At 36.3% G+C, this 72,089-nt stretch overlaps 3 protein-coding genes, 1 long non-coding RNA gene and 1 pseudogene across 8 annotated transcripts; 3 read left to right on the forward strand and 2 right to left on the reverse strand.

Moving 5' to 3' along the window:
* Nucleotides 1-7,520: 7,520 nt before the first annotated feature.
* Nucleotides 7,521-19,786, forward strand: LOC132641554 (sphinganine C4-monooxygenase 1-like). The gene is made up of 2 exons (XM_060358595.1): nt 7,521-7,641; nt 18,992-19,786. Exons 1-2 carry the CDS (start codon nt 7,627-7,629, stop codon nt 19,544-19,546), a joined length of 570 nt encoding a protein of 189 aa, XP_060214578.1. The 5' UTR covers nt 7,521-7,626; the 3' UTR covers nt 19,547-19,786.
* Nucleotides 19,787-22,023: 2,237 nt separating this feature from the next.
* On the reverse strand, nt 22,024-26,804 carry LOC132641555 (uncharacterized). Of its 5 annotated transcripts, XM_060358597.1 has the most exons (6): nt 26,666-26,804; nt 25,058-26,222; nt 24,881-24,973; nt 24,709-24,810; nt 24,191-24,544; nt 22,024-22,260 (listed from the first exon to the last, which is right to left on the reverse strand). In XM_060358597.1, exons 3-6 carry the CDS (start codon nt 24,881-24,883, stop codon nt 22,177-22,179), a joined length of 543 nt encoding a protein of 180 aa, XP_060214580.1. In that variant the 5' UTR covers nt 24,884-24,973; nt 25,058-26,222; nt 26,666-26,804; the 3' UTR covers nt 22,024-22,176. The 5 variants fall into 5 exon arrangements, 3 of the variants coding, with proteins under 3 accessions (XP_060214580.1, XP_060214579.1, XP_060214581.1); XR_009582891.1 differs by having other exon boundaries at nt 24,191-25,270; nt 25,378-25,623; nt 25,720-26,222; XM_060358596.1 differs by having other exon boundaries at nt 24,881-26,222.
* Nucleotides 23,029-25,323, forward strand: LOC132641557 (uncharacterized). Its single transcript, XR_009582892.1, has 2 exons — nt 23,029-23,610; nt 23,966-25,323. It is a non-coding gene; the product is annotated as an uncharacterized LOC132641557 (long non-coding RNA).
* A 4,777-nt stretch (nt 26,805-31,581) lies between the features above and the next one.
* LOC132641558 (AAA-ATPase At3g28580-like) lies at nt 31,582-33,748 on the forward strand. Its single transcript, XM_060358599.1, has one exon. It carries the CDS (start codon nt 31,778-31,780, stop codon nt 33,368-33,370), a length of 1,593 nt encoding a protein of 530 aa, XP_060214582.1. The 5' UTR covers nt 31,582-31,777; the 3' UTR covers nt 33,371-33,748.
* Nucleotides 33,749-61,070: 27,322 nt separating this feature from the next.
* Nucleotides 61,071-72,089, reverse strand: part of LOC132639799 (putative late blight resistance protein homolog R1B-16) — a 16,721-nt pseudogene continuing 5,702 nt past the window's right edge.

Consider the following 72,089-nt stretch of genomic DNA (forward strand, 5'->3'; position numbering starts at 1 on the left):
TAATATTATGTATTACTCAAGGGGTATATATATATATATATATATATATATATATATAAAGAGGTTAAGAAGTTGGAACTTTATTTCAACTCAAATTTTATTTGAATTCAAATATTATATCAATTTGTTAGTGATAATTTTAAAAAATAATATAATGTGTATTTAAGAAGATAGATTCCTAAGATATCTTTATCTCATGAGATCAATTCAAAATTTTCATATGAAACAGAGGAAGATGTAGTTACTATTCCTTATCCTAGTTTTACCTTTTCCTTACATTGTGTTCCCTGTTTTTTTTTTTCATTTATCTTCTTTTGTTTCTTTATATATTTATAACTTTTATTTTCTAACATAAAAGGATAGGTTTTTGCCACATTTATTTTATGTTTCCTACGTGAGAAGTTCACAATATTTATTAACCTTTGTTTGAATTTTTTTTCATTTTTTGTTTTTTACTTCTGATTTTATCTTTTATTACTTCAACAACATAGTCTTATTCACATGATGCTTTATCTTTTATTTTTTAATTAAAAATCTATATATAAGAACATTTATTAAAAAGCTTTATTTTTGAAGTTTAATTTGATGTGCTTACATGACTTTTTTCTGATATACATAAGATTGGAGAAAAAATATACTTATCTAATGAATTAATTTCCTTTTTTCAGTTCTAATAATAACAAAAGAGAAAAAAAGAAGCAGTTAATGGGACGTTCTATTACGTTGCAATTTAATGTGGCATTTTTCCATGAAAGTATTAGCATGGTTTTTCCACCTCTCGTAAAACTAATACTTATAGTTGTTATTATGGCCATTGTTTTTTTTTTAAACAAAAAAAATAACAAAACTTATTTGTTATCCGTTAAAACCACAAACTTAGTTATACTTTATCAGAAAAAGCAAATCCTTATCTGCAAATTCAAATTCAAATTCGAAAACTAACCAAAAACAACTCAAACAAATTATTAAATTTAAAATTAACCATAATATAATAATCCGTTTAAAGTAAAAAACTAATAAATTCTTATTCAAAAGTCTCCATATTTATCTCAATAATTAGTTAGTACATTAGTAGGAGTAGTATCTGCCGATAATATCTCCATCTTTATCTTTAAGATTAACTTCCATTCATTATTTTTCTTTTCTTTCCATTAATTAACAAAGCAAAAGTTAAAAGGTGCATGTATGACAATGTTTCTGTGTTGATATTTGTTTTCAATTCTCCAGTTAAATAATATCACTATCTAACAACTTGCCACTTGCCGTAATCTCATGATAGACAACCCTAATTGTGATATTATATAGATAATATAATATAGATACAGTCATATCGGTATAAATATATGTTTATTTTGTCTTAACCTTTTTTCTTTTTGTGAAAATACTCTTTAATTTGCTTACTCAAATAATTTGAATTGCTTAAGTTTAAACTTCCAAATCACGTTAGCTTAAGCAAAAAAGATTATTGTAAATTGAGAGCTTTTAACTTTCAAAAGATACTTATCTTTAAATTCAAATTCAAATCGTTTTATCTCTCAAATTAAATTCAAATTTATCTCTCAATTTTTTTTTTTTTATTGGTGCAACAATTTAAACACTTTATTACATTGCTTTTTGATATTGTCTTAAAATTGCCAAGTGGCTTTTTATTAGCTTGCACTTGGGTTAACCACGTTGCTTATACTTCTTCTATTTGATATACTAGTATCCGTACCCGCGGGATGCGCGGTCGATATTAGAAAACTAATCGTAACAAATTGTATATATTAAGTACATAAAATTATAACATTTGAGACCATAAACTCAAACCCCACCCCACCCCACCCCCCCCCCCCCAAAAAAAAAAAAAAAAAAAAACATCCTCAATTTTATTTTATTTTTAGCGTTATCTTTTACTTCTGTGGTCTTGTCAATAAATAGACTTTTTCTCATCATAATTTCTTTATATAAATTCCTCATATCAAATTCAAATAGTCTATCCTCCTCTTCCTCCTTCTTCTTCTTTTTTAACTATTTTTGTAAATTTTGAGTTTTTTACTTTTTCCTCTTTCCTTTTGTGTTCTTACAATACCATATATTTTTTAAAGCACGTCCATGTGGCTTTTTATGAACTTTCCATCTAATTTAATGCGAAGTATTGCATAAAAACTCTATAAAATTGAAAAAAAATGAATTTTAGTCATCAAAGAAATATTGTGCTCCTTGTTTTTTTAATGCAACGAACTCAATAAAAAAAACTCTATGAAATTTAATTAAACTATTGTTCCTAATAGTTTAATTGCAAGCACTGAAATGACATTTGCTTCCTATTGTTTTCATAAAGCTTGATTTATTAGAAACATATAAAGTAAATTGAACTATATAAAAAAAATCTTGAATTGTGCGTAGGGTTCGTGCCAAAATGTACAATTAGGATGTGACTTCATGAGTAAAATAAAATCTACACAGACTCAAGATAAAATCCCTAAAGCAAATGTAATATCAGGACAATAATTCTTAGAAGAATTTCTAAGAATTTTGTCAACATGAAAGAAGTGAAACCTTGACTTTTCATAGCCAGAGACTTGACAAAATTGAGAAGACAAAAAAATACACCAAGTCCTGCAACCGTAAATGTGGTGGCAAAGTTATTCCTCTAATCAGTCCAAAGACTTTCCAAGTTTTCCTTCTACTAAATGTCTATACACTAGCTAGCTACATTGAGAATTTTTATGTAATTAGCATAGTTTATATATAATATATATATATATATTGATGTGCCGTGAAATTACGGGATATTCAATGCTAATTTCTTAAGCTTTTGTAACTCTTCAAGCACTTTTATTGTTATTTTTTGTGTATTTATGTCATTTTGTATGATAAGATGTCCGGAGAGCATAATGGAGCAAAAATAGAACAAGCAGCACTTCCTGGCAGCACATGCTAGCAGCACTTGCTGCAGCATGTTGTGCATTTCAAGAAGATATAAATAAAGGATCTTGGTGTTCTCTTTGTACTTTGAAGGTTAGTTTTAAGGAGAAACAGAGATGATGGGTAGTGAGTGTCATACCCCATTTTAACCGGGTTAAAGTAGAAGTATGACGTATTGGAGATTCCTGTTTTTGTTTATTTGTTTTTAAGGAGTCGCCACCTAATTATTTATGGTGAATTAGGACACCTAAAATTTATTAAAGTTATGTTTAAAGTTAACTCTGTTAAAGGTCGGCGAAACTTAAGATTCTAGGTAAGGGTTCAATTAGTCTAAAGGGAAGGTATTAGGCACCCTTTAAGACCCATTAACAATGGTTAACCGACCGGACTAAAATTTAATTAGGCTAAGTGTAAATATAGTATTATAGAAAAAGAAAGTAGTTTTGTAAATATAGCTAAAATTATAGATAAGAATGTTGTTTAAAATAGGATTTGTAGAAGATAATAATTTGTATAAAAGAATACTTCTAATGTTATTTTAAAATACGACTCATAAATGTTGTTAAGTTTTAAACGATAGTATAATAGTATTGTTTAAAAATAATACTTATAAAAAAACATAATAATTGCATAAAATAAGATTTTAAGAAAAATAATAGTTGCATAAAGAGTTTAGTTTAAAAAATGGACATGTAATGTTTATATTGGAAGGAAATGACTAAAATTTAAAAGTGTCATTTAATAAAATTTTAAAAGTTGTTCTAGATAAATATGTATTTCAATGTATATTTCTGAGTGTTACAAAAAAAAGAACTTAAGATGGAAAAGTTGTTTTGTTGAATTAGTTTGCCTTTTTATTCCGCAGAATAAACTACCGTTATTGTAAGATTCATGACGTCTTAAATTTCTAAAATGTTAGGCATAAATTATTATTCCTTTAACCAAAAATATGTAGTCATGCTATTTTGAAAATCAATTGTTCTAAAGAATATAAATATTATAGATATTATAAATAATTTTAACATAAAAGGGAAAGGAAATCTATGGAACTAATTGTTAGTCCCTTTTAAATCAACTATCTATTATTAAAACTAAAACCCCATTAATTTCGCTAAGGCCATTAACAAACACAGTGTTAGTCATACAATACAAGTTAAATGAAAATAAAATAAAATGGAGGAGTAAAATGATTTAAATGGGCTCAGCCCATTTTGAGACTGCTGCTGTCCGAATAATGCGAGATCAGGAAAAATAATGATGAGCAGACTCGATATGATGACGGCGTCGTTGAGTTTCAAAATTAGACTCTTCGGCTCCGGTGTTCATGCAAAAGAAAAGAAAATAAGAGGAATTAGTAGACATGTTGGTGCACAAATAAAAGGAAGAAAATACTTAACGAGAGTATTCATTTTAACATCAACCATTGCAGTTATATTGCTAACTATGGAGTTTGAATTTTTTATGATCAAAAGATACTGATATCAGGTGATCAATTTTCAATTTACCCTTTAAAAGAAGATAATCAAATAGGAGCCTAAAATATATAGGTGCATATATTTAAGCATCTTTTCAGTTCCAAGCAAAATTTATCATGTGATCAAGGAAAGATGGATTTCATACATTTTCTACAATCATATACTTGCAGTGAAACAGAAACCCATAAGACCAAACTAAGTACACGTCTACTGCATTTCATCGCACAAGCATCTTTACTGATTTGAGGTCTATCCTGGATCACAAATTTTCATGGAGGAACTAACTAAATCCTGCCTTCATAACCTGAGATGTGTTCCTAGTATGACCTTTTCTTTAAATATTTTTAAGTTAAAGGTTAACTATTGTAATGTCTCAACCTTCCTCATGAGAATAAGCATCCGATTATATCACTCAAATATTCCACAACGATAATGACAAGGGCAAGAACTAGAGATTGCAGTAACGGCCGACGGTACATAATGGAAATTAAACTTAAAGAAAAGAATAGCTAATGGCTAATTGACGAGCTTGATACTTAGCAGTATCATAGATGCTGGAATCAAACACATTACCATAAGCCTCGCAGACCTGCAGCCTCTAGAAAGTAACAGCCTACTAGCCGTAGCAAAAGCTTAAAAATTCCTCGTGCCACACGAGTGGGTTTTCATGAAGATTGATCATGTTGCTTCAGATTATTCTTTAAACTATCAATCTATGTTTATAATGTTGATCAATAAGAATGAGTTATACTAGATATTAAAAACCAGTCAAGAAACTCTATTACAATCATTTATCGCTATTGGTAAAGACAAGTGCTGCACCAAAAGGGGCACGACTAATGGAATTATGTCAGCCTCCTAAGGGCATCTAAACAACATTACTTAGCAATAAACAACATTTTCAAACAACAAATCTACACTAATCATAATAGGGCAATCACTGAATCACGGTTCAATTTATTTTACACTTCTCTTTATCTTCAAACCTCTCACCCTCTTAGTATGCATACTGCGAATATGGCATCGGGACCAGAACATTAGGAAAACAAATATTGATACGTTGGCAAGTAATAATTCCTATAACAGATCTCTTCTTTTGCCTTTTATCATATGGTGAGCTAGTTCAATGAATAGATTCTAACTCCTTAAAACCTCCCCTTCTACTTTTGAGGAATGGGAAGCATGACCAAACTAAAACATTCCAGAGTCCAGGTGAAGCTAAACATATTAGGTGGCAGATTGAGATTAACCATTCTGGCAGCTGAGCTCATAGTGAGATAATGCGGGATTAATTACAACTAATCTGATCTAAAAATATACTAATCGAATAAACTAGCATGCCAAACTAAACAATATCTATCCAATGATCTAAGCTAATCATACGAAACACAAAGCAGAAATTAAATACCAAACGAGATGAAATGGATGTCTGAGACTAACTCTCTTTTCACCTAGGCTCTTAGAGGAAATTCTCTTTACTGAACTGAAATCAGACAACATTCAGGTTTATTCATTTCCATGAAGTTTACACATCAGTTCCAGCTTAACAGACATGAACAGAAGCACACAAACATGCATGTAATGAAGTAAGCTACAGAATCACATCTAGATCACACGGCATATGACTAAAAGATTTTGTCAACAGGTGACTTCAAACAAAATTATAAGATTCATCAGAATACTAACACGATACCTAAGATATACACACCATGGTGTGTATACCAGACATATATCGAATGTATACCCACTGTAGATCCTATGTATATTCGGCTTTAAATAGGTTCTAAGTCCTGGAAATTCAGTCTAAGCATCCAAATTACAGTATACATCTTTCAAATTCATTTTAGCAGTTAATATTCTATCCTAACAGCACCCAAACATCAAACAAATAACGCGACTACAAAGAAACTACATAATCATTAAATGTATAGCAGCATAAACAAAATCTTAACCAAAACAGAAAACTAAAGATTATGAGCAATAAATGTATCGAGGTTTACCCCTTTTGTGTGCAGTGAAGTGGGTGTCGACGAGGCCTCGAATCTACTCTCGTTATGAACCGATTCGAACTCGTTTAAAGCAACTAAAATTCCAAAATAAAAATGGAGTAATTATTGGCTGTTCTTTTTGATGATAGTTTTGCAGTTTCTTCTCTTTCTTTTCGACTTGTTTCCGCTCTGTTTTTTGTTTTATCTTCCCTTTTTTTTGTTTCCGTCCCTAAAACAAACGAATCCTTCCTTCCCCCCCTTTCAATGATTCAACTTCGAGATATTTATGGGGTTTTGTTAGCGTTAAAGTGAAGAGAGGAGCGTGGGAGAGAGGCGAAAGGCGAAAGGCGTGGGGAACAAAAGGAAGTGGGGAGCAGAGGCGTGGGGGACAGAGGTATGGTGGAAGTGGCAGGAAGCGTGGGGTGGAACGTGAGGGGAGAGGAGTTGATGATGGTGGAGAGAACGTGAGGGGTGAAGGGAGAGGGAAAAAAGAGAGGACAGAGGAGGCGGGTAAGGGAGTGAAGAGAGAGGTGAGGGAAAAGAAAGAGGGATAAGGATTAGGTTTTGGGGAAATAAAATTGGGCTGGGTAATTTAGGATATGGGCTGGACCGGGTAGAAACGAATGGGCTGGTCGTTTGGGTAGTTTAAGGGTAATGGACTGGTTGAATTAATTAGAATATGGGCTAATAGTTTGGCTGAAAATTGTTGATTTTCCTCCTCTATTTCAATTATTCTTGGGCTTCTAATTTAAGTACTAGTACAATATATACTATGTCAAGATAATTAATAATTAATATGTAGAAAAAATAAGGATTTTAGAAAGTGTTGTCTAGTAATTAATTTAACGAATCCGAACCCGAAGACGAAACGATGACTAACTGTTTAAAATTTATGATAAAGTAATGCTCATAATGTTGAAAATAAAAGTAGTGATATTAATAGTAGTAGCAATAAAATATCGTGAAAAATAAAGTATTTAGCTCGTTAGTAAATTTAGAAACCCGAGTAAATTAAATAAAAGAGGGACAAAATTGGGTGTCAACAGTGAGAATAATTATGTATCAGATGAATTGTTGGGAACATTTTTACCAATAGTTGTATATTGGGCATATTCAGGATTGTATTCAATACTTGGGGGTATGGATAATTATAGGTTACATTAAAGAAAGATGAGGATGAAAAGAATTTAGTGTCAAAAAAAGAGGTTGTTAAAGGTGTTCTTCTTCAATAGGTTGTTCAGGCTGTTGTTGCCATGCTTTTATTCGCGGTTAGTTTACTTTGATCATCTTTAAATTGATGTAAAGTTTGGTTCTTTTTATTTGGTTTGAGAATTATTATGCATCATCATGGACTGGATTCATAGTTAGGTGTTGAGGCTTATATGATATTGATGACTTATTATGTATATGCTTGTTTCGTCTTTTTTATGGATCATAATGATATAGAGGATTCACCCGTAAGGGTGGCTGAGTTAGTTGAGCATGGGACTTTCATAATGGAGGTCTCAGGTTTGAACTCCCTGCCTACGACAACAGGGTATTTGCCTTTTGGATGGAGCTCGTCGCATGGGGCTTGCCTAGTGCGGGTTATGTCTCCTGTGTGGTTTGCTATTTGCTATTACACAGGATCGGGGTTTACCCTATGCGCACCTGAAGGGTAGCGGCTATGGGTACCTTTGTTATAAAAAAATAATGATATAGAGGATTCATATGGTTAACTATTGAAGCTTAGTTGATATTGTTAATTTGTTATGTACGTGCTTGTTAACAGCAGACGTGCAGCAGCAGTTCCTGAAAATTAGGATAATTCAAGTTCAGTTAATTTAGGCTTTAGTTAGAGTTGTTCACTCACATTTATCTGCTTCTATTTTCTAGGAGTTAGCTTAGCACAATCTGGAGTGTTTGCTTTGTATATAAACTTCATTGCTGGTTCATTAATAGATATTCTTTTTCCTTCTGATTCTCTGCATTTATTTGGTATCAAGGCCAAAGAAAATACTCTAACGAGTACCTGTCCAAGATCCAAATTTTTTTTCTTTCTCACCACACAAATGGCCGACTCTTCTACCCTAGTGATTAATGCCGATGCCACCCCGGTCCTCAAACACTTAATTCAGTTCAACCCTTCATCCCAGCTGCCTATTAAACTGTCCGGCAGCCATAGCTTCACTATATGGAAGACCCAAATTGCCATGCTACTTCATGGCCATGACCTCTACGGTCATCTTGATGGTACTAAGTTGTCCCCTCCTGAAAAAATTACAACCAACAGCCTTGAATCTGCCAACCTAGAGTACAAAGATTGGTTTCGTCAAGATAAACTAATCCAAAACGCTCTCATGGCCTCTGTTGATGCCACAATTGCATCCACTGTCGCTTCTGCAACTAACTCCAAAACTGCGTGGGATCAACTTCACACTTCCTTTGCGAACAAATCGCAAACCCACATCTTTAGCCTTCGTCACCATCTCAGTCGAGTAAGCAAAGACAACAAATTTGTTGCTGAATATATGCAAAAGATTCGCTCTCTTTCTGATGAACTTGCAACAGCAGGTTCACCCGTCAATAATGAAGAACTTGTTGTCACGACCCAACCCCGTAGGCCGTGACTGGCGCTCTAGTTGGGCACCCTGACGTACTTATTCAATCAAATCACAAACAGATAGAATCACATATAGGCGGCATGTACGGACACAAATTATCAGACGCTGCCTCAAATTTTATCAAACACATTTCAACGCAAACATGTACATATACATATATCGAAAAGCCGGCAAGGCTGCCATAACGAAAGAGATCATACAAACGCACCTGAACAGAAGTAGGCACACACACCCACAAATACGTCTACAGACCTCTAAAAAAGACAAACCGAATCATATGGCGGGACAGGGCCCTGCCGTACCCCTGAACAAATACATACACAAGGAACAAAAATGTATACCAAAACATATGCTCTGAAGTGAGAAGAGCACTCCAAACAGCAAGAGAGGATGTCCTAAACTGGTGGATCAGCAAACTACGCATCTGTACCTGCGGGCATGAAACGCAGCTCCCCGAAGAAAGGGGGGTCAGTACGAAATATGTACTGAGTATGCAAAGCAGAATATACAGAAAACAAACCTGAGACATAGACGAAACAGAAGTGTCGAACATAAGTACAAATCCAATCATATCAAAATGTTTAGTTTAAAAATATAAGTCATGCATAGGGTACAGAAGAATATGGTCGCCCGCCCGTCGATGGCGCCATAACACAGCATAACACCAGAAAGGTTTCAAATCTCCATATCCCCGTCACATATCACATCACAACATAACGCCATACACAGCATATCACCAAATATAAGTGGAACTCGACCCTCTTTTGCGAGTAGCTCGGTGAACCATAAACACAGCATAACTCCGGAGTATATCAAAATGCGCACGATAACAGAACCGGCCCGGGACTCGGCGAACGGAATAACAGAATGCAAGAATAGAGTCGTGAGTTGTCATATGCATAAAATCGTTACCATAAATCCAAACGGAAGTAAAATGATCATATTTGAAATCAGAATAATAGTCATAACAAATTCTTTCAAAGATTCTCCGAATTACATAAAAGGAAAGTCGTGGGACCCACGGACGGGTATTGACCCGAGCCGGGCCCGCCTATAGAAAATATATTCATCATATGCCATATAAACCCTTACAAAAATATTAAAGCAATCCGAACCTTTCGGAGGAAGATATGGCGTTTATAGTTCGGAATTCTTTAAATCAACTTATTGTGCAAAGTTTAGAAATCAATTTCTTCAAAGGCATAATAGTTCATATTTCATCATATCATACATAGGAATGCCAAAGAATATATGTAAAGATTATAGCGAACTCGGATTTCGAATTTAGGATTTCCTTAAGGCTAGTAGTCTAGCCTATTTATAACTAAAGCATGCTAAACGAAAGAAGGGTGCTTTACATACCTCGTACGCACTCCAAGCTAGCCAATCTAAAGTTAATCCAAATCTACGCCTCGGGCTCCCCAAGGTCTACAAATATGCCAATGAATATCCAATATTAACCATAGGTACTTAAGCAATTATTTATTCCAACTATTCATTAAATTCTACAGAAAATTCGGCAGCATTTCCCCTGTAAATAGGCCATTCCGAGAATTTAACTCGCTCAAAATCAACAACAACAACCACAATAACCAACCTAGCAACATCGATAATCAATTCGAAAGGCAAAATAATAATAGTAGCTCTCTTTTACGCCATTCGACAACTTTTCCAATCATTCAATTCAATGGCTTACTTTCAAGCCACAATATCGTTCGTACATTCGATTATTAACCCGAACCCATACTAACAACATTCAAGAACATTCTAGACAATTCACATAATTTTTCCAACAAGCCAATAATTTGCTCCAAAAGTGGCCGAAAACAGCCCCCTAAACCGTGAGCAGCCCCCTTTTTACATTCCTCATTTTCAAGTCATGTTTTGTATCACAATCCACAATATAACAATGTCATTTTCACAAATATACGAATTACATCAAACGTACAATAAGCCTCAAATCAGCCCACAAAATCTCAACATCAATCTTGAGTTATTAATTGCTCATTTCCAACTAGAATTCGTAACGACGACAATTAAAACGTTAAGCGATATTAATTCATCCTTTGCCAAACATTGGGGCCATACTCGGCCACCCTACACACATATATATACATATATATATTGATGGTTCTCATAAATAAAGATTACATTAAGTGCACCAAATTCTCCAAATCAGTCCGCACATTTACCATATCAACCAGTTCTTTGAAAAAGAGTTCCGCTCAGGAATCCCTTTGAGGGAGGTTTAGCCTAGCCTTCAGGTCCTATATGGGACATTAAACTCTCATTTCCAACATAAAAGTCATCACACTAACCATTACGACGCTAAGCGACATTAGTGCAATCTTCGGCATATAATAAGACTCATATTCGTCTATCACTACACATATACATATTTCGATGATTTCTATTCTCTTCCCCACTCTACAACAATCAAATATGCTACAAACAATTTATTCATCAACCCAATCACAATACCCATTTACACGGCTAGCACACCCATCACACAACCCACTTCCAACATACTATATTTCATGATTTTCATCCATATTAACATACTACAATGTGCACAAAACATTCACAACTCATAAAACAAGAGAAATTCTTACCTTTCTTCTTTACTCCACAATTTGCTTAGGGTTTGAAATCCACAAAATTGATGGCTTGATCGCTCCAACAACGCTTCCACGTTACTTAGGGACCTCAAAATAGTTGATTTATACCAAAGAAATATTTTTGGGGTGGCTTGAAATGATCTTGGTTTTTTTCCATTTCTTGGCCAAGAGGGGTGTTTGGTGGAAGCTCTCCAAGTCTTGTTTTTTCTAAGTGTTGAAATGGTGAGAGAAGATGACTTAAGTCATCTTTTTAAGTCCCACAAATATCACCAAGTGTCTTGGCCCACACAATGTGTTGGACCAATTAAAATTGGCCACACAATGTGTGGGGACCATTCAATGTACACGGCCACCATGGCATTTTTGCACAACATTTTTAATTCCAATTTTATGAATTGTGGTCCCAATTTTTCCAAAGTGTTCAATGCCCACAATTTCATATTCAACTTATGTCTCAAAATAAAATCAAATGGTCAAAAGTCCCGACTTCAAATCCCGGAATAGTCTTGGCCTTAAATTATCATAGTTAATCCGGGTTGTCCCAATGTATAAAAATACGGGACATAACACTTGTGGTTAAAATACTGAGTGGACTCGGTCCAGAATTCCGTGAGATCTCAGCAGCCATACGGGCACGGGACTCTCCAATTGGCTACGCGGAACTTTTTGATAAGCTTCTTGATCATGAACTGTTCCTCAAACATGAGGACCTCAAGAACTATACCACCCAGGTCACAACAGTTGTTGCTTAACGGGTCACAAATCCCCCACGCAATAATCGACGCCCACCCAACAACAACAACTGGCGTCCCTCAAACAAACAGTTCGCTGACTGCAGTGCTTCCCAGTATCCGAGGGACAATTCCCAGTGGCGCAACTTCCCACACCAACCCAACCGTGTCCGTTGTCAACTTTGCGACAAATTTGGCCATACAGCAAATGTTTGCCGCTCTAGGTCCCATAACCACGTAGAAGCAAGAGCAAATTTTGTTGCACAGACGACGACACATGACCCTTGGATTGTCGATTCCGGAGCGTCTCACCATGTTGTCCCGGATACAAGCTCCCTCCAAAATGTTCAAGACTTTAAAGGGATCGATGAGGTGACAATAGGTAATGGTAATGTGATTCCAATTACTCAAACTGGTACTACTCATTTAAATGCATCAAATACTACCTTTAACCTTCGTAATATTTTGTGTGCTCCGGCTATCAAACGCAAACTTATTTCTGTTCATCAGTTTTGCAAAGACAATCACGCCTCACTAGAGTTTTGTCCTTTTAAATTTCTTGTGAAGGATCTGACTACGGGAACACCTCTTCTGTGCGGCCCGAATAAAGCAGGACTCTATGAATGGCCATCACTGTCTCGACCAACCATCAACGTCGCCATTGCTGGACCATTCTTACATCTGTGGCATCGAAGATTGGGCCACCCCCATTCTCAAGTTTTATTTTCCATTTTACACAATTCTCATCTTTCATATTCTTCAAAAGACAAGTTTACTTATTGTAATTCATGTTCTTGCAATAAAGCTCACAGATTTCCATTTTATTTAAACATGTTGTCCAGCAAATTTCCATTAGAAGTAATTTACAGTGATCTGTGGGGCCCCTCCCTGGTTTTGTCCATTGACAAAAAGCGATACTATTGTTTATTTGTTGATCAGTACACCAAATACATTTGGCTGTACACAATGAAAAACAAACATGAAGTTCAAAAAGTATTTCAAAACTTACATCCTGTGCTTGAAAAACATTTTGGTCACAAAATACTCACACTATACACTGATGGAGGCGGAGAATATCAAGCTCTAGAACCTTACCTTAATTCCAATGGCATACAACACCTTGTTTCTCCCCCTTATATGCCTCAAAGGGTCGCCTTGGCTGAAAGACGTCATCGACACCTAATCGAAACAGCCAAAACACTGCTTCATCAAGCTAGTTTACCTTCCAATTTTTGGACATTTGCCTGCCATCATGCCGCTTTTCTCATAAACCGACTGCCTACCCAAACCCTTGATGACAAGTCCCCGTTTGAAGTTCTTTTCAATGAAACACCACCTTATGAATCTCTTCGTACATTTGGATGTCTATGCTACCCTTGGCTACGACCATATGCCCAAAATAAATTGGAACCGTATTCCACACCTTGTGTCTATCTTGGTTTTTCCGTCACTCATCATTGCCACCAGTGTTTTGAACCCACAAGCTCCAAAATTTTTCTCTCACGGGATGTTAATTTTTTAGAAAATATTTTCCCGTTTGATAATATTTTTTCTGATTCAAAACAAAGCTTTTCGTTTTTAAATTGGTAAAATACTTTAAGTCACACTTCTCCAGCTATGAACAATGCTTCCAATGATAATCCAGATCTCGCACTACTGCCCCCGACCATTCCGCTGATGCGGGATACACGCCAAGATCCCTGCTCACTTCGCGCCGCACAGAGGAATAACCCACAGTCGCATCACCAAGGTAATTTTCAACCTCCTTCCCTGTCCCCTGATCATAGGCATCGACAAACCCCTATTGCTAATGCCCCACCACCCTATTTCATATTTCAAAGCCAACCCCCTGCCCTCTCTACTCATCCTCCCAACTTAAATCGCCGACCACCAATTACTCATGTTTATCGGCGTCGCCCAAACTCATTGCCTAATATACCGAACCAATCCTCAAGCTCTAACAGAAAAGACAGCAGTAGCACTCTACGTTCACCTCCCCCCACTGACCCCATAGTTCAAGTTCCACAAACTGAGCAAAATCGTGTCGTGACAAGGTCGCAAAATAGCATCTTCAAGTGACGCAAAATTGTAGGCTACACTGCCCAAATAACCCAACCTGTAACCCTTATACCTGTAACTCATAAACAAGCACAAAAATTTTCATATTGGAGAGATGCTATGCAGGTTGAGTTTGATGCATTGATGAAGAACCAGACTTGGGAATTGGTTCCACCGGACCACACCAGAAATGTTGTTCCCTGTAAGTGGTTGTTTCGAATTAAAACAAAGCCTGATGGCTCTATTGATAGGTACAAAGCACGTTTGGTTGCAAAAGGATTCACTCAAAGACCTGGGGTAGATTTTCATAAAACATACAGTCCAGTGGTTAAACCCACAACAATTCGAACCGTCCTCACCCTTGTTGTCCAAAAAAATTGGCAATTGCATCAGATCGATGTAAATAATGCTTTTCTTCAAGGGAACCTTCAGGAAGACGTGTATATGAACCAACCACCTGGCTATGAAGATTCGGCGCATCCCGACTATGTCTGCCATCTCAGAAAAGCTATTTACGGACTGCGCCAAGCTCCTAAAGCCTGGTATGATGCACTTACTGATTCTTTGATCCAAATGGGTTTCAAGATGACCGAGGACGATAATTCTCTGTTTGTTTGCATAATTTGGGAGTAACTATTTATATTCTCATATATGTGGACGACATCATACTCACGGGGCAGCAATGACACACTCCTTCAGCAAGTTATATGTTCTCTTTCTAAAAAGTTTTCTCTTAAGTATCTTGGCTTATTGCACTACTTCTTGGGCATTGAGGTACACAAGAATGCCGATGGTCTGTTTATTTGTCAATCTAACTATATACAGGAGGTGCTACATGACACTCGGATGCAGGATTGCAAGGGCGTTCAGTCACCAATGAGTACCTCAACGACACTTCTGGTACATGACGGAGCCCCCAAAACTGATGGCAAAGAGTATAGGAGTGTACTTGGCAAGCTTCAGTATCTTTCGTTAACCCGACCGGACATCACGTTCTCGTTAAACAAGCTTACTCAGTTCAACAATTCTCCATCTGTGGTTCACTGGAAGGCAGTTAAACGTATCCTTCGGTATCTTAAAGAAACACCCCAGTATGGTATTCATATTTCCACACAGAAATCAACTAATCTCTATGCCTATGTTGATGCTGATTGGGCGGGAGATATTAATGATAGCCGCTCAATCTCTGGTTACATTGTTTATCTAGGCACGACGCCTATTTCCTGGTGTTCTCGTAAACAACCAACCGTCTCCCGCTCCTCCACTGAGGCTGAGTATCGGGCGGTTGCTTCTGCCTTGTCAGAAACAAACTGGGTCACCCACTTGCTCAAGGATCTTCATGTGCCGCTGCCTGCAGCTCCCGTAATACTTTGCGATAACCTTGGGGTCACGTACATTGCTGAAAACCCAGTACATCATACCAAAATGAAGCACCTTGAGGTTGATATTCACTTTGTTCGCAACCAAGTCCGCAATGGCCTAGTCTGGGTATCACATGTTCACTCCGCTGATCAAATTGCAGATCCGCTCACCAAACCATTGTCCAAGCCAGCCTTCCAGCGCATGCTTCCCAAGTTAGGTGTTGTCTCTTCACGCCTAACTTGAGGGGGGCGTAACAGCACACGTGCAGCAGCAGTTCCTGAAAATTAGGATAATTCAAGTTCAGTTAATTTAGGCTTTAGTTAGAGTTGTTCACTCACGTTTATCTGCTCCTATTTTCTAGGAGTTAGCTTAGCACAATCTGGAGTGTTTGCTTTGTATATAAACTCCATTGCTGGTTCATTAATAGATATTCTTTTTCCTTCTGATTCTCTGCATTTATACTTGTTTGGTCTTTTTTTTTTGATGCATCGTAATGAAATGGAGGATTGATATGGTTAACTATTGAGGCTTAGTTGATATTGATAATTTATTATGCATATGCTTGTTTGGTCTTTTTTGTTTTTGATGCATCATGATGATATAGAGGATTGATATGGTTAACTATTGAGGCTTAGTTGATGTTGGTAACTTATTATGTATATGATTGTTTGGTCTTCTTTTATGCATCATAATGATATAGATGATTTATATGGTTAACTATTGAGGCTTAGTTGATATGATAGTTTGTTCTGCATATGCTTGTTTGATCTTCTTCTTTTTTTTTTTTTTTTTTTTTTTCGTTTTTTGTTTTTTTGTTGTGCATCATAATGGTTACAGAGGATTTATATGGTTAACTATTGAGGCTTAGTTGATATGATAACTTATTGTGCATATGCATGTTTGGTCATTTTTTTTTCTTTTTCTTTTTTAAATTTTTTTGTGCATCATAATGTTTACGGAGGATTTATATGTTTAACTATTGAGGCTTAGTTGATGTTGGTAACTTATTATGCATCTACTTGTTTGGTCTTGTTTTGATTGGGTTTAGATGCTTCTGTCTGACTTTTCTTTTTCCTTGGGAGGTTATTGATGTTCTATAGATGTTCTGGGATGTGTTCATTACCTTTATCACTATGTTTCTCGGAAATTTCTTCATAGATGCCTTAACATTCTTAATTTCAGCTTAAGATTAGAAATGATTTGATTCATGAATATATGATTTCATGAATGGTATGTGTAACTCATAATTGGACGATCTGTATCACCACGTGGGGTGGGATGGAAAGGGGAATCTGAGGAAGCGATGGCGGTAATAATAATTCTGTTGCCCAAATAGTATTTGTTTTAGGAAAATTCAACTTTTTGAATTATTTTCATTGACAAAAGGGAGGAGCTTTTTTATGCTTGTCTACGTGTGTGTTCCTAGAATTTCCTGACAGCTGGATGGTAAAATTGTTCTGTACCTTAGCGTGTTCTTATATTTATTATACATTTTTGGTAAAGGAGTCTCATCTATCACATTAAACTATGACCAAAAGCTTCATTGGATGTTAATCCGTAGTTACTTGTATTACTCATCATTTAGGATGAATTCCTTCATGCACAGAATGAGAAGTATGACTTCTTGCTTATGTCAATCACAAAATGTGCAATTGTTTTCCTGGCTTGACTCGCCTCTAGGCTACTTCTGCAGCTGTACCGTAGTGTTTTATATCTATAGATTAAATTTTCTTTATCAAAAGTCTCAAGGTTTCTTGAACCTAAAAAGTGATAATAGATTCTGTTATCTGAACAGAAATTTCATCTTTAAGTTCATATGGATTTCTTTTGATAAGGAAATTTATATGAAATTTTTTCTCCCAAAAAAAATATATATATATGAAATTCTGAAATTTGCAGGTTTGATTTTCCTTGAATGGTAGGGAAGTAAGAGTTCTCTAATAATCAGATGCAAAATGTGCACCATCGGATTGAGTTGTTTGATTTTATAAAGAAAGACTGACTTTGAAGTTCTTCTAGGACAATAGGTTGTAAAAGCGGCTCAATCGGCATTGTTTTGATCTTAGCTGTCTATGCCGATGCTTGAGATGGTCAGAAACTTCATGTTTTACTGCTTCTCTCTTCAATGGAGTGTGTCGTATCTGGGTTTCTGCGGTTCAAAATAAGTTTCTAAAGACTGCATTCTTCCGTGTCAATTTGCTCGTTGCTTCTAATGATTATTCAAGTATTGTGAGGTTCGTGGGAAATATTAGGACAGAATAATTAGAGTTTTGTTCAATTGAAGGGCCCAGCTCTGGGGTGGTGGTTCCCATGGCAATGGGATATGTGCTCAATCTTCTGTTCTTTAAGTTAATCAACAAAAAGTAGAGACCCTGCTTGACAAAGGAAGACTTCCCTATAAAAAAAGTCTTAAATACTCTTCTGCATTTCTGTTGTCTGCCCTTTTCTTGGTGTCCGTACGTATTGCAAAGTTAGTTGACGCCAGAAGTAATAGTTGAGAATGGTGTTGGGGGTATCCATGACCTAATAAAGCTTTTTTCGTGCAACTTTCGATGTGTTCGGAGGTATGGAAAGACTAAAGTAATGAGATGATCTTTTCAAGCTCAATTTCTGAGCCTGGATGTATTGAGGGATAAATTCGTTTCTTTAACCTGCAAAGAAGAGATATGAAAAGGAGATGCTGTGGTCTTGTCTTTCCTTTGGCTAGCGTTGATATGTGTGTAACCTAATTTGCAAATTGACTTTCAAGCGCTCATATCTATCCCCTTAAAAACTGTACTTTTTTAAACTTACTTCGTTTGTTGGCACTTCTCTATCTGTGGTTGTCATGTGGTGATTAATTGGGTCTCTTGAGTCTTAAACTCAATTGCACTGCTTTTGTTTCCTTTCACTTTGGTAAGCCAGCATGTGATTCTGGGACCCACGAATCAGCACCTGACTTTTCATTTATGATAGCAAAAACTGTAAGCATTTCTGACCCTGAGAGGGAAATTGATAAGTCTAATAGGGAGGGCTAGCTCATACCATCACACTTAATCTCTGATCAATGAGGTACAAATTGTACACCTTTTGTATGTTCTGATAAGTAATTTAAGTATATACCATGTGGAGTTTCGCTTTTCAAATTTCTTGTACTTTCAGTATCTCATGCACTCGATTCTCATATTCTTGTTCCACGTCATGTCAAATTTTATGTTTGTATGTTGACTAAATCTTGGTGTCTGATTATCTACTAATTTTGAGCAGGTCACAGGAAATGATGGTGAATCTGATGGGGATCAACATGCTTCCATCTTTGTTCTTGGAAGGCAGTTCTTTGTTGCCATGGTGATGTTAGATACTTGGCAATATTTTATGCATCGGTACATGCACCAAAACAAGTTCTTGTACAAGCATATCCATGCTCAACATCACTGGCTTATTGTTCCGTATGCATTTGGAGCTTTGTACAACCACCCTTTAGAGGGCCTGATTCTCGACACAGTCGGTGGGGCTTTAGCTTTCCTTGTATCGGGCATGTCACCACGTACCTCCATCTTCTTTTTCTCATTTGCTACGATCAAGACGGTTGATGATCATTGCGGACTATGGTTGCCCGGAAACCTCTTCCATATCTTCTTTAAAAACAACTCGGCTTACCATGATATTCATCACCAGCTTTACGGGACCAAGTTTAACTATTCACAGCCCTTCTTTGTGACATGGGATAGGATATTTGGAACGTACATGCCATATGAACTTGAGAAGAGACAAGAAGGAGGTTTTGAAGCTAAGCCTGTTAAAGATTGCAAGGAGCATTGACAATACTGTTAGTACATGTTTGTCATAGAGTATGTACCACTGCAATTTTTGCCTTCTTCAAATGCTTAGTTACTTACTTATTTTGTATATAGTTAAAGGTTTCTGCATATATTGTTGTATAACTGGTGTTGATTTCGAGGTTGGAAAAGGAATAGGAGTAATAGTTTCCTTTTTAAACATTGTCTCAGATCTGATTTCTGGTATATCAAACTGCAGGCAGAGATAAAATTTCCTAAAATATATTGTGTGCCTTCACTTGTTTAGTTCAAAGACACCTGGACATGTGTGGTGACTTTCTCATTGTTCTTTTTTTTTTTTTGGATTGGTACTATTTAAACGAGTATCTGCTGCCGCCAATCAACACTGGTACCAGATAACTCTAGTACCTGCTTATCGAGGCTTAGACAGAGAGGAGGAATCACTTAGTGTTTTTCGTCCTTGTTGTTTCACCTCTTCATTGATTAACTACTAGGCCACAACCTTCTCATCAATTCTGACATAGCTCTGGTTAGGGCTCTGATTTGGAGCTATGTTGAGTTGGTCAAAATCTTGGTGTCATGCTCTAGACTCAGTTTTGGAATTTGGGAAATTGGATAGGATAGGACCTGCTTCAGTTTTCCAAATATAGTTATGGTGGTTATGGTATTATTTTAATCTGTATTTAGATACCTCTTCTCTGAACAAGAGTTTAGAAGAATTGCTCTTGACAAAAAATAGAGTTTTAGTATGAAAGATGATCTGTTAATAGTGATTCTCTCCTTGTCAAGGGAAAAAATGGACCATGTAGATTTAGATCATGGTCAATCACTTCCAACTGAAGTAGATACCAAATCAAGTCTGATCCTATTATAATGCTATAGGACTATTACAAACTAGAACTTAGGGTGGGATTAAGGTTGCTAGGATTTTGTCAAAAGGACCGGAAAAATATAGTACTAGCAAGGATCCATTATAAGGAAATGTGAAGATTTTCTATTATTTGCTCCAACTTATATCATGATCCTTCATCATCTTAATCTATGAGTCAACATATAATAGCTTCAAGAAACTTTGACATCTTAAAAGTCCAATTGTTCGACTCTCAAACTTTTATAGGGGGACTGGCCACTTAAAAAGTTGCAGCATTGTATGAGCATGTCATGCTTATGATGAGTTCTTTACAAACGTCTTCCCAGTTCCAAGCAGATATACTTTATAATCTCACCTTTGGTAAAAGGTATCATGACCTCTCTTTAACGACTCCAAGCATGTAATCAAGAGTAGGGGTGTGTTCGGTACGGAGGAAACATTTTCGGGAAAATATTTTTGAGTTTTCCCATGCTCGGGTGGTCAAGTTTTTAGAATACATTTTCTAGGAAAACAAGTTTCTTAGAAAAAAAGAGAAAAAACGATGTCCTTATTGAAAGTAGGAACAAGAAGTTTTGTTCCGACACACTTCACTTTCACCCCCACCCTTGTAGCCCCATCCCAATCACCCCACACCCCTAACTCCTACTCACAATATTTGTTTGGATTTTATACAAATGCTTTTAGGATAATATATTTTGCTTACATATCGAACACAAGAAAATAAGTAAAAAATCAACTTATTTTCTTGGAAAACATTTTCAAAAAGCATTTTTCATGAAAACCATTTTCCTTCGTACCGAACACACTTAAAGGTAATCAACTACTTCTAGGGCATGATCTTATATCCTAATTAGAAACTCCACAATAAGTAGGCTGGCTTAGTAGGTCTTATTATAAAAACACTCCTAAAGATCTGATGACTTACACCAAACATTAAGGATCCAGTGAATAATTTATTCCATCGTTTAAACTCTAAAATGCAGCTTACAATGAATACAACCAACGGACTGTCACAGAACTTATTAAAGAAAAAACTATTACGAAAAGATTACATAGTGATCTTCAAAATCGGTACACCTTACATACTCTTCATACTCTGTTAAAAAAAAGAACCAATGAGTTAACAGCTAAAAAAGTTAGTACACAAAGCATACAAAAACAAAAGACTAGACAAAGTTATGACCTTTCTGCTTTTCACTACAAAAAAATGCTTAAATTGCGGGGGTTATTTTTAAGGTTTGCGGCGGTTTGAAACCCCCGCAATGTGTTGTTGCGGCAGTTGGCAAAACCTCCACAATAACAGCTGTCGCAATCAATTAGCGGCAGTTTTTTGCTGACCGCCAGAACTAATTTGCGGCGGTTATTTTACGGCAGTTGACCCCGTAATTTTAAAATTTAATCTTTTAAAAATAATTCTCAATGACAGATTGCGGCGGTTTAGAACCTCCGCAATACAAATATATATATTTTTTTTAAAAATTAGCTTATATTTAAAGGTCCTGGCAGTCTCATATCCCCCAACAATTCATTGAATTTTTTTATATATTATCGACTACAAAATCACTAATTAAGCTAGAAATCATAATCAAAGCAAAAAAACGTTAAAACTTTAAGAGACATCGATAACATATCGTAAAATCACAAATGTTATCATAAAGTATCATTAGCTTTTGAAACTAAAAATTTAAGTAGCATTATCAGATCACTCAAAAACTAAATTTAAACACAATACATTCACCCCAGCATTCTAACATCCGTTCCTACCAAACAATACAATGAAATCAACGGTTATCACTAGGATTACTATCACAACATGATCTTCTTGCGTCCATGGGCGAAAGGGATCCACTCGCCGCATCACTTGGCTGCATAATGAAAAGCATAGAAATAGAGTTAGCTACCATCCTGATAACACCACAACTCTTTATTCAAGTTTAATTTGGAAATCCAACTGCTCACTTACAATCTTATATAATATCTTATCAAATCATTGAATGACAATTAAAGAACGTGTTAATCCATGAGTATATACACCAACCAAAAGTATACAAAATACAGCAACAGAGTGTAAAAACGAATTCACATAACTAGTACTAGAATATATCACCAGCATTAATATTTGGAAAGATAAAAAAGAGTGCCCAATATGATTTAGGGCAAGGATTCGTGATCTACTTTCGTACAACAAAATTTGTAATGAACCATGTGAAAATAAAGGAAGGAAGTCATATATGGATCTTAAAACAACATTTATGATCACATACATCATTTTCAATTGAGCATCCAAAAGTAGTTAGCTGTCACGTAACATGGCATCCAAAATTACTAGCATTAGTTAATGCATGAAAATGATGTTGAACTACATCACACTAATTATAGGGGCACTATCTCTATGGATTTAATTTTTTGCATTTAAGATTTTAAGGTGGCTACATTACTGCCACAAATTAGAAGTATTGTCCTTTTTCTTCAAGCTTCTTTTTCATACAGTAGAAAATAATACATAGTAGAGAATTAAGCATCAATCACATTCATAAGTAACTAAACCTCTTTTTTATCTCACACTAGCTACAATCAGTTTCATATAAATACTACTCCCTCGGTCCAAATTTATACAACACTCTTTCCTTAAACATTCCTGTGAGAAATGACACTAAAAGAAGAGGTGTTCAGTTTTTTCCTCCTGCTCCTCACATATGACACACTTGTTATCATGGCACACCCCTATTTTTTGTAGTCTTGATCTTGTAAGGATCCTGTCATATCCTACGTACTATCCAGCAAATGAAACTCTATTTTGGTATATTGAGTTTATTCCACACCACCTCTCCCAATACCATGATTCTTGGTCTCCTTTCCTCCATTGATAGCCACTATGAATTTTGTAGCTACCACTCTGTGTTATCCACCCATTGCCCACATATCCAGCTTTAAATTTATCTCTAATGGAGCATATCTTCTTCCAGTACCATGAACAATCAGTAGGAGGTTCAAATCATTACACAATGATTCTATTTTCTATATTAATTCATCAAAATTTTAAGGCCAAGAATCAATTCAAACAGAAAATAAGTCAGTAGCCAAACACCTCAAAATCAAATCTTTAAACATAAAAATGATTCTATTTTTTTTATTAATCCATAGTAGTTCGTCAAAATTTAAGGTCAAGAATCAATTCAAACTACACCATACACCTCAAAATCATTGTGTATCAGGTATTGGGTGAAAATAGCTCTATCATATATTCTCTTAAATTGCTACTAGTAGCAGTATCTATTTAAAAAAAAGGTAATTAGGTCTTATTTTGGTATATGAAAGTAAAATTATCTTTATTTATCTAACAAAATAGTAGTATACTACTGCAGTATAGTTTTCAGGACTAGGAACTCTTATCTATTATTTTAGTGCACAACAAAGCAGAATGTACTACTCTGTTTTTACTCTCTGTTTGCTTGTTTCTTATACAGCTTCAATTTGTTACACAACAAACCAGACTTCATTGACACAAAGAGAAGTCTCCCCCTTTTTGTTTTTTTTCCTAATCACTAAAAACTTGATTTCCTTAAGCAGGCATTGAGAAAGGATTCTACACGGTTGAACATACATCCCAACAGTGGATAGGAAAGGACCATCATATTACAATTGGATCATCTGAATGCCGATACTGTTTTTCCGGACACAAAATAAACCAACATACAATAACAGCCACATCAATCTCATCATTTTTCGAAGAGAAATCAAATCCAAAAAATTTCAGACCAATTAAATGAAAAATAAATGAAGAACTTTACTTACTGTTGTAGGAGAAACCGCCGAAGAAGAAGCAAAGAACCCCGCAAACTGTTCTGGTATCATCCCTTCTTTCATTATCATATATGCCTTGAAAGCATTCATCATTTTTTCCTGAGCATTTATCATTTTCTTATGGTTCTGTTGACATTGGGACGAACATGAACCTTCACTTCTTGAAGCACTTGTACCGCTGAAACGAGGTCTTGCTTGTTTAAAAACTTTACTGGGGACAGGTCCTAATCCCAAGCACCTCACCCTCCCAGAGTGCTCTTCTCCTAGCACCTTGCCGACGGCATCATTTCGCGAAATTTGAGACTCGTCTATGGTGCTTTGGCTTAAAGCTAACTCAAGTTTTTCCTACACATACAAAACTCATTGTCACTAATAAACCAATAGGAACGCATGGAATTAAAGAAGACAGAACTTAAGAGGCATGGCTTTTAACTATGAAGCAGAATATACAAAAATCAGAGTCATATTATTTGTTTCTTGAGATAAGTTGAGAATTCACAAAAACTTACGCATATTTCTTTTGCTGCTTCATTAACATATACTCCATCTTGATTCTTATGAGTAGCAAGGTATATTTGTGCTCGTCCAGGCCTTTGTCCAGTCTGAGCCATCTATAAATAAAAATCAAATCAGAATTATTTACTACATAGAAATAATTACATAGCAAGTTAATTTACTCACCATTTCAGCCCTTCTCGTAGCATTGGCTTTGGAGCCGCCTGTGTGTGGTATAGTCTATTTCTTTCGATTTTCAGCATTTCTTAATCGCATTGCCTTATAAAAATATACTTGAAACTCAATTAGAAAAACAAATAATTATATAATTAGAAAGACTAGTATAAGCAGTTACATAAGTACCTTTGTTGAATCTTTATATTGGTAATCAACAAAAGAAATCCATTAATCACGTGGAATCCCATTCGGCACACTTTCAATAATCTCAGTTTTACTTTTAAGCAGGTCTTCATGTGTCTTCCACAAGTTATTTTTATTTGCAGCCCACTTCTTTCCAATAGATTTATAGACATGTCCCATTGCAACTGACTCGGTTGTCCTAAAGAAGAACTTGGGCTTCAAGAATAAATCATTGGTTAGCTTATACCTTTATAATTTGATATAGTTGTGCTTCTCACCAAAAAAGAGACAGTGATATAGTTGTAATAATATAGAGCTTATACCTTTATAATTTGATCGAAGACGCAGTTGAAGTATAAAATAAATAGGTAAACTTAACCATTTCTCAAAGTTGATTGGAAATAAAGAGCAGTCACACGCCAAAATTCCACAAAAGCGTGAAAGAAGGCCGCGTCCATCTCCAAATGGTTCATCCAAGTAATCAAAATCAACCACAATACGTTCTTCACACGTTAAATTGATCACTTCATTAACTTTAACTCTGAGTTTCCTGATATTTTCTTCTGAATCTTTAATAAGAAAAGAGATCAGTTGAAGCCACGAGAGAGATGAACAACAACTTAGAAGGGACTGTTGAATATGTACTGATAGTCAAAAGTATTTACCTATTGCGTCTACAATCCAATGCGACCTAGAACGCTTTTTGGATGCAGCCTGAACTGTTGGAGCTGGCTGTGTTGAGTCCTGATCTGTCGAAGCCAAATGTGATGTCGAGTGAACTGACAGAGATGGTTGTGGTGAGTCCTGATCTGTCGAAGCCAAATTTGATGTCGAATGAACTGATCGAGATGGCTGTGATGCTTGGTGAACTGCTGGAGCCGGCTGTGGTGCGGCCTGATCCATCGGAGTTGGATGGGATATTGAGTGAACTGATCGAGACGGCTGTGATGCCGGCTGAAATGTTGGAGTCACCTGCGATGTAGGCTGAAATGATGGGGCCAGATGTGTTGTTGCCCGAAATGACATGGTCGGATGTGTTGGCAGACATGGCGTTGATTGAAGAAAAGAAGGTCCTAATTCAGCAACTGGATGAGATACTGACTGAACTGAATTTTGCTTCTTCTGCAAACGCTTGAACCTTGGCATATCTACAATTCAATAATGAATCCTGCAGCAGGAAGCAATGAAGTTAGTAAGCAGATCCACAACAAAACGTCAAGATTAATACCACAGTTATCAGGCTGAGTAAAACAAATGATTAGCACTTCTAATGTTTTGAAGTCCCAGTTAGTCTACTGTTTAGTCCGATGATATTAATATATCTACATGATCAGTCATCTTGAGGTATAGTTGACAAAATCACAAAAACACAACTCCTAAAACTTTCCTGCTTTCCAGATCATAGTTCTACTTCTTGCAGATATAATAACGTCCAAATGTACTTTTTCCATGACCAAAATGAAAAACGGAATATAACATATTTCGTAACCACAGAGGCAAGTGTTCGCACTTTTACTGAAACAGGAATGTGAATTCAATTTATACTATATGTTATCAAAGAAAAGAAGATTATGCAAAGAACTCTTCTCAATAAAGGATCAACTTGATTACCTGTAGGTGGAGTACGAGTTTGTTAAACCATCCAGCATAAGAAGCTAAGAAACGTTCCGTACTGCATTCTTGACATGTCACCCCAAGCAAACATATACCAGCCCAGCATTTATCTAGCTGCAACACAAACATCACAAAAAGGTAACTCCTTAGTCCCAAATCATAATACGTGGTAAGAAAGTTCATAAATACCAAGTCAGCAATTTGCTTTCCAGGAAAGCATACCAAAAACAGAATAAGGTTTCATTTCCCAATCAATGAATCGCCTGACAAAAGGAATAGACCCAGACACCCATTTGCTAAAGGTGAGATAATTACATATCATCATTATTTCAATTTGCAAAATTTAAGGACCCGTTTAGCCATAAAGACTATTACTTTTTTTTCCAGAATAATTTTTCACTTTATTTAAAAATCAGTGTTTGGCCATGAAAGTTCCAAATTCAACTTGAAAGTTCCATCTCCATCTTCCTAATTTCAAATAAAACGCTCTCTTCTCTCCATTGCAAAAAGTATAACCAAACACAACTCCATCTTCTAACTACAACTTCAAAAATTCCCAATAAAGTGATTTTTTTTTCTATGGTCAAACGCCTACTAAGTACAAGCTTGGATGCAAATATTTCAATAGCGTGGAAATGTATGTATGTTCTATAGCTTTGTCGCGAGCATACAGAAGCAGAAGCACAAAATGTATATAGTTAGTGACAAATCCTATACATAAAAAAAGAGGCATAATACAACTGGCAACTAAACTCCCTAACTTTGAAAATGCACATCTAGACACCTTAATTTGGCCCCGTAAACACACTTTTCCGGATGTGCATTCTCAAAGTTGGGGTGTTTAGGGGGCAACTTAAACCAAGTCAAGGTGTCTAGATGTGTATTTTTGAAGTTGGGTTGTTTAGTGTTAGTTGAGGCCAAGTTAAAATGTATTCTAAAAAAAAACGAGCAGTTTTTTCAAGATTATTCACTGTATCACTAGAGACAAGACCGACAACTCGATTAATCCATGAATCAACAGCAGCCGTCCAGTTTTCAATCAACTTTTCATCGGACTCGGGTTGACCCGATTCCGACAATAGCTGATGAGTTTTAATGGCGGACCATACATAAGCTTTAAAGGAAAAAGGGAAAATGGACCTCAAAGGTAAGCTTTCTGATTACCGAATATGAGGAATAAGTACAACATTTGAAATGAACAATAAAACAAACCGAAAACCTCGACTGAACGGAATCTTTGGTGGGAAATCCGAACCTTGCCGGAAAAGAAAACTGGGTGTTTGGTGCTGATTTTTGGTGGAAACGAAGGTGGTGACAATGGTGATTTTGGGGTGAAATTAAGTGGGTACGGATCGGTTTGGTATTCTGTTTTTGGTTGTTTCAAGTATGTTTCAGATGGGGTTTTGGGGTGGTTTGGATGGTGGCAAAAAGGGATGGTTCACGGTGAGAAAAGGAAAAGGAAAATGTGGCAGTAATAAAAAGTAGTGAGAGAGGCAGAGGGTTTTGAGAGAGGGGGAAAAGATTTTTTAGAGAAAAAAGAGCCAAAAAAAAAAGTGAGGGAAAAGTTGCGCGCTATTTTTTTTCCCCAGATGGTGGAGGTTCCAAACCCCCGCTAGTTTCTTTTATTTGTGTCGGAAATGTAAACCCCCGCTATTTAATGAAATTTGCGGGGGTTGTAGCTGACCCCGCTATTAAACCGCCGCAATTTAAGCATTTTTTTGTAGTGTTTGATGTAATTTTTTTCACTTGAGGAATACACTTTCTACAGCTTTAGACCAGTAATAAAAAAGGATCTTTTTCATGGATATTTTACTTTGTATCAGGCATGCCTAAGTGTTCACACGGTGTCAAACAAATAGTTAGAAAAACCCAACTTTATATAGTAAGGGAGAGGCATTTAACAGAGTTTAGAAATGAGACTGAATGTAGTTCTTTTGTCTCAGTAGTGTACATGAATTCGGATTACTTGATGATGATCCTGAAATCAGGATTTTGATGATCTTCAACTTGTGTTCCCGTTGGTAAATCCAATACAGGGAATGGAGAGCAAACACCTTCGAATTTGCTTCTCAGTTCCCGATTATTAGGTGTTCTTCTCACCATCAATTCCGCATCCTTGAAACAAGAAATATGGAGTGGAAAGAGTTTCCAAATCATAAAGTTCTGAGGAGCTTTCAAGTAATTCTTCTGCCCTAGACGAGTTTAATCCTTCTATTATGTATACAAAGTTCAACTTTCCAAAAGGTTTAATGGTAAGAAACATACATAAACTATCACTTTTGTCGTCAGTTTCATACCTTGGTATCCATTGTTCCCTCTACCTACCTAAATTATATATCACCCCCTTTGTATTAAAACACGCCTTGACGCTGAGTTGGCCAAATATTTTTGAATCAATCGACAATAGGCGTGTGGAGGCCAACTTAGCATCAGGGTGTGGTTTAACACAAAAGGAATGATAGTTTAGGTAGGTAAAGGGAACGACGGATAGCTGAGGTATGAAACTTGTGAAAAAGACGATAGTTTAGGTGTGTTTTTGACCATCAACTCTTTCCAAAATGACTAATTTGGTCTTGGGGTGGCCGGAAATCTAAAACAACACCTGTCTATTGCTAGCTAACGAACAACAATAGGGCTTAATTTCCCTGTTTTCTCCTTTAACGAAATGATTTATTTCTGAGCTTTAAGGCATCCAGGTTTAGCAATCATCGTTTAAATGAATAGTTACTACTCCCTCCGTTCCAATTGTTTGAAGGTTGACCAGTTTAAGGAGTCAAATAGCTCTTTTTTTTATAACGATTTTCTTCAACTCTTTTTATATATTATGAATTATTAATTATGCAGACTTATATTACTTTTTATATAGTTTTCAATTATGTAAATTTTATTACTATAAATACTCGAAGAATCTATGTTTAAAATTAAGTCAAAGAAGAAGTTGTTGAACTCCCTAAACTAGTCAACCTTCAAACAAATTGGGATGAAGGGAGTAGTTATTAACGGTACGCATATGCTCTAATTTCTAGGGGGTTAGTAATATTATTGTAATTTGATTTTTAAGTATATTGTTGTCAAACACTGATGTAAGTCGATGTATTTCACATTATCACGGCACTTACCTACCTAGTACTACGGTGCATGCCGTTATTTCCTTTACATTGAGTCTTTGATTAAGTACATAGTTTAGAAAGACCAATATTGTAAGTCAGAGATATTTATATTTCATTAACAATATTTTACCTGAGCAGCTTCAAGGAAACTGCTAATAATAGTAACAACTATGACCATTGTAAATCAAGATACTTCACACTTCTATGAGAGTATTTTAAATGACAAGAGATATTTGAGTCTTTATAATTATAGGAAGAGAGACTCTAAGTTTTAATTATAGGGAGACGAGACATTTTTTGTAGTAGTGTTAGTGATATATCATCATCATGTATATTAAAGGCATAGTACATAAATAGACATCTTAATTTGACCTCAACTGACAAGTAAATACCAACTTTGAGGATGCATATCTAAACACCTCAACTTGATTTAAGTTGCCCCATAAACACCCGTGAAACGCCATGTAGGATGCCATGATAGTTGTTTTTTGGGGATGAGCAAGAAATATGAGCAATAGAAACTTAATGTGAAATCTCACTCTTCTTTAATACTCGGTGAAATAGAAACTTAATATGAAATCTCACTCTTCTTTAATACTCTCACCCTCTTTAATCGGTCAGCTGTAAAGATTCTACTACATTGTACTTGAATCTCCTTAAAGAAGCGCGAAGATATTCACAACTTAGCATGAAAACTTTCATTATTTTTCATTTTTCAAGAATATTTGTATTTTCACCAACAATTGTGACGCCTTCACCTAAACACAAAGCGTCGTATAATGTATAAACAAAGACGATATGAGGATTAACAATTGTGAATTAAGAGTGACAACTTCGACATGAAAATAATTGTAAACTTATGAATTAAATAATGTCGGCAGGAAGAGGCGTGCTTCACCCTAAACATAAAGTGTCGTCTTATGTAATAAACAAAGACAATAATGAGGACTGCTTGATGCAAGGTACCAACGAAGGGGTGGCTTAATTAATAGGGATAAAATAATTTAATTAAGGATAAAATAATTTGTTGAAGGACTTGGTTCAACAAACAAATATACTTAAATTTGTTGAAGGCTTTTGGTTCGATTTCATTATGCTCTGTTCCTGAATCACTTAACCTTAATTATCTAACGGGGGTATTTTCCTGATGGTTTAACTGATAGTGATTATCTTATAAAGTCACCTTTCTTTTCAATTCCAATTTCTTCAACAAAAAAATAATTTTCTGAGATAATAACTATTAGTTGAGTGACCATCTGAGAAATCAAACTCTTATCTAACGTTTATGACCCTCTGTTTGGTCTTTTATGTGTGGATTTTGTATTAGTTGGGTCCGTAAATTTTGTATACCGAATACCAGATGGTTTAAAACATAAATGACATCTTAGATGATATATGATCATTGTTCACTCTCCTATACGTAAGCACAATACATCTTAGATGATATGAGTGGATCCAGCACTAGGTCTTAATTAATCTAAATTTAACCTTCCTAGTTCTCAAGGGACCTATCTATTTATGAATAAATTAGTCTCCTGATCAGGACAAGAATAGTATTTCACCATTGGCCGTCGAAACGTCAGTGCCACCTTACATTTACAAAGCAGTTTCTCAGAAAATATATATGGTCATGAGCGCACCAAAATTATAAAAGAAAAGAAATGTCTCTTTAGTCTGTCAAAATAAGAAGGCAGAATACCTAAGACCACCCTAAAGTTAGCGCGTTTTATTCATGTTTTTTAATACTTTTCTTTCTGTTTTCTTTATCTGAGATGATTTCTATTCACACAAATATTTATAACCTATTTTATATCACAAGTATGTTTTTGTGTCTTTTCTTAAAAGCACTTTGCCCGCTCAAACTTGGTGACCAAGGAAATGATAACTACATACACTCTGGTGTTTTCTATTTGTCTATATAAGAGGCCATATATCATTTAGTACTGAACAAACCATTCACATACACTTCAATTTCTGTTGTACTCCTATTAATTTCAAGATGATGCAAGATGTTTGGAATCAGTTGGGTCCAGCCATTGCAGCAATCATGTTCTCCTGGACCATGTACCAGAACTATTTTCCTCACGAACTTCGTGGTCTTATTAGGAGGTATACGGATAAAATCACGAGTTATTTCTACCCTTATATGCACATAATTTTTCATGAGTATGAAAGTGAGGGGTGGTTCGAGCGGAGCAAAGCTTACGTAGCAATCGAAAGGTACCTGAGCAAGAACTCTTGCACACAAGCTAAGCGCCTCAAAGCCAACACGGTGAAAGATGGTCAATCTCTTGTCCTAACCATGGATGATCATGAGGAGATAACCGATGAATATAAAGATGAGAAGGTTTGGTGGATTTCGAGCCAATTAGCAGCCAACAAACAGACAATTGCTTTGTGGAAGGAGGATGACAAGAGGTTTTTCAAGCTCAAATTTCACAGAAAGAATCGCGAGCTTATCACAGAGTCATACTTGAAGTATGTGTTGGAGGAAGGGAAGGCGATATCCGTGAGAGAACGACAGAGAAAGCTGTACACAAACAATAAGGGAGAGACAGGTGGTGGGTACAGATATAGGGGTTGGAGGATGTGGAGTGGAGTAGTGTTTGAGCATCCATCAACATTCGATACTCTGGCCATGGATCCAAACAAGAAGCAAGAGATTATGGATGATCTTGAAACATTCAGCAAGTCAAAAGACTATTATGCAAAGATTGGAAAGGCGTGGAAGCGCGGTTATCTTCTTTATGGTCCCCCAGGAACGGGTAAATCTAGCATGATTGCTGCTATGGCTAATTACTTGCAATATGATGTCTATGATCTCGAACTGACATCGGTTAAGGACAACACCGAGCTAAGAAAATTGCTGATAGATACTACAAGTAAATCTATTATTGTGATTGAAGACATCGATTGCTCCCTTGACCTTACGGGTCAAAGGGAGAAGAATAAGAAGAAAGACGAGGAAGATAAAGAAAAAGATGAGAAAGATGCCATCAAGGAGAAGATGAAAAGAGAAGAGGGGAAAGAAAAGCGAAGTGAGGTAACTTTATCTGGACTTTTGAACTTCATTGATGGTCTATGGTCAGCCATTGGTGGTGAAAGGCTTATTGTCTTCACCACCAACTATGTGGAAAAGCTTGATCCTGCTCTAATTCGGAGGGGGAGGATGGATAAACATATTGTGCTATCCTACTGTTGCTATGAGTCCTTCAAGGTGCTTGCAAATAATTATCTTGACGTCAAATCTCATGTTCACTTTCCTGAGATTCGTCGGTTATTGGGGGAAACTAATATGACTCCTGCTGATATTGCTGAGAATTTGATGCCTAAGTCTTCGAAGGAAAATGCAGACACTTGCTTGGAGAGATTGATTAAAGCCCTTGAAACTGCAAAGGAGGAAGCAAAATTGAAGGCTGAGAAAGAAGAAGAAGAAGAGAGAGCAAAGGCTGAGTTGGAGAAGGAAGAGAAGGAGGAGAAAAAGAAAGAATTAGCAGCTACTGAAGAAGCCAAGAATGCTGATGGTGTAAGCGAAAAAGAGAAGTCAGAAAGTAATGGTGCTAAGGAAAATGGTGATGTTAGCAAAGGTTGATTTCGGTAATGTTTGATTAATAAGAATTAAAGTTACACATATATGAAAGTTTTGGGGGTGTTTTAGCCTTATGTTTTCTGCAATTGGCTTTATTAGTTGTACTTGTAATAAGTTTATTTTATGTCTTAGTGTGGTATTAGGAAAGTGGTTTCATGCAGTTGGTGAGGGTAATAATAGGCTTAATACCCAGATGGACCCTTAAACTTGACATGTTTTGTAAGATAGGCATATAAACTTATAAGGTGATCAGATAAACACTTAAACTTACTCAAAGTGTATTTTTCAAGTTTTTCAGTTGTTTTGAAAACAAAAACTATATTTTTCAAACACTCACAATTTTCATGGCCAAACAAGCCCTAAATATATCACAAAATATTTTTTTTAAAATGCAAAAATAAGGCAAACGCATATACATGAGGCTATAAATGTGCACTTAAACCAATAAATACTCGCTAATCGCAATTTTGCAGCTTTCAATTAACTCGGATTTTTTTTACACTTGAATAATTAAAAAACAATAACTTTAACCAATAAAAATCCTTAAAAAAAGAAATTTCAAATTAAGAAATTTCTTTTTTTTAAGGATATTCTTCTCGGCTTTACAGTTTTCTTAATTTGAAATTTCTTTTACACTTGAAATACTGAACTTAGAAATTTCTTAATTTGAAATTTCTTTTTTTAAGGATTTTTATTGGTTAAAGTTATTGTTTTTTAATTATTCAAGTGTAAAAAAAAAATCCGAGTTAATTGAAAGCTGCAAAATTACGATTAGCGAGTATTTATTGGTTTAAGTGCACATTTATAGTCTCATGTATATGCGTTTGCCTTATTTTTGCATTTTTAAAAAAATAGTTTGTGATATATTTAGGGCTTGTTTGGCCATGAAAATTGTAAGTGTTTGAAAAATATAGTTTTTGTTTTCAAAACAACTGAAAAACTTGAAAAATACACTTTGAGTAAGTTTAAGTGTCTATCTGGTCACCTTATAAGTTTATATGCCTATCTTACGAAACATGTCAAGTTTAAGGGTCCATCTAGGTATTAAGCCTTAATAATAAGTGATATGTATAGCCATCAGTAGCATAAGGGACTGGTTACATTTTTCAGCAACTATGCATTTTAATATGGTCCACGTGTAGCAGACTCATAATAAAATATGATTTTAAAGTGGTTTGATGATTAACAAATGAAATATGGTTTGTGTGAGCAGTGGCGGAGCTAGGATTTTCATCTAGGGGTTCAAAAATATGAAGAAGCAAATACGCGAAGAAGTCAAGGGGGTCCAACATCTACTATATATACATAAAAAAATAATTTTAATCCGAACCCCCTAGAGCCTACCTAGCTCCGCCCCTGTGTGTGAGGTTGTATTTGTTAAAAGCCCAAATGTGTTTAATGCTAAATTATATTTGCGTTTATATGGTGTTAGGTTGAATCCGGTAAGAACCAGGTGTTATACCCCATTTCAACCGAAGTCAAAATGGTTTACAACATCCCGGTAATTCTGGGGTTAAGTAAAGTACAGGAGTCGCCACCTAATTTTATGGTGAATTATGACACCTAAAGTAATATAAAGTACATGTTTAAAGTTAACTCCATTTTAAGGTCTACTAAACTTAAAGATTCTAGGTAAAGGTTCAATTAATCTAAAGGGAAGGTATTAAGCATTCTTTAAAATCCATTAAAAATGGTTAACCATCCAGACTTAAGTTGAGAAAAATTGAGGCCGATTGTTGTATACGAACGTGGAAGCATTTGCATCCTTTAAAATCCATTAAAAATGGTTAACCGACCGGACTTAAGTTGAGAAAAATTGAGGCCGATTGTTGTATACGAATGTGGAAGCATTTTAAAAAATACAAATATCATATGAAAAGTAGTGAACTAAATAAAGTTTAGGGAAAACGTTTGTGTATTTCGAAAGTTGTGATTAGCTTAACGTGAAAGACTTATGAAAAGACTATCAGTCCCATATAAACTATGCAAAGGTTGTTTTAACAAAATACATGTTTCAAATATTGGAAAGGAGTTAAAGTGAAAAAAATTGTCCATAAAACCCAGTTTGCTTTTTTTTTATTTTTTTTATTCTCAAAACAAGCTAACGTTTAGTGTATAAAATTTGTGATACTTTGAAAGAATATCTTATTCTTTCTAACTAAAAAGGTGCCAAACCCACGAGAGGAACAATTAAACTTCACTTGATTTAAGAACTAAATTGCTAGTTAAGACATCCTAATATGGATAAAACGGGACTTGGTTAAAATAAAGCGGTTAAGTATTTTATAATAACTACACAGCTAGGCAAAATGTTAGTCACACCAAACATATAAACAAGCAGCATCAACAAATAAATTAGCCAAAATAGGCTCCTGACTGTTACACCCCGTACCTCCGTACCTCCGAGAAGCACTGGTTAAATTTGAATGTAAGTATGTCGAGTTACGACTAGGTAAAACAACTTTGGAGTATGAGGAATGAGGCATTATTAAGTATATTGTTTAAATAAAGGATGATTACTATCTCGTAAACCATAATCGGGAAAGAGTATTTTGAAACACGAGAACATGGCCATTATTAGTATAATAAGTGATAATATCATGTATGGAGAGTTTCAGAATATTTCGAGATCGAGCGAATTGAAGAAAATAAGTTCGACGAAAATTTGAGAAATGCTGGAAAGATTTTTAGTCAACTTTGGAGGGTTATATCTCCATGTATATTTGGATTTTTAAGGCGTTTCAAAGCCTAAAATGAAGTTCGTCAAGTCTAGTTTGTAATGCAACAAACCGCTCGCTGATAGGACCTCGGAGTAGAGAATTATAGACGTTACAAACTGAACTGTCGCGCAGAAACAGTACCGCTACAGTACCGCTACAGTACTGTAGCAACAGTATGCCGACTTTTGCCAATTATAAAAAGGGTCAAAACCCCCCATTTTTCATCATAAAAATGGTCCAAAATGTTCCAAAACCTTCCAGAAAAATCAGCCATCAAAAGGGGCTTAAATCCCACATAAAAGTGAGGATTTTGAGTGAAATTTCAAGCTACGGAAAATCAATCGAGGTCCGGGCAACGCGTAGACGCGATTATGATTTCATTTTGGAGTTGGAGGAGCTTGGGAGCAAGTGAAATGTTGAAGATTTGGCTACCTTCATAAAAATAAGGTATGAATCATTAAATCTCTTTCTTTATCAAGTTTGATTAAGGAATATTTGCAAGAAATAAAAGTTTTAGTTGTTGTGTTGATGTTTTTGATCTATGGATTGAGGGTTGAAGAGAAATTTGGATGGAAATACCTATATTTATCTTGTAGGATGTTGGAGATGTTGTTATTGATGTTCTTAGTATTAATTTCAACTTCTTTACGAAAGTAAAGATTATTGAATAGTCGTATCACAAGTGGGTTAGTTGAGAAATTTAGGAAACATCGTGTGGGATGTTTATATTGATATGGAAATGATTGTATTGATGTTGGTATTGTCATTGTTGTGTTGGTTGTTGAATTGAGAATTTCAGGCTAGGCATATAAACAGGGGAGATGCTGCCCGAATTTCGACAGAATCAAAAAGGATTTTAATTAAAGTTTCGAGACGAGCGTATGATGATGATTCTAATGATATTATGAATGGTTATATATGTAGATTACGAGGCTACGAATAATTCTTAAGAGAGGTGCAAGACGTGAAGTAAGTTAGAAGTCGAGAATTTTCTTCCAAGTATGTTAAGGCTAGTCCCCTTCTTTCTAAAGGCATGATCCATTCGTTATAAATCTTTGTGTCGTACTCATAATATCATTGGCTCCGCAAATGCTAGAAGTCCACGAATTTCGTGATTCTTATAATCTTATTGGTCTTCTAAAGGCATGATTCTGATACTATGACTTCATAAATGTTTCCATATCTTCCTCGTTTTCAAAAGTTAAATGTTTACGACTCCAAGGCATAATTCCCTTCCTAATAATTCATAGCTGTTTTCCCAGAATGCTGTATTTTCCAAACCAAAGAATTATGATTTTGTGAGCTCTTACGATAACATCGATGAGCATGTTTTTATGATGATAACGATGATGTCAAAAATGAGGATATTTTTATGATGATTATGGAGATGATGATTTTATGGCTAAAAGTCTCAAGTTATGAGATCAATATTTTTATGAGATGATTTTATTCATAGAGATTTCCATGTACATGAGCTTTACATTATTAGGATGACTATGATGAGAATGATTTATGCTCAAAGGTTCCAAGTTTATGATTTCAATGACGATATGAGAATATTGAGCTATCTTTTGACCATTCTTAATTTTATTCATTGTTGTTGGTCTCACCTTATAATAATTATTCCTTCAAGGTGAGACAAAGCGATGATGATTATTCCATAATACAATCGGAGGCTACCGACCTTACGTCACTCCGACATAGTTGTGACTTTTGATTGGGCTCTTATGCATGCTTTATATATATATATATATATATATATGTATGTATTTTCTCACACCGCACCGCGCTATAGTCGGCCGGGTAGGCACGTAGATGTGCACACCACTGCAGTGGGCATGTTATGATATTGCCCCGGACGCGGGAGGCCTGGACGCAGGCTAATGATGATAACACCGAGCCTTGATGGCCGAGCATGATATTATATACGACACCGCGCCTTAATGGCCGGGCATGTTACTATATATATGTACATGAATGTTTTTTTTAAAAAGGTTAAGCATGCATGACATCCGCCCTACGAGGCACTCAGATGTACAGGTTACCTCTCTTATTCCTTGTTACTTTCATGTTTATGTTATGTTGTTATTCATGCCTTACATACTCAGTACATTATTCGTACTGACGCCCCTTCTTGTGGGCGCTGCGTTTCATGCCACGCAGGTGCATACAGATGAGTAGAAGACATTGCTAGAAGATGTTCCAGTGGGATTGGCGAGCTCCATTCCTTTCCGGAGTGTTGCCGAGTCAGAGTATCCATGTCATGGTATAATGATTTATGTTAGAGACTTTGCAGACAGAGTCACGTATTTAGCCTGCCAGTCTTGTATGCGGCTATATAAGCCGATGTATTCAGTATGCATCACTTTACAGATGTATATGATTACCAATTTTATTTGATTCGAGAAAGATAAAAAGAATGTTTTTGTTAAGAGCTTTCCCTATGCATTTCAGTTCATGACTTAAGGATTATGAGTACAATGAGATCCAGCGGGTTCGCTCGGCTCTAAGTAAGGGTCGGGTGCCCGTCACGCCCTATCGGGATTGGGGTGTGACACTGACAGAAAGGATTTAAATTATTTTGTCGTTCTGTTTAAGCGATGCAAAGCTAGAAATGATTTAGGATTTACGGCTCCATGTGGTAGCGGCGTCGTTGAGTCTCAAAGTGAAACTCTTCGGCTCCGGTGTTCATGCAAAAGAAAGGAAAGAAATGATGAAGTTAGAGAGAAATTTTACTGTCAAAATGTAATAAAGAACCAAGCAACAAACCACAACATGGTTCTCATATAAGGATATATATGAAGACCTTAGCATATATTTTGCATACTCAAACAAATTCCCGATAGCAAATATAACCCACTATAACAGATATGAAAGATTTTTTTTTTTTTTTTGCATGCAGCAAACAAGTAATAATTTTATTGAGTTTCGATAGAAAGCATAGCTATGGCACAAAAGTTGCACTCAGTTGAAAAAAATACCTCCTTTCAACTTCTACCAAAAACAACAAACATAAATGCAGAAGGATGCCTTCATAAAATCACAACCGAAGTTATTGGTTTGAAGGGACAAAACTATGATTGTACAACCAGATTGAAACGCAGCTCCTTTTAAGTCAATTTGTGGATCGTTTTCATATCAATGACTTCCTTGAGAGTTCCCTTCTCAAGATGATCCCACCACTTGAACAAGAAGTTGTCAACAATAAGTCTGAACCAAGTCATCATCCTAGATTTCAAGAAGCTTAAAGACACAATTTCTACTATTTTGGGGCAAGGCTAGAAGGACACAACTTCTGCTAGTGTTAGATACAAGAATATGCTTTCCTTTAATCATCTTTGAAAGATGAGTATTTTTTAATGAAACCTTCTAATAAGATTTTTGATAATTTAAAAAAAAAATCCTAATAACATAATTTCTAAAATAAGTAAAGAACTTTTTTTTTTAAACAAACAAATCAGAACATGCACATAAATAAATAAATAAATAAATTATTATGCATCTATCAATTTGAGAGGAACCTAATTCGTGCTTTCTTGTGACACGCCATACAGATGATATTTATATGACCCAAAACATGATTCATACTATGTATAGAGTCTTAAACATACTCCGAAACTAAACTCTTATTATTCAAAGAAATCCTAATACATATTTCCTAGGTAAGCCTCTATAACTGAACAAAGATTAAAAGTTTCATAGTAGAAACATGATACTAAGTGAACAAGAAAACAGATTCAGTAACTATTTCATGATATCCAATGACAGGATCGAAATAAAAGTTAGAGATAAATACAAACATCACTTAGAATGGATAAAAATAAAAGGAGAACAGTAAGCACCTATTTCGGGTGCAGTGAACGAGACGACGATCCAGATCTACTTCCCTACTCACGAACAAATCCGAATTTCGGATGGAAAGTCACCAGAAAGTCTCTTCTTTAGAGCAATAATGTTGATAATGAAAATGTGGTAAATCTTCGGTAAAAAAAGAAAGCCCCTTTGGCTGAGAGTTAGAGATGTATTTATAGGAAAGGGTTAGGGTTTCCAGATTCATGAGCAGAAACTTTTCAACTTTGAAATATAGTCGTTGTGAGAGGTCAAAATCATGTCGGAAGAGAGAAGAGAAAGGGACAGATATGGATCAACAGAGAAAATAAGCCCGTGACCTATCTCTAGTCTAAACGAATCTCTTGTGATGAAATTTTGACTTGGAACAAAGAGATTTGTGGAAGAGAACAAAATAGCTTTGGGTAATGTCTGAAACTTTCACCAAAATGGTGGAGCAAGGTCTTGTGATGGTGAAAGAAAGGTACAAAAATCGTCCAAAATGGAAGGGAAAAAGGAGAGGCAACGGATGGGTATAGAAATTAGGTTTAGGGAAAGATAAAAGATGTTATGGTCTGGGTCTTCAACATTTAATAATTAATTAGCTAAATGGGCTGCAGATACACGAATTGGGCTTGTAAGAATGGGCTTCAAATAACTGAAATTGTTGGGTATTTTCTTTTTCTAATTAATTCCTTTTGGGCTTCTTAGTAATTAACTTCTACAACTTCTTGTGTAATTAGTGATTAATAAGTAGAAAATAAAGGACTTACTAAAGTATTGACTTATAATTAATTTAACGAGTACAAATCCTAAAATGAAATGACGACAAACTATTAAAATTTGTGATAAAGTAATGCTAGTAATGTTGATAGTAAAATAGTGAAGATGTAAGTAATAAGAGGGATAACGATATTAATAGCAGTAGCAATAAAAATAGTAGTGAAAATAAAGTATTTAGCTCGTTAATAAATTTAGAAGCCCAAGGAAATAAATTGGAATAAAGGAGGGACAAAATTGGGTGCCAACGGATGCCCCTCTTTGACCGGAGACGATGTAAGAGTTTTCGGGCGAAGAAGTTGACGTAGTAGCCAATTTTGTTCCGACCAACAAATATGAACTTGGAAGAACTTGAGAAAATATGGGTTAGGAGAATTGGTGAAAATATTATGGGGGCAGAAAGGATGGTTGGAAAACATTATGGGATGGAAGGAATTATGGCCGAACCCCAGTTTCGAGTTGCCTACATATCTCGGGTTCCGTGAGAATCAAGTTGTATGTAGTTCGAAAGAAGCGGGTCGATACTGATGCTACGCTTTTTTCCCCAGTGTTGAATTATGGTGAGACTAGGGTGTTGTGAAGTGAAGATTGATGGGGTATTGAGAGGTGTTAATGATTTGAAAATATGTTGGATGAGATGTCATTTGTATACTCAAGGGTCGAAGACAGATGACAACAATGTTTAAGAATGGACCGTATGTTTATAGCCTCCTAATTATAAATGTGGTGCACAACATACCCATAAGTAGGACTCTACTAGGTACGATATGAATTCTCAAAAAAATATCCCCAGTGTCGAGTTACGGGGACACTGGGATGTAGAAAGGGACATAAGATTGTGAAAAGAGTTGAGCGAATAGAGCTTTAGCAGTGGATATGAAAGAAAAATTAACCTACGTATCACATGTTTGTGGACGTAGGCGGAATTGAGTTCGAGAGTAGATCCGTGACCTTTTCTTGTCAGTTTGATATTCCTCTTTAGCATATTTGCCCCAGTTCACTGCATAAGATAAAGTTCCACGCTGTGCTGCGTTTTTTGCAATTGGTGTATGGGGATTGTACTTTCTGCCAAAACTCAAGGTAAAGTAGTTAGCACATGAAGTAAGATATAGTAGAATGAAACATAAATTGAGATAAATGTAGAGCCGTGTGGCTAGGAAAAATGAAAACTTGATGGGTCGAAGTGATGTCTCTATTTTCAAACTGGAGTTTTGATATGGTTTGCTCAACGATTGATGTTGTAAATGTCTCGAGTAAAGTTGCCTGAAATTCTTATTAAATTCGTTAGTAACGTTTGGACTAAAGTCAAAAGAACAAAATAAAATAATACGATAATAATACGTGAATAAGCATGAGGATAAAGTCGTGTGGCTTATGAAATGTCGAGGCCGTGTGGCCAAATATTGTCTCTGCTTGTCTTCAGGGACATGAATGATGAGTTATGTTTATGCCGAAGACGTAACAATATCTCCAGTTGTATTCGGAGATTTTAATGATAAAAAGAGGCCTCAGGCTGTCTTCCGGGACTTGATGATAAATGATGTCTGTGGAATTTTAGGTAAAGTCGTTAAAGTAGGTAAAGTGGATAATAAAGTTATTGATAAAGTAAAGTAATAAAGAAGAGAGTAAAGTAAAAGTGTAGCTGTTTGGCTTATGCAGATGAGGCCGTATAGCCAAATGATGCCTCCGGTTGTCTTCAGAGACTTGATGATAATTCCTGTACAGTTCAGGGTAAAGTCGTTAAAGTAGGTAAAGTAAATGATAAAGTATTTGATAAAGTATGGAGTAAAGTGATAGCGTAGCCGTTTGGCTAATGATGTTGATGATATCGTGACAGGATAAATTAATGACGTCTTCGATTTTTGACACGTAATCCTGATTTAATTCGCCTTCAATCTCGACAACCTACAAAATAGCTGTCTTTGTCAATAAAGTCATAAAGTTATGGTGATAAAATAAAATTAAAGATAAAGTTGGAAATAAAGCCGTTTGGCTTTTAAGGCGAGGCCATAGTGAGCCTAATGATGCTTTTCGGCCATGATTGATAGATTTGACTGTTGGTCTCGCGGTCTTTTATTCCTGCACTCAAAGAAAAATTCTTAGTTTGGGAGGGGGAAGTTGATTCGTGTTGACTCGAATCTTGACGTTGTTGGTGCTCCATTCGTCTTGTTTGTTATGATCTTGTGATCTCCGTTCAAGCCTCGGTAGATGAATAGCAGTGCAAACAATTGAAAGAAAATGTTTCATTTGAAAGATATATATGTAAGTATATGTATATAAGGAAAGATATATACGTAACTATATGTATATAAGTTGTAAACATTTCTGCCAACCTTTAGATTGTGACACTTCCAAAACAATTAAGAAGTCACTTGTCTATAATACTTCCTATCTGGTAGCCTTAATCTTGTCGATGTCCAACCATTCTCTTGTCTATATATTTTCAAAATCTGCCCCAGTTTTGACTTCGGGAGGGTACAGTAAACTTATGTTGTGATGTCACCGAACCTTATATAGGTTGCCTACGTATCCCGTCAAGGGAATCAGGTCTGAACGTAGTTCGTAAGATACATAAATATGGTTTGAAATTTTCTAATAAATAGACCGAACCCGATGTGGATTGCCTACGTATCCCACCTAAGGAATCAGGTCAGTGTAGTTCCGTTACATAAATGGCTAAAGGTTTGTTGGATTTCTACCTAAATATGACCGAACCGTACATCGATAGCCTACGTATCCCGCCGAGGGAATCAGGTCAGCGTAGTTCTCCTTACATACAAGTAATAAGGCTTTTTAGATTTTCTTTTATAATGCAACCGAATCCTATGTGGGCTGCCTACGTATCCCACCACGGGAATCAGGTCAGCGTAGTTCGTAATTAGATTAAAGGAAAAGTTACAAACTAGGCAATCTAATCTAATATCGTCCTTTGATTTCTTATTGAATTGATAGCCTTCATGCTTGTATCGTTATCTATCGGCTATTTCAATTTCTTCCAAGTGGGATCTTGTCCTAGAATTTCTCTGTTATTCTCTTGAGATATATGTTGTCTTCCCGTTCTTCATAATCGTGTTCAGCACATAAACTTTATTCATTAGTGTCACAATCATAAAATTGGCAGATTTGATAATTTATATACTAAATAAAATAGAAAATAACAATAAATAGACAGTTAAGGAAAATCAGAAATGCATTCATAGATTTTACAATTAAGCTTCCAAAAGATGAGGCAAAGCAACAAAAGTTTTGGGGCACGATTCAAGCCTCAATTTTTAAAATCGTGTTATTTCAAAAGTTAACTACATGTTCAATCTACCAAGACTCCCGGTGAACCAAGGACGGAGTAAGAGTCCAATTCTTCAAAGTCTCTCTTGGTTCGGCACCCCAGATGGTCAGTGTCTCGGTGTTGCGAGTAGTAACCTTCATTGGTTCTTGTCTTTGGACTGTTTCCACGGGAGTGACAAAGGTTGATGGCATGATGGCTCCTTTGAAATCTCTATCTTCCTCAACAGTTATCATGCTCACGTTGGCATTTTCATGAGTAGGTAAAGGGTTGTTGCCCACATTGGGTCGAGCTCCAGTAAGTTGGATCGCTCCTTCCTTAATTAAGGCTTCGATTTTGTTTTTGAGACCGTAGCAATCCTCAGTGTCGTGCCCAGCAACTCCAAAATGATATGCACCACGCTTGGAACCATCAAACCATCTTGGAATAGGATCGGGAATTTTCCCTTCAATTGGTTGTATCACGCCTGATGCTTTCAGTCTTTCAAATAATTGAGCCAAGGGTTCAGCGAATCGAGTGTAATTATGGGTATTTTTGATTTCAGGCTTTGAACGGGCTTTAGGTGTAGCATGTGGTTGATTTTGGTAAGTTGGAGCTTGAACGGATTGAGATGGACGTGGGTTTTGATAGGGAGGTGCTTGGGGTTAGTAGTAGTTTGCTTGGGCGTTGTAGACAGGGTAAGGAGTTAGTGGAGCTTGGTAGGGTTCAACATATTAGTAAGGGTAGAAAGGTTGCTGTGGATGGTTAAGGTATGTAATGGCTTGGCTCGACTGACGTCCTTGGATATTAATGACTGCAGCTACATCTTTTTTTTTTTTCTTTTTAACCCCGCTGATAGAACCAAATTGAATAGCTTTGCTTGTAGAATGCAAGGCAGTAAGATCCTGAATTTTCCCTAATTTGATTCCTTCTTCTAAGGCTTCTCCCATTCTGACAACTTCTGTGAATTTTTGTCCCATCATGCCTATCATTTTCTCATAGTATATGGCAGTTTGGCATTCAATGAAGGTAGCAGTCATTTCGCTATCACTCATCGGGGGTTGAACCCTGGCTGCTTCTGACCTCCAACGTAGCGCATACTCACGGAATGACTCAGTTGACTTCTTAGTTACCTTAGTCATGTAGACTCTATCTGGTGTGATATCAATGTTGAAACTGAATCGGTCCATGAAGTCTTGTGCCATATCACTCCAACCACGCCATTTACGAACATCTTGTTGCGTATACCAAGTAAGAGCCTCACCAGATAAGCTTCTTATGAATAGCTTCATCCTTATATTCTGATCTCTACCTACTCCAACCAGTTTGTCACAATAAGCCCTTAAGTGCGTATGAGGGTTGTTGACACCCAATTTTGTCCCTCCTTTATTCCTATTTAGTCCCTTGGGCTTCTAAATTTATTAACGAGCTAAATATTTTATTTTCGCTACTATATTTTATTTTTTACTACTATTAATATTGTTACTTTTATTTTCACCATTACTAGCAGTACGCTGTTTCGTCATCATTTTATTTTCGGACTAGTTAAATTAAGTCTTTATTTTCTACATATTAATCACTAGTCACATGATACATATTGTACAAGTTATATCACTTAGGAGTTAATTAATTAGAAGAAGAAATTAATTACCACAAATTTCAGCTATTTTGAAGCCCGTTTTTAGCCCAAACGGAACAGCCCTACTCCACTACCCGACCAAACCAGCCCATTACTTTCCACCTTATCCAGCCCACACCGCCTCCACCCGATCCGGCCCACCTTTCCTTAATACGTATCCATCGGCTCTCAACCCTAAAGGAAAAGAACAACGCCGCTCAGCTTCTCTCTTCTTTCCTCTGCTCGCTCTCACTCCCTTCACTATTTTTGGTGATAATACAGCTGCCTTTAACCGTGCACAGTCATACCTTTCCATTTCCACGCAAATTTTGTCTCGACCTCTGCCTACTGGCATACATTTTGTCATCGACAGGGATAGATTTTCCATTTTTGGTTTCAAATCACACGTTAATCTTCAAAGACCAGAGTTGTCGAGCTATTTTCGTGTATTACTCAAGTCAAAACGCATTACGATCTGTCCAAAATACTTTCGATATTCAGTTTTGAACGAATCTATTTGACTCATTTTTTTGAAACCCTAGATGAAAAGTCCCGCCCAAATTCAAACCCAGAAAATCCTAAATCATCCTATAAATACTCACGTTTTGATCCAACAAAGGGGGGGGGGGGTTCCCTTCAGCCGCCTTATCCCCTCCTAAACATCTACATTTTTTAATCACTATATCTGGGAATATTCACTTTAAATCGTTGATCCTCTCTGTTGTCACTTTGGAATCGAGGGTAGATTGGGACTTAAAGCCCGTTCACTGCACACGACAAAGGTCGGTGCAACCCTCCTCTTTCTCCCATTTTAGTTTCGGTTAATTCTGATTGGTATTTGTAATTCCTTTCTTGCATGTGCGACTCTCCTTTCCTTTCTGTTTTTGTGTTTTTTTTTTACTTTTGTTCTTGAGCTATTATGTGTTAATTGGTTATTAGAACATATTAATTAGTTAGCTTAAAAAAAGACCTGCGTGTATTCTGGCATGTTTTCTCGATTTAGGCAGTCTGGTATGTTTGTATAACTGGAGATGTGTTGCTGATAATTAAATAATGTTCATGCATGTTAGTTTAATTTGAATATTTAAGATATGTTAACTATGTGATATTCGGTCTTATGGAATTTATGTCTGCGTCAGTAAACTCAGGGTATAACATGCACCATTAGTTATTCATTCTCAGCTCAGCACGATATCATTAAAATTCCGTTTGGCTTATTAGAGGATGTCATGTGACCGTTGACTGCATCATAAACTCATATGGTCTTTTTTTAGTTAAAACTAGTTGACGAATGCTTTTACAAATTTAAAAGTGATTGCAAGTTTAAGTCCAGTATTCTGCATATATATAACGCCCCTCAAATGAATTCTATGTGTGTCTTAAGGTGCATTAGTGACTGATTAATGCTGAAATGTTAGTTGCATGTAAAGAAAATTCACTCTCTGCTGAATCTACCCCTGTTCTTACCAACTTCTGCGTATACTGCTTGTCTGTTGAAAGTTCAAAAATACTTGGCCTAAGAAGTGTTGGTATTTGCTACCCTTAGGAAGTCATGTCTGCTCAGTTCCTTTTTATGACTATACGAGAGTGAATCATTTAGTGCGTATGCTTCTGTGTTTAAAAAAAAAAGGATTAAAGAACCCATCTGATATTTGGTTATTCATATTAAATTGATTCTGCCCAATACTCATAATTGTAAATATTTACTTATATTATGTCGCATCTCTCCCCTTTTTCTCTTGCTGTGTTCTTCTGTTACCAGGCATTTGTATATGCCATGCTAAACGTGAATCTGGTAGGCATATCTGTCTGATTGCTCGCTGATTGTTGTGTTCCTTTTGTGGGATACCTTTTGTATCTTTTAGAACAATCTCATTAGGTATATTGAACAAGTTGAAATTTGTATGCGGTTTGAGTATTCTATGTCATCACAGATAGGGTATTACTAAATAATTTTATAGGTTTGGTTGGGATCATTATATTTAGTCATAATGGTAGTCTCTTTGCTTCGTTTTACTCAGCTTACTATATCGCTTGACCCTGCTGTCCATGTTTGGTCTCTTTACATCTGGTTGTTACATTCAAGTTCTTTTTTTCTCTTTGTTAATTTAAGTCAGCGTGTCTGGTAGGAATGTTTAGCGTCACTGTTTTCCCAGTTAAAATCCTTCATGATAGGGTAGTATTTAATCTTTTTATTTCGGGATGCCATCAGAAGTATAGCAATTAGTTGGTCTGCTTTAACTGATTCAGATAGGCTCCTATATTTTATTGTTAAAACATGCAACGGTACTGCACCTGTTAAGGTTTATATGTTCTTACATTGTAAGTATACTCAAATATACCTACTGTATACAAACCATCAATCTGTTTTCTTTGAGTTTACATTATGTCTAGCTATGTTTATTGATTTCACATTAATTCTTTTCTTTCGTTTTTTGTGCATGACCATCGCGCACGAGTCCAAAGGACTCATTTTCCTCCGTATTCGTTATTGGGCCAAAAGCCCAACGTGATCTCCTCCTCTCGTGTCCAGCCGGCCCGCAGCAGAAAATAAAAGATTTTCTGGGCCAAAGCCCAATAGCAAAATAGATTGCAGCAGCGGTCCTAGGAATGGACTGATCCATTTGCTCTTCTTTCCCTCTATCTTATTTTCGTTGTGTATTTTTTATTTACCTTGTATGACTAACACTTTATTTTTTGCCTCTTAGCTTATAAGAATTATGGGGAATTAGTATGGGTAGTTTTAGAAACATTGGATAGTTATTTTAAGGAAAACTATTAGTTAATTCCACCGGTTTTGTTCCTTTTTTTATATTTATTTTATTTTATCTATTTCTAAAATTGTTTATGATACTTATAGTATTCACTTTTACTAAAACAATTGATCTTCACGGACGTGAAGCCGTGAACATCTATTTTGAATTAAGAGCACGTTTTATTCTTATTATCTTAGAAAATTTTGAAACATCACTAAGACATAAGTATGAACTCAAGTATATTTTATAGATAACTCTTCAAGTTTGAATCAACCACACATATTTCTTTAGCTAAATATAGTTAATAAGAAATAATAAAAGGAGAAAGAAATTCACATTTTTTGCATCATGTTTACAAAGTAAGCCTAGATTTCTTTTCGACAATCACCATACTCATATAATATAATTTTATCCCAAGTTCAAATTTGATAAATCTTCTCTTAAAGGGTATTACTCATATACAAATTATTATATTTTGCAAGTTTTATTTCGAACAACATTATTATTTAAAGCCTTAGCAATATTTATAAGTTTATAGCATGTGAAGTCTCCTTTTACGCAAATTATTCTGCAAATCTTATTTTTAATAACATTATTATACTTCTATCTATAATATTAGCAATACCCACAAGATATTTTCATAAATGTTGTAAAATGTTATATTCGCATTACATAAGTTCGGTCGGTTAACCATTTTTAATGGATTTTAAAGGATGCCCAATACCTTCCCTTTAAGATTAATTGAACCCTTACCTAGATCTTTTTGGTTTCGTAGACTTTAAAGTAAAATCAACTTTAGATAATTACTTTAATTAACCTTAGGTGCCCTAATTCACCATAAATAATTAGGTGGCGACTCCCTAACTTTAAATAACCCCGGAATTACCGGAATGTTGTAAACTATTTTGACCTCGGTTAAAATAGGGTATAACAAGGGTCTCCTGTTCCATTAAATGTATCAAATTTCGGCGGTTTGTAGCCTACGGGGAAATCAACGTCAGGCTGAACACACAGATCTTCATATTCTACACTCTTGCTCCCCCTAGCAACTTGAAGGCTTCTAATTGCTTCTTTGAGACTGTGGATTTCTTTTAACAATATATCATTTGCCCCTGCTTTTCCATCCTTTTCCATTTCCTCGTATTGATCCATCTCGGGTTGGAACCTGACCATTACAGGGTTGGTAAAGGCTTGTGTTTCTGCTACATATACCGGAGGAACATATTACGCATTATGAGTGACAAAATGTGCCCCTTGTATATGCTGGGTTGGATAAGTTTGGACGGTGGGGGTGTTTTGGACTGGAGGTGGTGTGTTATAAGTGGTATTTATAGGTAGTTGGTTTGGTGGGTTTGGAGGAGTAGTTGTAGGTGGTGGATTAGTGTTGGTGGATAAAGGAACATAAGGAGTGTGAACTAGCGATTGACTTGGTGGGTTGACGGGTGGTGGATTAGGAGTAGCATAGGTAGTGTAGGTGGGTGGTTGACTTTGTAGAGGAGTATAGACGGATGATGGATTTGGTGGTTTTGCGAGGGTGATTGGAGGAAAGTTGTTGTTGGTAGGTGCACTATTTTGTGGAGGGAAATGTTCAGGAACTGGAGATTCGAGTGATGGAAAACTAGGTGGATTTGGTGCGACATTTCTAGGTTCATGAGGTGGACTTTGGAGTGTGATGGACAAATTGCTCAAGTCCCTAACCCGATTCAGTTCTCCACGTAGATCCTCAATCTCTTGAGTTAGGCGGGCGATATGTTCATCGTGTTGAATAGCAGTTCTACATTCGGAAGTCTCGGGGGGATCACTAGAGATCACGATGTTTTCCAAACCAGTTGAAATAGATGCGGCTGTATTAGACATAGTAGTTTTCCTTCCTTGGATAGCCCAACTACGGCGAGGTAATGCTGACGTCTTTAACCTTGTGAAGTAAGGATGGTCGGCCAGCTCGAATGTCAACACGAATCAACTATTTTGGGAATAATAAAAATGAAAAGAAACATAATAAGAAAAAGAAAACATAAGTGCAAATGATATTAGTCTCATATCTAAGTAAAGTCATGATCACGTTGAGTCAAATAAGTCATGTAGCAAATAATTCATCAAATAAAGGCAAACAAGTTGTCAAGCAAATGTAAACAAGTATATCAAACAACAATAACACGTCCTAATATGCATGTGACTTCTTTGTGCCAGAGGTAGGCCTAACGTTTGTTTGAAGGGTAAAACGTGCCATAATACGTCATCCCATTGTTCTTGGCTAATTAAACAAATTCTATTTCCCGAAATAAAATACAAAAGTAATGTAATATTTATTACATATCAAATGAATACAACATAAAGTGTTTCCCAATCTAAGTAAAGTAAATACAATTTCCTTATGTCTAAATTTCTAGCTCCATTTTGTGGTGTCCTCGGTTCTCGTCAACTGTTGATCACAGATGTACTCCAATGTAAAATCCATACCTGTCATAGAAACGTTAGTCATTCCCTCCCTCCTAAAATTCAATTAGTTTGAGCAAATGATCAATATTTAGGCACAATTATCATTCATACATACACATAAAGTATGATTAGTGTCACGTGGGGTCGTGGACCCACTTGGACGTTTGGGTAAGGTTGACTAATGGACTTAATACACCTTGGGTATTAAGCCTCCTAAGTTTGCATGATGCATGTCCGTAAAGAGGGGTTTTGGTTGAGCTCTATCTTAGGCTGACTAAGAGTTGGTTTCCTATGACACAAGGCTCTCCCAAGTGGATAACTTGGGAGTGGAAAGTCCGTGGCTGTCGATTGCACCGCCGATCGACTAAATCCACAAGATCGATCCAACTAGAGGTTGATTTAATAGTGCACGGCCGCGAACCGTGAAACCGCTTTGAGTGTGTGAATTTTCCAGGAGTGGAGGAAGTATGAACGGAATGACAATTTATCAAAGCAAGTAACATATAAACAATTTATATCAAATAAACAATATATCACGTAAGCAATTTATAGCATGTGAAACAGTTTATACCAAGTAAAGTAATTAAGTTAGCACATAAAGCTTAATTAAAAAAACTAAGTCCGTTATGGTTAGAACCTAAGTAGTCCCCAGCGGAGTCGCCAAGCTGTTATACCCTATTTCAACCGAAGTCAAAATGGTTTACAACATCCCGGTAATTTCGGGGTTAAGTAAAGTACAGGAGTCGCCACCTAGTTTTTGTCACACCCCAACGAGGAGTATGACAGGCTCCGACTCATAAGCCGAAGTCACATGACTTATCTGTTACTTGGACATCACATACCATAACGCAAGAATGTCTACTCGCGGAAAAGGAGACAACATAAAGGTATTCGATAAATCAATACATATATACACATGCGGACCGACAAGGTCGCTACAACATCAAGTATATCTCAAAGCCGACAAGGCAATCAAAACATATCAAGAAGCCAAAACAAGGCCGACAAGGACATACATAATATTTACATATCCCACAATGTCCATGAGCCTCTAGGAGTATACCTATGAACATATACTACACCAAAAGAAAAATACCCAAAAGATAGCAAGCCCGGAGTAGAGGTACTTTCTAGCACCGCTGAAGCTGGGAAGTCCTACTGTGGTTGCTCTTCAACAAATCTGTCAGGGCCTGCAGCACGAAATGCAGCGTCCCGTGCAAAGGGACGTCAGTACGGATAAAAGTACTGAGTATGTAAGGCAGGAGGGCAACAACACAATTAAGGTAAAATGGGACATTAGTATAGGCAAAAGAAAAATCCAACATCTGGAAGTAGCACAAAATGCAATGCATGATAATATCATTTGTGTGCTCATATGTATATATATCTGTATATAATAAATAGTATCCATGCCCGGCCGTAAGGCTCGATGTCATATATGTAAAATTATGCCCGGCCATTAAGGCTCGGTGTTATCATCATTAGCTCGCGTCCGGGGCAATATCATAACATGCCCACTGCAGTGGTGTGCGCATCTACGCGCCATGCCCGGCCGACTATAGCGCTGTCACAACCCAACCCAACCCAACCCCGTGGGCCGTGACTAGTGCCCGAATTGGGCACCCGAACACAATCACAAATTTGAGCGGCAAACAGATGACTAATACCGATACAAATATCAAACGCTGCCTCAGATTATATCAAACACATCCAGGTATATAACAGGAGCCGACAAGGCGGTGTTTCAAATTTATAAGATTTTCAAAGAAAATTTCGACAGAGTTTCCTTTGTTTTTCGGACTATCCAAAATAACCCTGTACACAGCAAATACCAACAAAGGCCACACAGGGCCAACAGAACAACATATACATGTGTGAGCCGACAAGGCTGCCATAACGAAAGAGATCATATGGACACAACTGTACAGTAGTAGGCACGCACACCCACAAATAAGTCTACAGACCTCTAAACAGACCAAACGAATCATATGGCGGAACAGGGCCCCGCCGTACCCGGAACAAATATATACATACATAACGAACAAAAGTATATAACAAAAGTGTATGCTCTGAAATGAGAAGAGCACTCCAAACAACTGAAGGGGATATCCTAAACTGGGGGGATCACCGAACTGTGCGTCTGTACCTGCGGGCATGAAACGCAGCCCCCGAAGAAAGGGGTCAGTACGAAATAGGTACTGAGTATGCAAAGCAGAATGTACAGAGAGCAAATCTGAGATATAACCGAAATGGAAGTATCAAACATAAGTGCAAATCCAATATATCAAAATTTGTTTACTTTCAAAAATATGCAAGTCATGCATAGGGTACAGAAGAATATGGTCGCCCGCCCGTCGATGGCGCCATAACACAGCATAACACCAGAATGTCTTAAATCTCCGTACCCCCGTCACATATCACATCACAACATAGCGCCATATACAACACATCTCCGAACATAAGTGGAACCCGACCCTCATTAGCGAGTAGCTCGGAGAACCATAACACAACATAACTCCGGAGTATATCAAAGCGCGCACGATAACAGAACCGGCCCGGGATTCGGCGAAAGGAATAACAGAATGCACGAATTGAGTCGTGAGTAGTCATATGCATAAAATCAACATCATAGATTCAAACATAAGCAAAATGATCATATTTGAAAATCGAAATAATAGTCTTAACGAATTCTTCCAAAATCTCCCGAATTTCATAAAGGGAAGTCGCGGGACCCACGGATGGGAATTTACCCGAGTCAGGCCCGCTTATGGACAACATACTCGTTATACGTGATGCAAACTTTTATAAAAATATATTGGAGCAATCCGAGCATTTATGTGAAAGATATGGCATTCGGATATTTCGAAGTTCTTTAAAGTTAAACCTTTTTACGTAAAGTTCGAAAAGCGATTTTTCAAATACATAAAGGTTCATATTTCATCAAATCATACATAAGGGTGCCAAAGAACATGTACGGATCATAACATGCTCGGATTTCGGATTTGGAATTTTCCTTAAGGCTCTAATTTAGCCATTGAAAACTAAGACATGCCAAAAAGAAAGGAAGTTGCCTTACATACCTCGAACGCACTTCCAAGCTAGCCAATCTAAAGCTACTCCAAATTTACGCCTCGGGCTCCCCAAGGTCTACAAAATGTGCCAATGAATATCCAATATTAACCATAGGCATATTAAGAAATTTTTCATTCCAGCTAACTCTAAATTCTACAGAAAATTTGGCAGCACTTCCCCTGTAAATAGGCCATCCCGAGAATTTATCTCGCTTAAAAATCAACAACAACAACCACAATAACCAATCTAGCAACATCAATAATAAATTCGGAAGGCAAAATAACATCAATAGCTCTCTTTTTCATCATTCGACAACTTTCCAAATATTCAATTCAACGGCTCACATTCAAGCCACCACATCGCTCACACATTTAATTATCAACCCGAGTCTTTACCACAATATTCTAGGACATTCTAAACAATTCACAATTTTTCTCCCAATTTGGCCGAAAACAACCCTTTGGCCGAGAGCAGCCCTCTTTTTAATTTTCCTCATTTTCAAGTCATGTCTCGTCTCAACAATCCACAATATAATGATGTTATTCTCATATAATATACCAATTACATTAACGCACGATAAGCCTCAAAACAGCCCGCACAATCTCCCATCAATCATAAGTCATTAAATGTTCATTTCAAGACTAGAATTCATGACGACGACAACTAACATACTAAGCGGTAGTAATGCGATCTTCGACACCTTATAAAACTCACATTCGTCCACAACACACATATATACATATGTTAAGGATTCCTATATATACGAATTTCGTTTAATGCACAAAGTTATCCATTCTACAACAATTTAACATGATACAAAAATAAATTCATCAATCCAATACCACCCAACACACCCCCACTTACACGGCCAACATGCCAAACACACAACCCAACTTCAACATTCTATATTTCATGATTTCTATCCATTTTAGCATACTACAATAGGCATACGAGATTCACAATACATAGACAAGATGAAATCTTACCTTTGTTCTTCACTTCCTTCAATAGTTAGGGTTTGCAATTGGGCACAACTAGTGGTTAGATGGCCTAAACAACTCTTCCACGCTACTTAGGGACTTCAATATAGTGGGTTTGTATCAAGGAAATATTTTTTGGGAGGCTTGAAATGATCTTGGTTTTCCTTTGGTCTTGGCCGAAAACAGTGGGTGAAATGGAGCTCCCAATTTGTCTTGTTTTATGCTAAGTGTTGAAGTGAGAATGAGGAGAGAAGACTTAGTTTTTCATCCTTTATGTGTTCACAAAATGTCCACCTTGCCCTTGGCCCACACAATGTGTTGGACCAATTAAATTTGGCCACACAATGTGTGGGACCCCTTTAAATTCACACGGCCACATGGCCCTTTTTGCACAAGATTTTTAATCCCAATTTTATGAATTGTGGTCCCAATTTTCCCTAAGTGTTTAATGCCATCAATTTCATACATAACTTATATCTCAAAATAAAATCAATTGGTCAAAAGTCCCGACTTCAAATCCCGAAATAATCCTGGCCTTAAATTATCATAGTTAATCCGGGTTGTCCCAATGTATAAAAATACGGGACGTAACATCCTCCCCCCCTTAAGAACATTCGTCCTCGAATGTTGGATTAATGCTACGGATCTTACTCAAATTCGGGGGAGTTTCTTTTATAGCCATCACATACAAATCATTCATAAATCAACATAGTCAGACAAAGAATTTGGATTATTTTCTTCAATTTTCTTGATCTCGAAATCTTCCGGAACTCTCCATACATGATATTTATCATTTATTACGCTTGATAATGACCATGTTCTTGTGTTTCAAAATAGTCTTTCCCGAGTACGACTTACGAGATCATAATCATCCTTTACTTAAACAATATACTTAATAATGCCTCGTTCCTCATACTCCAAAGTTGTTTTACCTAGCCATAACTCGACATACTTACATTCAAATTTAACCAGTGCTTCTCCGAGGTATGGAGTGTAACACTAAAAGTCCGGGGTGTAACAGATAAGTTCATCTACCACATCGGCTACCCCGGATTTGTTTCTCGATAGGGTTCAACTGACACTTAAAAAATCACCAAGATTTAGGTCCGATTCCTTACTGTTGCGAAGGTTGTGGGTTCGAGTCACCAAGGGAGGCAAAAGGGGGGAGCTCCTTGGGGAGGGGTTAAAAAAAAAGATTCCTTACTGTTGTATGTTCTTCAGGAAATTGACATAACATATGAATAATGTTTAAGAAGGATTTTCCAAGTTGAGGACATAAACTGGCATTAAGTATGAAAAAACAGGTCTACGGAACAGTTCAAAAACAACATTTTACAGAGTAACAATTGTGCATCTTGGTGAAATCATAAGACGCATAGCGGTGACATAAATCGTCATCATCATATAATACTAAAAGTGAAAAGCTCTAACCTTCAAAATTATATTACAATTTTGCTCTTGCAGTAAATCAAATTCAATAAAACATCTAATTAAATATTAAATGGTAATATTTTAATTACCTGTTAATTGAATTACACGTTCAACAAGTAAAGTTACCTCTCACAACCTATCACTTAATAGAAAGAGCTGTTCACCTTCTAATTATTCTAGGTTGTTCTTAGTCATTAATCATTTGAACGCATTAAAGCACATGGAATTAAGTTAAGCTATTAAATGAGCATACTATTAAATGGTAGATAATGGCTATAATGAGCTGTTAATTGGAAAACATATAATATCACAAACAAAGCTATTTCACGTAAGCTGAATTTTCTTGGGAGCAACGGTTGAACTTATTCATTCAATTAATTTGAAATGTTCATATTCTGACAATTAATTAATTTGAAAACGTAAAAGACTGTATCACAGAATTATGGAATTAGAAGGGGTGGATGAAAAAAGACTTCTATTGTATTTGAAGGGTACATCACTATAAATAGACTTATATCTCCAGCGTATGAGATTCGAATGGGTACATCAACCCAACGTATACACACTCTCATATTTTTTCAGTATAATTTTATATTTGTAAGTAGATGTTATGCATAATTCTATTTTCTGGTGCATTCTTAGTTAGTGTAGATCCTCTCTATTAAATTTGAAATGATAATCTCGTGCTTTCTTTTTATAGATTAGTACAAAGATATGTCAAAAGGAAGGAGCTACTTAATCTGGTCAGATGCAAATTTAATGAGGCAATTCTCACATTTTCACACCATCAAATAAGAGAGGAAGCTAAAATTAAAAAAAAAGATAGTAAAAAACAACTCAGCGAGTTTGACTCCACTTTGGTTGGATTGTCAGATCAAGAGACAAAAAAGGGAGGAAGATGATGGAGAAAAATTAGAGATTTTGATGCTAGATTGACAATAATTTCTTTCACTTGTGGCGGTTGTATCGACGTCTTCAATTTTCTATTTTCTTCTTTGATTCAATTTCTTATAGAATTAATAGAAATGTTGGCATTTTGTACGAGTGTGACCATCAATAGTTGGATACGTGACAATTGATATGAGGTACGTTGCACGTGCCTGAAAACTAGTAAGACAAAAAGAAAAAGCTGAAACCATTCACCTTAAGAAACAAACTCTAATAACTCGAACCAAACATTAACGATTGACTAAATTACTTGTTCCAAATTGTTAAGCTCTGAAATGTAGTTTTCATTGAATGCAACAGCAGATGGACAATTTTACTGTGTATAATAACGAAAAAAGCTACTTAAAAAGTTACATGTTGATCTCCCAAATTGCTTCTGCTACCGTCCGTACTCTGTCAAATGGAAATTCAATGAGTTAATGGTTCAAAAGTAGTATGAACTGTAATATTTAGAGCTACAAAACATAAATAAATGACTAGAAAAGTTTTTCTTTCTCTTTCTGGATTAAGGTATTTCCCTTGAGGAATATACTTTTTACAGTTCTAGACCAATAGATAAGGAAAAATGGCATCTCATAGATATTTTACTTTGCACTAGATAAGCCTTACTGTTCATTTATCATTCAACAGAAATCTCAGTTGAATGTAGATAAAACCGCAGGTCCTAGCTTCAGTAACCTGTCCCACGACCTTGCTTTTAAAATCATCAGCAGAACCAACCATCTAAGCTTTGTTTTTGTGAAAAATTAAAGTTAGTTTTTTGGAAGAATAAATATCATAGATATTTAGAAGAGTTTCTAGAAAGTTATAATGTAATATCTTTGATATATATTGTATTAGGAAATGTCTAGAAATTCTAGACACTTAGATATTTTTAGTAGAGGATAGAAAAATCTAGATATTCTAGAGTAATACTGGAAGATAAAGATAACTAGATTTTTCTTATAGATGGATCTAGAATAATATCTAGAAGCATTCCTAAACAAGTATAAATAGGGGTGACATTAGGCATTTGTAACCAATCCAAGTCAAATCCAATTGTAAGTCATTCAAGCCAATTCAATAAAGTCTTCTTCAACCAAATTCTCCCTTTCATAATTTCCTCTTCTTTAGTTGAATCTTCCGATCTTAGTTAACGATCTTGGGCTAGCAGAAGGTCTCCCCGATTTACTTTTCTTCTGCTATATTTCTCTACATGGTGTCAGAGCCTTATCCATAGCCGTAGTTGGCTTCTGGATTTTATTTCAAGATCGGGTTAGTGGTAGATTCAACTGATTTCTCTATATGGATTTAAGCAGCCGTGTTAATGGACTGGGGATGGAGTTGTTGAATCAGTCAAGTTACAAGGTATGGAAGACATGTATGGAGTCATACCTTGTGGGAGAGGATTTGTGGGATGTTGTTAATGGTAGTTACACAAGTCCTCCTATTGACGGACCGAAAAATAGCGATGCATGCAAGAAGTGGAAGCAAATTAATGCGAAGGCGGAGTTCATCCTGAAGAGGTCCATTTCTCACAACTTGTTTGATCATATTATTAGGTGCAAATCAGCTCATGAGATATGGAGGACCCTCGATCGGCTGTTCAACAAGAAGGATGAAGCGCGACTACAAATCTTGGAGAATGAATTGGCTAACACCATTCAAGGTAATCTTTCTATTGTCGAATATTTTTTGAAGATTAAGAACTTATGTTCAGCGATCTCATTATTAAATCCGAATGAGACTATCTCTGAAGCAGGAATGAGAAGAATTATCATTGGTGGTTTGAAGAAAGAATATATTCCTTTTGTTACATCAATTCAAGGATGGGCTCAACCACCATTCTTGGAGGATTTTGAAAATTTATTGTCATCACAGGAGCTACTAGCCAAATAGATGGCTAGTGTGTCTATCAAAGAAGGGGAAGGAAATGCTCTTGTAGCTGACAAGAGGAATTTTAAAGGAAGACAAAAGCGAAGTGGCTCAAGAGAGATGACACATTCTCAATTCCATGAGGGGTCAAGCTCGCCAAGACAGAAGGAAGAGTCTTCTAATAAAGGTAAGAAGACTATTAAATGTTATCGATGTGGTGAAGTAGGACACATAAAAAGATTTTGCCGAGCCAAGGAAAGCTACATGGCTCAAACTGAGAGAGCTCCTGAAGAAAAAGATCGGGGAAGGTTATTTGTAGCTGAGACTCGAGTAGTAAATGCCTTGGCTTCTCTCAATTTCGAAAGAGGCTGGATCGTGAATTCAAGATGTGGGCACCATCTCACTGAAGATGAATCTAAATTTTTTAACCTCCAAGAAAACAATGGTTGTGATGTCATTGTGACAGCAGATAATACGGTCCATCACGTGGAAAAGGAAGACACTGGCGTCATCAAAAAGCAAGAAAATTCCAAAGACGTTCAGACTAGTGACGTGATAGCAGCTACCGAGGAAATCAACGAAGCAGATCCTGAAACTGGTAATAAAAGTCTGGACGTAGAGGGTGTTGAAGTAGAACCTGAGCATGAAGTTTCTGAAACTATATATGACAATGATGACCATTCTAGAGAAAGCATTGAGGGAGTTGTAGTGGAAGTTGAAGTCTCTGGTCAATCATCTACCGTATCAAAGTCAATCACTAGCTCAGATCAAATACTGGAAGCAGATGGAGAAGCTGACGGTTAAATAAATGAAGAGGTTGACCTTGAAGGCTCAATTTCATATGGAGAGATAGATAATATGGTTTTTGGATGCTCTGAAGCTGACAAACAATTTATTGAGGAGTTGAAAAGGGAATCTAGTGGTGGATCCTGTGTTGGTATTGAGGCTTTGAAGAAAATTCATAGTCAGATCGTCACCGACTCAGGTGTTTCTCCAGATAACAGAATTGTTAAGGATCTAAGAGAAAGGGAGAGCCTGGAAACTCAAGAATGTAAAATTCAGCATGAAGATGATTCACGTGGTTCGCAAAGTCCAAAAAGAAATAGTGGCAAGACTGCCCGCTACAGAGATGAAAATTTTATCAAGACGTATTCATGTTTCTTTGGAGGCCCAATTATCAGCGGAAAACCATCATCATTTGAAGAAGGAAGAAGTGTCGGGAAAACATTGCTAAAATCTTCACCAAGGCACGTCCAAAAGCTTCGTCTAAGTTCTTCTGCGACAAGTTCAGGATAGCTTCCAAAAAATTACTTTAAGGGGGAGTGTGAAAAATTAAAGTTAAATTTTTGGAAGAATAAATATCATAGATATTTAGAAAAGTTTCTAGAAAGTTATAATGTAATATCTTTGATATATATTGTATTAGGAAATGTCTAGAAATTCTAGACACTTAGATATTTTTAGTAGAGGATAGAAAAATCTAGATATTCTAGAGTAATACTAGAAGATAAAGATAACTAGATTTTTCTTATGGATGGATCTAGAATAACATCTAGAAGCATCCCTAAACAAGTATAAATAGGGGTGACATTAGGCATTTGTAACCAATCCAAGCCAAACCCAATTGTAAGTCATTCAAGCCAATTCAATAAAGTCTTCTTCAACCAAATTCTCCCTTTCATAACTTCCTCTTCTTTAGTTGAATCTTCCGATCTTAGTTAACGATCTTGGGCTAGCAGAAGGTCTCCCCGATTTACTTTTCTTCTGCTATATTTTTCTACAGTTTTGACCAAAGAATATATATGAGGATGGAATTTCTTAGTTGAGGAGTAGGCTTTTACGAGTTCATATAACTTTCATGGAATTTTTTGGGTCTTTTCTTATTGATAGTACTCTATCTAATAAATAAGATAATAAATAATAAATCTTTAGACAAGGTTTCAAACAAAAAGAATAGTTAGTAAAAGGCAACTTATTATAGTAAGGAATGTGAGACTGAATGTAGTTATATTTTCTCAGTAGTGTACCTTGATGATGAGCTTGAAATTAGTATTTTGATAATCTTCAACTTGTGTTTCTTGGATATCCCTAGCTGACTTTACTACAGACTCGTTGCAGTTCTCTACCTCAATGGACTTAAGAGAAGAGATGTCCCCGAGACAAGAAGGGATCTCCTTAAGCTCCTGGCAACCACTCAAAACCAAGCCTTCAAGGTTTGGAAAGGCATCATCGATGACAATCCATTCCTCAAAGAAAGTTAAGCTATCTAGCATCAAGACTTTGAGTTGAGGGAACTCGTCATCGCTCACTTTCCATTCCATATTCATGAATTTAACCAAGTACAATTTGAGTACCTGCAGGTTCTGAAGCTGTGCAATTTCTGACAAGTGCTCAGGATACAAGTAAAAGCCAGATAGTTTCAAGTTCTTTAGATTTTGTGCAGAGATAAAAAAAAAGGGAATATTTTTAGGGGAATATAATTGAATAATATTTAATATATCAATCCCTTTCGGTAGATTCAATACATGGTGCTGAAAGCCGGAGACCCTCGCGATATTAGTTTTCGAAAATTAGGCATTTTTCTCAACTTCAGTTCCGCATCCTCGACACAAGCAAAAAATGGACAGGAAAAAGTTTCAAGATCGTGAAGTTTCAGGGAGTTCTCAAGTAATTCTTCTGTATCTTCTATGGCGAAGTTAAAAATAAGCAAATGTCTGAGTTTAACCATCTCCCTAACTATACCGGGTACGATAAAACAAAGCACATATGATTGTCAAACTGTGGGTGAAATAGAGAGAGACTTGGTTCACGATCTGCTTTCTCTGTATGTCGTACAATCAACAACAACAACTGTAAATCTGCACTGCTAACTGCACAACTGTACAACAATGCTGCGGCCCATGCGTCAAGTCAAACATGGCATGAGTGGTCTCTATCTCACCCACATGTTCCTCAATATATATACAACTTGTTCTAACATATTGGGTATCACTTGAAAACCTAAACTATCTTGTGCAAATTCTTGCCGCCACAAGTTCTCAAGTGCTCTCAAGAACAAAGTCACTTACAAGCTGAAGAACTTGATCCAGACACCAGATTATGTCTAAGTTCTTTAGGTAGTTGTGAGTCTTTCTTCATTTGCTCTTTAAACTATAAACCTACTCTTCTTTCAAGAAGCTGTTGTAGGTGTTGTAAATTCTCAGTAGTTGTGAGGCAGTTTACCTATTCAGTCTATTGAATGGTACCCTTGGCTAGAGTTAGTTAAGTATATTAGTTGGTTTGGCTAGAGTTAGTCAAGCGTGGTTGTGAGCTTGGCTAAGGGTAGTCAAGAGGTGTAGCTTACAATAGGTGTATTGTAAGGGTGAGGGATTTATGTGAGTTAAATTCCTAGATTGCAAGAGGTTGTAATCTGAAGTTGCTCGGTGATGGTGGAGTTGAAATCCTACGTGGTAGGTCGGGATTTTTAATCCCTTGAGCAAGAAGTTTTCCACGGTAAAAATCTTATGTTATTTACTTACTGCACCGTCTAACAGAACTGGTAGACAACCAGGTCTCTCCATATACTGTTTGGTGGACGCACTATTTTCAACAGGGTAGTACTGTAATTTTAAATTCTCTTTTCCTACATCTTAATAGCATAGTTTCAAGGTTTGAAAGATTGGATATGGACGAAGGAATTAAGATCTGTTCAATTCCTGCAGAGAAATATCTCAAGTAAACTAGATCAGTTGGGATAAAATCAATAGCAACGTAATTCTCCAAATCCAACACTTTTAGAAACTTGAAATTCTGTAAAATGCGCGAAATTGACAAGGTGTGTGAGGATGGTCTACGAGGGGCACAATATGCTGCATCGTTCTTGCAAAGTACAGAGCCAACAAGTGAGCAAGACGAGCTCCATTCTACAAGATTATCCACTTTAGAGAAGGCCAAGCGACATTGAGCATGTTACTTGTGAACATAGAAAGAAGGATTGGCATTTTGATCCCCGTGAAACATATAAATCAGCAACATCATAACATTGATTTTCACATATAACTTGGTTACTTGATCACTGAAATTATAATGAAGTAGACGATAATCATGGAGAAATGAAGAATAAGGTGTGTTTGAGCTAAGGTATGTTTGGTTTGCTGTTCGTGGAAAATGAAAAAGAGCAAAGTGGTTTTGGGACCATTTTATTCATACAAGGAGAAGCAGACACGTGGCCACTATGCAGGTCCAGACATCATACACACGAAACCAACAGAAGCTTCCTAATATTTCATCTATGTAAATATTTAGCCTTTTATTTTATTTCTCAGTATTTGTAAATATCATTTAGTTACACACATACAAATAGGAGTAGGACACCTGTATAGGTTATTAACAGCAATATTCTTTTACATACCTATAAATACATATACAGTGATGGTGATCAAATACACAGAGAAAATTTATCTCAATCCTTTCTTCTTAATTTGATTCCTTTATGGTATCAGAGCAATGATAGTATTCACTCTCTTCTTTTTTTCTCTATTCGTCTTCTTCATCTTGTTTCTTCGTGAAAATGGGTGAACAAACTTCTGAGACTATGGGTGAGAAATCTTCATCCTTTCTTTATTTCACCCTCATATTACCCAGGAACTCTCTTAGTTAACACTGTTTTTTATGGGAAAAGTTTTGGGGGATGAAAAAGGGCTATGTGGATTGTTTTGACTGCTAAAAACAAAGCAGATGGAACTACTGCTGAACCTGCTGTTGGATCTGACCTTCATTCTGCTTGGTCCAGATCCAATGACATGGTGATTTCATAGTTATTAAACTCACTCCCCAGGGACATTTCTAACAGTGTGCTATATTGTCACACTGCTAAGAACATCTGGACTGAATTAGAAACCAGATTTGGGCAAAGTTCTAGGACTAGATTGTATCAACTCCAGAAGGATTTGAGTGACCTTGTCCAGGGGTCATCTGATATGGCTGGGTACTTTACCAAAATCAAGAGACTCTGGATACTGTGGATTCATTCATCCCATGTTCTTATGCTTGTTCCTGTGGGGCAAAAGAAAAGAATGTCAAATTCAAACAAGATGAAAGACTAGTGAAGTTTTTAATGGGACTTAATGACTCTTTCTGTGGTGCTAGAGGAAACATACTTATGATCTCACCATTACCCACCATTGCTAATGCTTATGCATTGTTGATTCAAGAGGAAAAACAAAGGGAGATGTATAAAACTCCTAGATACCCTGGTGAATCTTCCTCTTTTGCTGCTGTTCAACTGAACACCACAGGACAAAGGACTTTTACCACTGATTTCAGAGCTCAAAGAGGATACAATGACAATAAGAATTCTGGACTTGTTTGCAAGTACTGTAAGAAACCTGGCCACTCTATTGAAAAATGCTATAAACTACATGGTTTTCCTCCTAATTGCAAGTTTACTAAGCAAAGAAACTACCAGAAATCAGCTTAGAGTAATGCAGTGTCCTACAATGATGAATTTGTTGAGCCTTTTCTTGGCATTGCTCGGTCTAGTGAGCAAGGAAAACTGCTTAGTCCTGAGCAATTGACACAAATCATGCAGATGCTATAACAGGTGAAAACAAATAATCAATCCTACAGTTCTAATGTCATAGCTAATGCAAGCTGTGCTGGTATAAGTTTGAGCCCTTTCTTTTTAAATTCTAAGGTTGATATTACAAAAATCACTAACAACACTTGGTCAATTGATTCTGGGGCTTCAGAACATATGAGTTACATCAAAGAATTTTTTATCAATATGAAATCACTTCCCTATCCTGTCTATGTTGAATTACAAAATTCTCAAAGAGTTTCAGTTTCTCAGTTTGGTTCTGTCAAGTTGTTTTCAAACGTGACTATCTACAATGTTTTGTTTATTCCTAGTTTTCATTTTAATATTTTATCTGTCCATAGACTTTGCCAACAACTTTCTAGCTTTATGATTTTTTTCTCCCTTTCACTGTTTAAAAGGACTATATGTGCTCACCAATAGGAATCCAGAAGCTCCACTCTTGCCTAGGTCTAGTTTTAAGTCACCTAGTTATGTTGTTGATTCCCTAAAGGAGGTATCATCCAGTTTTAGTTGTAATTCTTTTTCGGATGTTAAGAGTAGATTATGACACCATAGATTGGGCCATATGCCTTTTTCAAATATGAAGAATATTAATGGAATTCCTTTCGGTGTTTGTTCTAAATTTTTGACTCTTTGTTCTGTTTGTCTATTAGCAAAGCAAAGTAATTACCTTTTCCTAACAACCATATATATTCCAAGCAATGTTTTGATCTTATACATATTGATACATGGGGACCCTATAAGATACCTACTTATGATGTTTATAAGTATTTTTTGACCAAAGTTGATGATTTTAGTAGGTGTACATGGACTTTCCTTCTATCTACTAAATCTAATGCATTCCCTATTCTAAAATATTTCCTTGTCATGGTAGAAAGACAATTTGCTAAGAAAGTGAAAGTAATCAGGTCTGATAATGCTTGGGAATTGGGTTCTAGTACAGAAACATCTTCTTTTTTATCCACTCAAGGAATAATTCATCAAACCTCTTGTGTAGCCACACCACAACAAAATGGCGTAGTTAAAGGAAACATAGGAATTTGTTAGAGGTATGTAGGCTTTACTATTCCAATCTCACTTACCACCTAAGTTCTGGGGTGATTGCCTTATGACAGCCACATATTTGATTAATAGGTGCCCTACAAGAATTTTATCTTTTAAAACTCCTTATGAGAAATTATTTGATCATCCTCCTTCCTATTCTCATTTGAAATGTTTAGGTTGTCTTTGTTTTGCATACACATTATCCAATGGAAGAACTAAACTAGAACCTAGAGCACAAGCCTGTGTATTTCTTGGTTATCCTTTTGGACAGAAAGGATACAGACTCTTCAATTTACAGTCTCAGAAATTCTTAATTTCTAGAAATGTGGTATTTCATGAGAACATCTATCCTTTTAATTCCATTCACATTGACAGTCCTATTTTTCCTCTCCATGACACAGTTAACAGTCCTACACTAGATATTCCCACATTTTCTAGTGATTCAATTCCATCGACCAATTCCCATAATCCACCCAGCACACCACTCATACCACAATCTCCTACTACTCTTCCTACATCATTGCCTTTGCACCTAACTCATCTTCTCAAGACCTTAACACATCTGATCCTTTTATACCTATTTTTGAGTCTCAAACTTCCCTAAGGAGATCTACTCAGATCAGTCAATACCCCAGCTTATTTACAAGATTACATATGCAATGCCATTCATATTTCCAATGTTGCTTCTTCATGTTTTAATTCTTCTGTTTCTCCTTCTCATTTTTCTTTTAAGACCTTGTCTCCAACTAACAAAAATTACCATAACTCTATTTCTCAAATTTTTGAACCAAAATGTTTTTCTCAAGCTATTTTATACCCTGGTTGGAGATGCTATGACAAAGGAACTCGAGGCTTTGATCACAAATGACACTTGAGAAGTTGTACCCCTGCCTACTGGAAAGAGGGCATTACCTTCAAAATAGGTATATAAAGCTAAGCTCGACTCTAATGGTACTTTAGAGAGATTAAAAGCCAGACTAGTGGTACGTGGTGATATACAAGAGGAAGGTATCGACTTTACTGAGACTTTCACTCCAGTAGTCAAAATCACTACAATTAGATGTGTACTTGCAGTTGCCATTAAAAGAGGATGGGGACTTTATCAGTTGGATGTTAATAATGCATTTATTCATGGGGGTTTAGCCAAAGAAGTGTACATGAAGTTTCCAGCTGGGTTACAAGTCAGTGATCCTACTTTTGTTTGTCGATAATAGAAGTCTTTATATGGGTTCAAACAAGCCTCTCGACAGTGGTATTCAAGATTAACGTCAGCTTTGAGCTACAAGGGTTTTCATCATTCTTTAAACGAATATTCATTGTTTTACAAATGTTCTGGTTCATCTATTTCTCTTATTGTAGTCCGCGTGGATGATATTTTGCTCACGAGTAACAACAAAGAAGAACTTGATGAATTAAAATCATTTCTTGACAAAGAGTTTAAGATAAAGGATTTGGGGAACTTACACTATTTTTTGGGGATTGAGATCATTCATGAACCCCAGGGTCTCATACTTAGTCAAAGGAAGTTCATTTTGGAACTCCTTGATGAATACCATTGTCACGATCTGAATCCTGCTTCATCGCCTTTGGACCCTACTCAGAAATTGACAGCCAAGATGGACTCTTCGTTACCAGATCCGACTGTTTATTGTCGATTGATTGGGCAATTGAACTTCTTGACACATACTTGCCCAGATCTGTGCTTTTCAGTACAATATCTAAGTCAATATATGTGATCTCCACACCATGGCCATCTTGCTGCTGCTAAGAATGTTCTTCGTTACCTACTCTTCGATCCTAGATTAGGAATTTTCTCAACAGCTCTCCATCCTTCAAATTGCTTGCTTTTTACGAATCAAACTGGGCCACTTGCCAAGACTCCAAACATTATGTGAGCGGATTTTTTAGTAGCATGGGTGGTAGTTCCATCTCCTGGAAGTCTAAGAAATAGTTTTCGATTTCAGTATCATCGACGGAAGCCGAATACAGATCGATGCGCAGGGTAGTTGCCGAATTAACTTGGCTCGTTCGTCTTTTTTGAGATATGTCCCTTTCACCCTTGATAAGTCGTGAAATTACGCGATATTCGATGCTAATTCCTTAAATTTTTGTGACTCTTTAAGAACTTTTGTTGTTACTTTGTGTGTTTTTATGTTGTTTTGTAGGATAAGATGTCCGGAGAGCAAAATGAAGCAAAACGGAGCAAAAATTGAACAAGAAGCACTTTCTGGCAGCATATGCTAGCAACACATGCGTGCAGCATGTTGAACATGCGGTGCAGCATGTTGAACATGCGGTGCAGCATGTTGAACATGCGAAGCAGCATGTTGAACATGCGAAGCAGCATGTTGAACATGCGGTGCAGCATGTTCAACATGCGAACAACATGCTGTGCAGCATGTTGAACATGCGGTGCAGCATGTTGAACATGCGAACCGCATGTTGTGCAGCATGTTGTGCACGAGGGTATTTTTGCCCAGATTTTGTTTCCGTTTTTGGGATGATATAAATACTCTTTTAGGGTTTGTAAAACACATCTTTTGCCATTTTGCAAGCTTGGAGGCTAGGGTTCATCTACACCACACTTTGGGGTTGAAGATTTGAAGATTTGGTTGAGCATTTCTTAAACCTTTAATTCATTTCTTCAATCTCTTGTTTTGTATTGTATATCTAAGTGTGTAGTATTTCATTTCAATACTTGAATCTTGTTTATGAAAATATTCTTGATTAAAGTTTGGATTGAATCTCTTGTTATGCTTATGTATTGAATGATTTTTATTTCTAATGAAGTGGGTTTATTGTTTTTTTATTAACTCTTCATGCTTAAATATCTCCTAATGGTTGCAAACATTATTTGTGCCTAAGCACTTTTACTTTGCTTGAGAAAGAAAGTGAAAGTTAGGAAAAGAGTTTGATAGCAAGGATTTGGGTCATTAAACCCATCTAATAACTTGAGCTAGAGATAGGATAGTTAACTTGAGGTTGAATTGATTGTGTTTAACATCACACTCTAAGGCTTGAGAAAGCTTAGAGTGAAATTCATTGATTTGGTTGAGAAACTTTCAATGAGATTTTAGAAATCATTATCTATTAACATAGACCCGCTCTTAGTTGTAATATCATAAAATATATTGGATCGTTACTTGAGTGTAATTTCCTTTGTATCCATGCTTGTGGCCATTGATCAATTTACTTGCTTTCTAGGTTAGTTTATATATTTTCGCATTAGTCATAAATTTCTCAAAAACCCAAAATATCATTTATCGTTTGGCAGAGCTTAGTTAGTAAAAATTCCTTACTTTCTTAATCGCCTAGCACATTGTTCCCTGTGGGATCGACCCCGACTCATAGTTGGGTAAATATATTGCATACGACCGTGTACACTTTCTCTTTGAGGAGTGTATTTGGACGTTATCAAAAATGGCGCCGTTGCCGGGGAACAATTTGGCGTATTTGAGTTAGTTTGGGATTTAAGCTTGCTTGCTTTGGTCCAAATTCGTAAATATTAGTGTAGTTGTTTTCTTTGCTTGATTTTATTTTTATATAAAAAAAAAAAATTAAAAAAAAAAAAAATATGGCATCATTCCATGAAAATGGGTCGGATGGAAGTTGTTTATACTTTGATGACCCTTGTCCCTATTGTGGAGGACCCCACTCTTGGCAAAATTGTTTAAAGTCTCCCGGGGGAGGATTGTGCGCACAATCTCGAACCCATGAGTGGAGCATATGTGATAGATGTGGTGGTCAAAATGGCCATTGGGCTAATTGTGCTTATTTGTCCTTCCCTTCCCCGAACCCCCACTATGACGATTCTACTTTTTGTTGTGACAATGATAGGGAAATGGAAGTGGAAGAAGTTGAGAATGGACAAAATGGAGAGTTCAAGCTCATGATGGAATGCCTACTTGAAGGAGGAAATGAAAAGCAAAAAGTCTTGGAGGAGTACTTGAAAACTAGTCTCCAAAATGACTTGATGAATGAATACAAAAATCTTCCGTGGGCATTTGAACAAAATCAAGAAGAATTCTCAAATGCTCAATATGAGGAGAGAATGCCCATGTTGGAGGCCAATCATGAAAAGGAGGAATCAAGAATTGAAAGTCCTCCAAACGAATCCATTTTCAGTATAGATGCCAAAGAAGAAAAGAAATTAGAGTCAACAGTTGTCTTGAGAAAAATGGTGGAAGTTGACTCTAGTTTGGGGGAAAATGAGAATGTCAAAATCCGAAAAATTTTGCAAATTGGGAGGTTGAAGTCTCATTCCAAGCATTTTTCAACATTGGATTTGTATGGTGATATGGGAATTGAGCCACATACATCCATGTTGGATGGTGAAGAAGAAAGACAAGTGCCTTACATCTTGCAATTCGAAAGAGTAAGAAGGCAAAATGACATTCCTCATTTGAAAGCCAAGAAGTGCAAAATGAAGAAATTAACGTTTGGCTTGTTCATCTACTTACCACCCCCCATCGCTCGTGGTCACAAACTTGAGTCCAAGTTGGGTGCCCAATTCATATCTTCCAAATGGAAGGAAAAGTGGTAAAGGTAACCGTCGTGCCGCGACGTTAAATCAAGCGCTTGGTGGGAGGTAACCCATCGTTTTAAAAGTTTTTAATCGTTTTTGAAATTTTATTTTTTAGAATAGTTTAGTCTATGGTTTTTGACTAATCTGCAAAATTTCAGAATTTTTGGAGTTATTTTGAGCAAATCGGATACCCGGACAGCCCCCAAAACCAGTAAAAGCTGCGAAATATTTTTTTCTGGTGTCATAACATGCGATTCGCATGTCATACATGCGAATCGCATGTGTCGTCGCATCTGGTGACAGAGACTAAAAAAAAAAAAAAAAAAAAAAAAAAAAAAAAAAAATCCTGGTGACATCACATGCGACTCGCATGTCATACATGCGAATCGCATGTGTGGTCGCATGTCATGCCAGCAAAAAAAAAAAAAAAAAAAAAAAAAAAATTCCTTTTCTATTTTTATGTTTTGTTTTGATTATGTGCAGCGAGGACACTGCAATGTTTATAGTTGGGGGTGGCACGCGGTAGCGCATTATATTTTGACACTTGCTCAAAATTTTTGAAAATTTTGTTCTTTTGACATATTGTGGATTAATCACTCTTGTTATTTTATTCTCCTTTGAGGAAAAATGTGAAAACTCTTGGCTTGTTTGGTACGAATAGAGTTAGTCTCTTACATGTGAAATTGAAATGTGAATACCTCTCCAAATTGTTGTGAAAGTTAAAAAGCAAGGTGCATAGGAAAGAATGATCTTTGTGACAACTTTTTGGCTCATTTTGTGACTCTTTACCTACTAGTGTGTTGACTTTGGATTATGAGATATTGCACTAGTTGTTCTTGCTTGGAAAGTGAAATTGATCCATCTTGACTAGTTCATATGCCATGTGTGTGAGTGTTTGTTGAATAAATCTTGTGTTTACTTTTATCATCTAGAACTTGCCCGATTAGTCGTTCAATGCTAATTTTGATTATGTTGGTTGGAGAGATGACCTTGGGCTATCTTTGTGAAAAAAAAACCTCTTTAGTCTTTCTAGCCTACCATTGCATAAATAATATCACTAGTAACCCCATTTGAGCTTATGACTTTTTCTTTGATTGCCACATTACAAGCCTTTACCATGTTTGATGAAAAGTCTCTCTTTTGAACCTTTCCCTCTTTGAACATGAAATTGTGAATTTGAGGCCAAAAGCCTAAGTTGGGGGTGTTAGTGTTGCTTGAGAGCGGTGAAGGTTGGTGTTGTGAAAAATTCAAAAGAAAGGAAGAAAAAAAAAAAAAAAAAAAAAAAAAAAAAAAAAGGTTGCAAACCATTTGTGTAAAAAAAAAAAAAAAAAAAAAAAAAAAAAAAGTTTGAATAACTAGGGAAACTAGTATGCAAAGGAAGGAGCGATGTTTTGAAATGAAGAGGAAAGTTTGTGTAGTGTTCAAGGAGGGTGTAATCACTTGTATCTCAAATACTTATCCTACCCTTCCCTAAGCCTACATTACGATCTTAAAAAGTCCCTATGTGATCTCCGACTGAAAGTTCTTGAGTTAGTGATGAACGAAAATAAGGGCAAGCTTATGGTGTGATATTTGTTAGCACTAGAACTTCTTTGTTGAGCGTGAGTGACTTTTGTGTATTTGTCCCTTGTGTTGTTGTTGTGAATATAGTGATTTTGGGACTTTCTTTCTTGTGAGGGCATATGGATTACGATAGAGTGGTGATGTTAAATTCCAAGTTGAGTCAATTGAGCATATCTAGGAAACTAGTGGTTTTGAGTCACTTATTGAGACTTGAGTGTTGTTGCTTGTTAGTTTTAATTCTCTATTGCATTCTTGAAATTGTATTTTGAAATGAGGGAGTTATTTGGTTAAATCTTCACATGCTTGTAGCCTAATTGTTGGTAC

This window comes from Lycium barbarum, chromosome 5 (genome assembly GCF_019175385.1).
Source record: "Lycium barbarum isolate Lr01 chromosome 5, ASM1917538v2, whole genome shotgun sequence".
Taxonomy (NCBI): Eukaryota; Viridiplantae; Streptophyta; class Magnoliopsida; order Solanales; family Solanaceae; genus Lycium; species Lycium barbarum.

What these genes read in the sequence shown, in the direction of transcription:
- LOC132641555 (XM_060358597.1), bottom strand. An exon ending in AAGCAGCAAAAGAAATATGC is followed by an intron (nt 24,545 to 24,708) that starts GTAAGTTTTTGT and finishes TTGTATGTGTAG; the next exon opens with GAAAAACTTGAGTTAGCTTT. An exon ending in CGGCGGTTTCTCCTACAACA is followed by an intron (nt 22,261 to 24,190) that starts GTAAGTAAAGTT and finishes TTCATTATGCAG; the next exon opens with CCAAGTGATGCGGCGAGTGG.
- LOC132641558 (XM_060358599.1), top strand. Translation starts at nt 31,778, where the DNA reads ATGATGCAAGATGTTTGGAATCAGTTGGGTCCAGCCATTGCAGCAATC.